Here is a 72,089-nt window from a genome sequence, read left to right as displayed (position 1 = left end):
CACCAAAGGTGACTGGTCGCCATATCCAAAATGTGTCAGTAAGTAATTTTTATGATACTGTGCATATTTTTTTAAATTCAATGCCAAATTGAATGATAATACAGTGTTTCCTCAATTTTCGCGGGGGATGCATTCCGAGACCGCCCGCAAAAGCCGAATTTCCGCGAAGTAGAGATGTGGAAGTAAATACACCATTTTTGGCTATGGACAGTATCACAAGCCTTCCCTTAACACTTTAAACCCCTAAATTACCATTTCCCATTCTCTTAACAACCATTTACTCACCATTATTACTGGTACTCACCATTGAATAAGACACTTAGTGATCCTGATATTTATAAACATAATTATTTATTAACAATAATTATTTTTTTGTTATTTATTTGCAAAAATTATTAGTTTGGCGATGATGTATGATGTCATCGTGCGTGAAAAACCGTGGTATAGAAAAAAACCCTCAAAGTATTTTTTAATTAATATTTTTGAAAAACCGTGGTATAGGCTATTCGTGAAGTTCAAACCCACGAAAATCGAGGGAGCACTGTATATTCAACTGATAATATATTCAGTTGTTTACACCATATTTCTGCAGTACTCAAGGTTGATCTTTTCCTGTTACTTTCACTTAATCATGGATAAAATATAAATGGCATCTTTTTCATATGGCAGTGTTTCTCAACCATGGCAGCTTTAAGGCATGTGGACTTCAACTCCCAGAATTCATCAGCCTGCATATGGCAATCAGTGGCAAGTCTAGTCTGACTTCATATTCCCTCCTGTTTTTCAGATTTATATTTTCTCTCCTATGCTCTGTAGCATATGAGTGAAAAGTGCTCAGTTTGAGCAAGGTTGAGTTAAGTTTAAAAGTCAACCCTTCCGGGGCAGCGGGGAGAAGATGGAGGATTCGCTGCTCCTCTGAGACAACGGCAAAATTCATCAAAAAATGAGTCAATCCAGATCAGATGCTGTCTGATTCCTTCTGGTTTGTCAGCCTTTCGTGCTGGGAACCCAAAAACCGAATGCCGCTGTGTGCGCTGGGGACAAAATAGCCTTGAGAAACTGCTGGGGGTGATCAGCTGGGGAGCGGAAGATGGCGTCTGCTCCTACCCGATGCCTGATGCCGAGACGGAGAGGAAAGAAACGCGAGGCACCAGGAAGTGAGAGTGACTGTGGCCGTAGCGATGGAATGACAGAAGAGATGGAGGAGTCGAGTGGATGGAGCGGAGACCACCGTCGAAGCTGGGACGTGCCTGCCTGTGCCTGCCTGTTTTGTGAGACCGAGGACGCCGAGGGTGCGGTTGGTTGCCGGCGCCGGAGGTCGTTTGGGAAGAGTGGAGGAGTTGGGAATGTCATCTGGTGGACAAGGAGCGGCAGCTTAATCCCCTGTATGGCACCAGTGAGTGAGAGTCGCTGGTGCCGAGGGGGGATGAAGGGAGCGGCGTTGGAGTTCAAGGGAAGGAGACAGAGGCGAGTTGGGGGCTGTCGTGTGGAGCTGAGGCCATTGGCTGAGATTGGACTAAAAAGAACAGAGTGGATACAGCTGGGGGAGAGTGAACAGTGGAAACTGAATTGTCAAACTTTGAGGGTGTTGGTAGATGTTAAGATCGTCGCTTTGTCGTCTCCCCCCCTCTTCCTCCCCCTGCTCCCATTTCTCATTTCCTGTATTCCCTATTGCATTACATTGAAGAACTGCGCCCCTGGTGGATGGCTCTATAATTACAACAGACTTAATGAAGGATTTTACTAAAGACATTTTATCATCCTGTTCTGGATTGGCTGATTGACTGATGAATTTTAATTTACCTATTTATTCAAGAACTAGTTTTATATTAATTGATTCTATCTATATAATTGTCTCAGATTAATTTTATAACTGACTGGTTAACCTTTTTAATTAATTAACTATTTTTTAATTTTTATACATTTTTTAACTAATTTATTGGGGGGTAATTTTAGTGATGGATATTTGGGATCAGATGGAAGGTATATATGAAATGAATCGAATGAATGGTGGGACTAACTTGCAGGATGGGTGGGGTATGGATGAGGTAAATGGTAATTGCAATTTTTATAATATGAACGGGTGGGGTGAGTGGGATGGTATGTATGGGAACAATAGGGTCAGTATGAATGAAGAATTTAGCCTACCTGGCGGTAGAGAGACAGGAGGGATGGGGGTATCTTTCTCTGGGGTGACAGATGGCCAGAATATTCCGGTCCTGCTGGGGAGAGGTAGATATGGCGGGAGTCACGGGGCTAGCCGTTCTGGAGGAAAAAGAGATCGCTGCTTAATAGCGATCCCTTGTTCCGGTCCCGTGAGCTCAAACCAGAGCCCTGGTGACGAGTGTAATCCGGGCCCTGGGTTCAAGCTGCTGCTACTCAATGCCAGATCGGTCGTGAATAAAGCTCTCCTCATCCGGGATCTGATCCTGGATGAGGAGGCCGATCTGGCATGTGTTACTGAAACCTGGCTGGGCCCAGAGGGAGGGGTGGCTCTCTCAGAAATATGTCCAGCCGGGTTTCAGATATGGCACCAGCCTCGACCCCAGGGAAGGGGGGGAGGAGTGGCTATTGTAGCCAGGGAGAGCCTCCATCTGCGTAGACTCGTTGCTCCTGAGATCGCGGGTTGTGAGTCACTCCTTGTGAAGTTGGACTTAGGGGTTCAGGTGGGCTTGTTACTCACGTACCTGCCTCCCAGCTGCGTGTCAACAGCCCTGCCTGTGCTGCTCGAAGAGGTGGCCGGGCTGGCGGTGGAGTTCCCCGGACTCATTGTCCTGGGGGACTTCAATCTGCCGTCGCTCGGCGGTTCCTCAGGATTAGCACAGGAGTTCATGGCCACCATGACAGCCATGGACCTGACTCAAGTAGTTCAGGGTCCGACTCACGAGGGTGGACACACACCCGATATGGTATTCCTCTCGGAGCAATTGAATAGTGGTCTGAGACTAAGGGGCTTAGAAGCATTGCCTTTGTCATGGTCAGACCATTTTCTACTGTGGCTTAACTCCCTGGCTCCAATCCTCCCCCGCAGGGAGGCGGAACTGATTAGGAGGTTCCGCCCCAGACGCCTGATGGACCCTGAGGGCTTTCAGAAGGCGATTGGGGTTTTACCAGACTCGCTCGTCCACAGCTCGGCAGAGTCTCTTGCTGAGGCCTGGAACAAGGCTGCAGCGGAGGCTCTTGACCGAATTGCGCCACTGCGACCTCTCTGTGGCACTAGACCCCGTAGAGCTCCATGGTTCAACGAGGAGCTCCGGGAGTTGAAACGCCAGAAGAGATGTCTAGAGAAGCGATGGAGGAAGAGTAAGTCCGAATCCGACTGAACACTTGTAAGAGCTTTTATTAAGACTTACAAAGTGGCGCTCAAGGCGGCAAGATGCGCGTACCATGCCGCCTTGATTGCATCAGCGGAATCCCGCCCGGCTGCCCTGTTTAGGGTGACGCGCTCCCTTCTAAATCAGGGGGGAGTTGGGGAACCCTTGCAGGGCAGTGCTGAGGAATTTAACTCGTTTTTCGCTGATAAAGTCGCTCGGATCCGAGCGGAACTCGACTCCAATTGCATAGCAGTATCGGCTGACAATGAGTCAGTTGAGGTGACTGGGGCTAAACGTCTTTGTCCATCTGTCTGAGAGGAGTTTGACTTGGTGACACCTGATGAAGTGGAGAAGGCCATTGGAGCTGTGAGTTCTGCCACCTGCTTACTGGATCTGTGTCCCTCTTGGTTGGTTTCGGCCAGTCGAGAGGTAACACGGAGCTGGGTCCAGGACATTGTCACCACCTCCTTGGGGAGGGGGTCCTTCCCGGCTCCTTATAAGGAGGCACTTGTGCGCCCCCTCCTCAAGAAGCCCTCCCTGGACCCAGCCGTGCTTAATAACTACCGTCCAGTCTCCAACCTTCCCTTTATGGGGAAGGTTGTTGAGAAGGTGGTGGCGCTCCAACTCCAGCGGTCCTTGGAAGAAGCCGATTATCTAGGGCCTCAACAGTCGGGTTTCAGGCCCGGTTACAGCACGGAAACTGCTTTGGTCGCGTTGATGGATGATCTCTGGCGGGCCCGGGACAGGGGCTTGTCCTCTGTCCTGGTGCTTCTTGACCTCTCAGCGGCTTTCGATACCATCGACCATGGTATCCTTCTGCACTGACTGGAGGGGTTGGGGGTGGGAGGCACTGTTTTTCAGTGGTTCTCCTCCTACCTCTCTGGCCGATCGCAGTCGGTGTTAGTGAGGGGTCAGAGGTCGACTCCGAGGTCTCTCCCTTGTGGGGTGCCTCAGGGGTCGGTCCTCTCCCCCCTGCTATTTAATATCTACATGAAACCGCTGGGTGAGATCATCCAAGGGCATGGGGTGAGGTATCATCAATATGCGGATGATACCCAGTTGTACATCTCCACCCCATGTCCAGTCAGCGAAGCAGTGGAAGTGATGTGCCGGTGCCTGGAGGCTGTTGGGGACTGGATGGGTGTCAACAAACTCAAACTCAATCCAGACCAGACGGAGTGGCTGTGGGTGTTGCCTCCCAAGGACAATTCCATCTGTCCATCCATTACCCTGGGGGGGGGAACTACTGACCCCCTCAGAGAGGGTGCGCAACTTGGGCGTCCTACTCGACCCACAGCTGACATTGGAACATCATCTTTCGGCTGTGGCGAGGAGGGCGTTTGCCCAGGTTCGCCTGGTGCAACAGTTGCGGCCCTATTTGGACAGGGAGTCATTATTCACAGTCACTCATGCCCTTATCACCTCGAGGTTCGATTACTGCAACGCTCTCTACATGGGGCTACCTTTGAAAAGTGTTCAGAAACTTCAGATCGTGCAGAACGCAGCCGCGAGAGCCATCGTGGGGCTTCCCAGATTCGCCCACGTTTCTACAACACTCCGTGGCCTGCATTGGCTGCCGATCAGTTTCCGGTCACAATTCAAAGTGTTGGTCATGACCTTTAAAGCCCTACATGGCATTGGACCAGAATACCTCCAGAACCGCCTACTACCACACGAATCCAAGCGGCCAATAAGGTCCCACAGAGTCGACCTTCTCCGGGTCCCTTCGACTAAACAATGTCGTCTGGCAGGCCCCAGGGGAAGAGTCTTCTCTGTGGCGGCCCCGGCCCTCTGGAATCAACTCCCCCCGGAGATTAGAACTGCTCCCACCCTCCTTGTCTTCCGTAAACTACTTAAGACCCATCTATACCGCCAGGCATGGGGGATTTGAGACACCTTTCCCCCAGGCTTATTATAATTTATGTTTGGTATGTATGTGTTGTTTGGTTTTTTTTTTTTTTAAATTGATAGGGTTTTTAGTTTTTCTTAATATTATATTTGTGCCTGTACAATATTGTTTTATCGCTTGTTGTGAGCCGCCCCGAGTCTTCGGAGAGGGGCGGCATACAAATCTAATAAATTATTATTATTATTATTATTATTATTATTATTATTATTATTATTATTATTATTATAGAGGAATCACGTAGACTTCAAAAATAAAAAAGGTAGTGTTGAAAAAAGCTACCAAAAAAACACTTAATGTAGGATGCTCTGTAGTAAGATAAAGACATTCTAATTACAGGATTAAAAAGAGGACTATAAAACCGTAAAACAACTGTAATATCATTCCCATTTCCTAAGTGTTGCAAAGTTCCGGAAATAAAATACTTATTCAAGTTTGGCTTTTGTCAGAATAAAGAAATTGGGCATTTTCTGGCATTTTAAAATATTTGTGATTAAATTTCTTTATAAATTTAGATAGTTCTTGAGTAACAACCGCTTGTTCAGTGACTATTCAATATTAAAACCTCACTGAACAAGGGGATTTATGATCCGTGAAGTTACAGTTATTATGGTATCCATTGCAGTCATTCAAATCAGCTTTTTATTTTTGTAAGAAATTTCCTGAAGTTTGGAAATTACTTTGCATGTTGTTGAATTTGATAAAATATCTTAGAATTCAAATGTTTAAATAAAAAAATATTGTGTTGAAATAGTAAGAATATTTTTAAAATACGATGGCTGTCATAGATAGACTGCCATTAATCAAATTTTACAGCTTGCCTCCAGAAGTTGCGAACGCCCCAACACTGGAAGTTTTTAAACAGATGTTGGATAACCATCTGTTTGAAGTAATGTAGGGTTTCTTGCCTAAGCAGGGGGTTGGACTAGAAGACCTCCAAGGTCCGTTCCAACTCTGTTGTTGTTGTTGTTGTTGTTGTTGTTGTTGTTATTATTATTATTATTATTATTATTATTATTATTATTATTGAAACAGATAAATACTACTTGTCTGTAGTATTCCTGGAGTAGAATTTCCCTTGCAGAATGCTTCCATTTGTGAAAACAAAGACTGATTCAAACCCATAATGGTTTCAGCTTTAAATGTATTTCCACTTATTCTACTGAAATCAGTAGAATAAGTTTTCATTAAGGAATATAAAGTTGGGTAATCCATTTTGATGATGAGTATATTAACCTAATATTTTGAAATGACACACAAGATAACTTTCTAACAACTATGAAAATGAGTGGAATAGGTTGATGTTTTGGAACTGATTAATTGTTTGTCTTCCTTCAAAGGAAGACAGTGTGGCTTTCCTCATATAGAGAATGGAGCACTATCCTGGTCCAACATATATTATAGTGATGTTTCTTTTCCCAAAAGAGTGGGACAAACAATTGGTTTCAAATGTAATCATGGTTTTCTGCCAAGAAATAAAAAACATTGGGATAGAATCAAATGCACTGATTTTGGCTGGGATCCAGAACCTCAATGTTACAGTAAGTGCATCATTGTTTAAATTTCACTTTTATGAGTTTGGAAAGCCCCAATGATATTTCATTTTTTTAAAAAATTCATAATTAGCATTAATCTATTTAAAAAACTTCTATTGGTAGCATTCTATATTATATGTAGGATTGAAGAGATTCAAAGGCAATATTTTTTCGCAACTTCTTAAAACAAACTGAGAAGGTCTTCAAACATCTTTGCTTTGTTAACTTATAAACCAGTTTTCCACACTTTTAAATACAATTTTGCAAAGAATTACATATTATAGTTTTCTTATATATTTCTTATATATTTTTATTATCTGAAATCTAACAAGAAAAAGAAAAAATAATAATTGAATTTATTTTATGAATTTTTAGAAATTGGAGTAGTCAAAAAAACCTACAGTTGGTTAATTACCAGAAAATCCGAGAACCCTGAGCATGTTTTCAATTTCAACAAAAAATTCAATCAAATTATTTTTATTGTATCTTTTTTCTTTCTTTTCTATTTTTCTTGGGGGGGTGTTGTTGCAATTTTTGCTTTTTCTTTTATTTTCTTCTTCCTTATTTTATATTAGTTTATGTTAGTTTCTTTTTCATGTTTAAACATTTTAATAAAAATTGTATTATATAAATATGTATCTATTTTTTCTATTTAGAACAGTGCATTTCCCCTAAACACTTGCCACATGGTCATGTGACTTATAACTATGGGAGTACTTTCATAGACGGTGATGAGATTTCATATAATTGTGATGTGGGGTATTATCCTGAACACCATTTACCAATAGCTACATGCAGAAATAATGATTGGTTTCCCACATTGAACTGTGTATCTGCAGGTAAACATCACTTAGATCTCTTCTATGTATTTCTCACTATTGGAGAACAGTATACATTCCATCTAATTCATCTTCCATTCCTTAATCTGGCCTACTCCACTCCAGTTGCACAACCAGTTGCACAAAATAAATGTAAAAGAAGTTATGTTGCTAACAAATTAAAAAGTCCGTGTCATGTGTTCCCTCGGTATAGCTTAATATAGAAGAATAATAATACAGATACAGAAATGATTCCAAAAGTGTTAATTATTTTCATTTTCATTCAGCAATATCTGCCTTTTCAGCATGCTTGTTCCTTATTTTGCTATTTCTGTTTTCAAAAGAAAGGAAAGTTTAACCATGATGTTATTTTTTTTCTTTTCCAGTTCAATGTTATAAAGGGCAATAAAATAGCTAGAACCATTGTTACTGAATCTAAATTCTAAAGTGTCTGTTCCTAAATAATTGTGTATGCATTGTTTATTTTACAGATATTCATCCATCAACTGGGTGAAAGACAATTCATCCATTCTCTTTTTTCTTCTAAAAACACTCTAGAAGAATGAGAGGTAGCAGTCTGCTCTTATTAATTCTATAAGCACGATTTTGGTAGTTTTATACACATGCCATAGGTAGAATCTTATTGGAGAAAGGTTCAGCTTTAAAAGCTTAGTCACTCCTGTATAATAAACTCAAGGCAGTCAATGGTTTATAAAGCTGAGATATACCGCACAGAAATCACAACTTAGAACAAATATATCCAAAATGCATTTGTACCCTCAATTTGTATCTTTACTGCTTTCTCTTTGTTTTAATAACTGAATTCACTGAACTGCTTTCAACTGCATTAAATCATCTTTACCTTTAAAAAAAATAATCAGCTTTAGATTTTAGATTTTTTTTATTAATGAACCAACATATTTATAATGACTTTTTCTAGTTAATGAATCCCCTGGAACTTTTATTAAATGTTCTATATCAATATATGAATTTTTCTCTTATAATTATAGATAATATAGTCTAGATATAAGATTCTTGCTGTTATTCCTATTAAGCATGTGTGAGCACTCTATCAAATATTCAGGCATATATCACTTGAAATAATGCTGAGCTCCAAGCATAATTTTATTTGCAAATTAAAACTCTGTAGCACCCGTGTAATGAACATTTTTATTCCATTCTCATCAGAAAGATGACTTTACAAAATCTGAATTACAGAATAGTATAAACCTATGATGGTGAACCTATGGGATGCATGCCATAGATGGCACACGGAGCCATATCGGAGGGCACATGAGGTGTTGTTCTACGTCAGCTCCAGCATACATGCGTGTGTGGGCCAGCTGATTTTCAGCTCTTGGGAAAAGCCGTTTCTCCCTCCGGACGCTTCAGGGAAGCTTCCCTGAAGCCCCAGAGGCAAAACAATCTTTGGCTCTTGTCTTCTTTGCTTGGCCCTCTCTCTCCTTCGCTTTAAAACATGTTCCTGCCCACCCAGTAGCAGGGAGCCGCTTTTTCTGCACCTTCCTGGCTCAGCTCTGGGACCTTTGTGGGCTGGGAAGCGTCAGGGCAAGAACCCATGGAGCTGCATCGGCCTCCAGGATGGTGGGGGTTGGGGGGGGGGAGGGAGAGAAATAGAAAAAGAAAGAAGATTGGAAAGAAGCAAAGCGGCTGGCTGCTTAGAAATGGTCCTTGATCCTCTTTTTAAGAATTGTCAATTCTGAGTCCCTGAGAAGAACTGGGGAACTTGAGGAACTGGAACTGCTGTGGAGGGCTGATAGCACTGGCTGCACTTCAAGAACTCACCTGCAAGGCCATGTTTGTACCTGTGGCTGTGGTCGGTAGCCAAGCCTGTGGTCCCTTCACATGATGACTGGGCTGCTCAAAGCTGCTCTAGGTGAAAGGCAAGCACCATGCAGGTGCAGAAAAGTGCTGGCCAAAATGAATAGATATCCTGGTGCTGATTGGGTGCAATGGTTTCATCATGGCTTATGCATACAAAGCCCCTTCAGAAATATAACACTTATTCATAAAGAGTATGTGTATATGTATGTGTGGGTGCATATGTATATACCTACCTACCTACCCACCCACCTACATACATACACACTATATGTATGCATGTGTCTCTGTGTTTGCATGTACCTTGTATGTATATATATATATATATATATATATATATATATATATATATATATATATATATATATATGTATGTAGATTGTTCTGAGTTCGGGTTTTGCCCTGTGTAATGTTTTGCATGTCTATGCGACGTTTCGGCGAAATCAATATTCATTTGCAAAAACACAAAGATTGGAACTCCAGCCTGATGATGGTGAATGTGATTTCGCCGAAACGTCGCATAGACATGCAAAACATTACACAGGGCAAAACCCGAACTCAGAACAATCTACATACATATACCCGTGAAAATTTACGAAAACAAATATATATGTATGTATGTACATATGTATGTACTGTATGTATGAGAGGTGGGTTCCTCCCAGTCTGGTAGCAAGCTGCTGGTGACATCACAAAGATGCCATTGAACCAGTTCTGTGGGTGACGATCTGTGGATACCGCCATCTTTTGGGGGGGATTTTTTTGAGGGGGGATTTTGGTGAGTAATTTTTTCTGGGTTTTTTTCCTTCTGTGCATGTGCAGAAGACAGGTTTCTGGCACTACACATGTGTTGCAATCATGTTTTTGGCTTTTTTTGGGGGGTTAATTTCTCAGCACTACACATGTGTGTGTGCATGAACCACATGCATGCCCATAAGGCGCAGCCAGGCAGAGCAGGAGGAAGCGAACTGGCAGTGATGTAAGTTAGAACCCACCCCTGGTATGTATGTATGTATGTATGTATGTATGTATGTATGTATATATGTTTTCGGAGATTTTCACGGGTACAGGTATGACGGTTTTGGTATATTCTTGAGATAGAAAAACATCCCCAAAATATGAACAAGCGGGATGATACCTCCTGCCTACCAGACATCTGGAAACCAGCCCTCAAACGTATCCCAGCCACAGAAACTGAAACCAGACGCAGAACACACATTGCAAAACAATCAAGTAGCCTGCAAGCTCCAACTACTCAGAATATCACGCCTAATCCACAACCATTAACTAATCAGCATACCTCAGCTACATCAACGACCCCAGGTGTTACCCCACTGACTCACCAGGAAGTTTCTACACAGCAGGCAATTGCTGAGCCATCAAAGCACACCCAGCCACCAGTATTTATAGAAGGAAGGCAGCTCAGGTCTCGCTGTGTTCGCCCTAGAACAAGGACAGAAACACCAGCCTGAAGATGACGAGTGGGACCTCGTCGAAACATCGCCAGAAATTTCCAAATCCTACATGGGAAGAAACCCGAATATACCAAAACCGTCATATGTATGTATGTATGTATGTATGTATGTATGTATGTATGTATGTATGTATGTTTTAAACAGCCTTTGTCACTAGCTCGTGGCAATAAATTTTGCAATGTTTACCAAAACTCTGACACAAAGTCCTCCTCACACTGAATACTGGAAGTCCTACTGCTTACTTTGTCCACCCTGCAATAAATCATCCTGCCTTTCACTTTTCTAAATGACACTTGTCTAATATTCAGACATTATATTAGAGTTCTGACATAGACAAAAAAAACCTTCATGCATTCTTCTGCCATCCATTCTTCCTATTATCAAAACTGTAATGAAGATATATTGTAGGGTAGCCAGAAAGCATTAAAGAAAAGAGCTGATGAAAAAAAAAAATATTAAAGGCCTTCCTTCTCCTGATGCTTCTTAAGCATGTCTTTTGTTGTTCTTTTAACCATTTGGTTGTTCTTTTAACCAACTCTTGGCAACTTTAGAGGCAAGTGCTCTCCTCATTCCCATTTCAGTATTTTCACATGATACAAAAATGGATTCCAGCTGAGGCTCTGAGTGGATTTTGTGAAAAAAGAGAGTAAGAAGTTACCGGAAGAGAATTTCCAACTGTGATCATGAATGAATAAGTAGAAGGGTTTCAGCAGAAAGGACATCAAGTGTACATCATTATGAAAACATGTATTCAAACAATTTCATCTGCACAATATTCTCCTGACATATGTAACATAAAGGTGGTTTATGCCAGATATCCTTTGGTATTGTATTAGTCAAGGACTTGAAGATTTATGGAGGCGCTGGAGGAAATAGAAGGCCCAAAAGTTGATTTTAAGGGGGATGCTAGCTCTATAAAATAAACCAAATCAATGCCATGTTGGTCAGTACTACATTTATTGTAGAGTAATAGAAGCTTGTAAGACCACACATGGTTTTCTCCCTCCCTTTATCTTCATGTGAATTAGGAAGGGGATTGTCTGAGACATTCAAGTTACTTTCTAGCCTTGTCTCAGGCTCAGCTTTTCTGATTGCTGCCAAAGCCATTAACTCTGCCCTCTATACCCTGTTTTCCCCAAAATAAGACAGTGTCTTATATTGATTTTTTCTCCCAAAGATGAGCTACGTCTTATTTTCAGGGGATGTCTCATTTTTTTTCAATGAAGAAAAATTCACATTTATTGCTGAACAAGAAAAAAGAACATTTATTATATTCTGTACAGTAGTTGTCATCACAAACCAGCATAACCAGACAAACTGTGAATCCTATCAAGAATTTCTTACTACTACCGTACCATTATTTCCTTGTACAACAATTATATTTCTTTCAAATATATGTTATATATGTTCTGTTCAGGAATGCTGCAAAATGAAACGTCTCCTGCGTTTTATTTTTGGGGGATGCCTTATATTAGGCAATTCTATGAAACCTCTCCTATGTCTTACTCTCAGGGGTGACTTATTCTTGGGGAAACAGGGTATATCTTGAGTGAGATAAACACTGTTTACACTAAGGAGACAAGATATAACAGGCAGACATAATTGGCAGCAAATAATACTTCTCATACGTATGTGTAAAAAATGAGATTTTAAATTTAGGAAAAATATAAAATGGTGACACCATATTTACTCTAAAAGACTAAAAAAGGAGAAAGGAATATAAACTGTAAAATCACATTTTCTGCTGGGAGCTGATACTATTTTGACCTTCGGAGTATTTGTATCAGTGGAACCTATTCCTAGATCTATAAAATCTGAGGGCAAAAGAACAAGCCCTAAACTGTACAAACAGTCTCCCTGATATAATTGACTAAAGGTTAACTTCATTTGGCTGAAGACTGTAAAGATGCAATTATTTATTGATTTAGTTCTATTTGCATGCTGCCCAACTTCCTAAGGACTCTAGAGGAATGTAAGTATTGGATATTTGAAATTTCCTGTACTGTAATTATTCCTATAACTATTGAGATAATAAATGCAAAATAGAATATGGCTGACATCAAATGAGGTGTTGTTCTATGTCAGCTCCAGCATGTATGCGTGTGCTGGCCAGCTGATTTTCAGCTCTTGGGAAAAGCCATTTCTCCCTCCGGACGCTTCAGGGAAGCTTCCCTGAAGCCCCAGAGGCAAAACAATCTTTGGCTCTTGTCTTCTTTGCTTGGCCCTCTCTCCTTCGCTTTAAAACATGTTCCTGCCCACCCAGTAGCAGGGAGACGCTTTTTCTGCACCTTCCTGGCTCAGCTCTGGGACCTTTGTGGGCTGGGAAGCGTCAGGGCAAGAACCCATGGAGCTGCATCGGCCTCCAGGATGGTGGGGGTTGGGGGGGGAGGGAGAGAAATAGAAAAAGAAAGAAGATTGGAAAGAAGCAAAGCGGCTGGCTGCTTAGAAATGGTCCTTGATCCTCTTTTTAAGAATTGACAATTCTGAGTCCCTGAGAAGAACTGGGGAACTTGAGGAACTGGAACTGCTGTGGAGGGCTGATAGCACTGGCTGTACTTCAAAACTCACCTGCAAGGCCATGTTTGTACCTGTGGCTGTGGTCGGTGGCCAAGCCTGTGGTCCCTTCACATGATGACTGGGCTGCTCAGAGCTGCTCTAGGTGAAAGGCAAGCACCATGCAGGTGCAGAAAAGTGCTGGCCAAGATGAATAGATATCCTGGTGCTGATTGGGTTCAATGGTTTCATCATGGCTTATGCATACAAAGCCCCTTCAGAAATATAACACTTATTCATAAAGAGTATATGTATATGTATGTGTGGGTGCATATGTATATACCTACCTACCTACCCACCTACATACATACACGCTATATGTATGCATGTGTCTCTGTGTTTGCATGTACCTTGTGTATATATATATATGTATGTATGTATACATATGTATGTATTGTATGTATGAGAGGTGGGTTCCTCCCAGTCTGCTAGCAAGCTGCTGGTGACATCACAAAGATGCCATGGAACCAGTTCTGTCGGTGACGATTTGTGGACGCCACCATCTTTTGGTGAGTAATTTTTTCTGGGTTTTTTTTTCTTCTGTGCATGGGCGGAAGTCAGGTTTCTGGCACTATACATGTGTTGCAATCATGTTTTTGGCTTTTGGGTTTTTTTTAAAAAAAATTCAGCACTACACATGTGTGTGTGCATGAACCACATGTATGCCCACAAGGCGCAGCCAGGCAGAGCAGGAGGAAGTGAACTGGCAGTGATGTATGTTAGAACCCACCCCTGGTATGTATGTATGTATGTATGTATGTATGTATGTATGTATGTATGTATGTATGTATAATTTAAACAGCCTTTGTCACTAGGTCATGGCAATAAATTCTGCAATGTTTACCAAAACTCTGACACAAAGTCCTCCTCACACTGAATACTGGAAGTCCTACTGCTTACTTTGTCCACCCTGCAATAAATCATCCTGCCTTTCACTTTTCTAAATGACACTTGTCTAATATTCAGATATTATATTGGGCTTAAAAGTCATGTGACTGGCTTAAAGGTGGCCAACTTGATGTCGCTCATGTTATGGTTAGGGTGACTGGCTTCTCCTTGCCTCTCCTTGCCTCAAAGAGATACAATTTCCCTATCTAGTTACTATTACTGAACATCCAAAATATATTATTTAATTCTATGTATATATGCCATATGTGTACGTACATATTATACACAGGCACACAAAAATATACATTATCTACTATATAAAGTGTATGTACACACAAACACGCATGCACAGCTCCTCTAAAATTATACACATTCAACCTCATTTACTGCAAAAGGAAAAACATACCCACAGCCCAGAAGTGGGGGAAAAATTCAAAAGTTTTCTACCTGACATTTTCTGCTGGGAGCTGAAACTATTTTGACCTTCTGAGTATTTGTATCAGTGGAACCTATTCCTACATCTATAAAATCTGAGGGCAAAAAAACAAGCCCTAAACTGTACAAACAGTCTCCCTGATATAATTGACTAAAGGTTAACTTCATTTGGCTGAAGACTGTAAAGATGCAATTATTTATTGATTTAATTCTATTTGCATGCTGCCCAACTTCCTAAGGACTCTAGAGGAATTTAAGTATTGGATATTTGAAATTTCCTGTAATTATTCCTATAACTATTGAGATAATAAATGCAAAATAGAATATGGCAGACATCAAATGTAATTTACTTAGTTATTAAATTTTTATACTGCCCACTTCACCTGAGTCACGCTGGGTGATTTACAATAAAAGGCAATGTTAAGCCTTGAAAAAATAAGAAAAGAGTTTGCAGTGAGAATTTTTTTTCATAAAACTCATGTCTAATAATTTGCAAGTGAAGACCTTTTAAATTTATCAACCCTAGAACATAAGTGATTTTTTTTTTCTTTTGAAGATTTGGAGTCACTGCCGGAAAAGCTGAAGTATTGCTTGATTTGTTTGTATAACACTGCAACACAAAGTTCCCAAAATTCTTCTGGAGTCCTCTCTTAATTGCCAAGACAATATTCTTATTTAGATAATATTTCCTCTTCATCAACAAAAAGGAAACCAATAAACAAAAATGAGGAAATGACGGTAGTAGCTGGGAAAAATCAGCTGAAATAGTGAAACTGCTGAGCAGTGTTTCAGACATTGCCTGAAGAACTATGAAGAACTGGCTGCTCCTAGTTGCTGCTTTTCTTCTCTTGCCAGGCTACTCTTCTCAAAATGGTAAGTTAAGAAGAGAAATCAAGGGTTGCTAAAGGAAACAGTTTCTGCTGCAGTCATTAAAGGAACTTTTATCAAAAGCAAAGAGTTCTATTTGCCGAAGAGACGGAGTAACGACACGGACACAAGAGCTGGATTTAAACGGGTCATTTTTATTAATTAATAATTTGCATAATTTATTTAATTAAATTAGCATAAATTAGCATAAATTAGCATAAATCAACATGCTTAACTATGACCCAAACAGTGGACCTGCAGGGTCAAACAAATACTTCCGGGGCGGAAATGACGTAGCAAATCAACATTCCTGGGCAACTATGGGCGTAGCTCGATGCTAGTCCAGGTGAGGGACCTCTCCCTCACCTGAGACCCTGCCATGCTCTCGCATGAGGGGAGTCCCGCCGGCGCACCCCTACCCGGGGACTTCAATGTGCGGGACCCAAAGACAGGTTCCCCCCAACTGCTCAGGTAGCACCCCACCATGAGCTTGGAGAGAACCTGTCAATCATCCCCAAAGATGCCCAAGGGAGAACGCACAGTTGCTAACCACCACCCAGATTTCCGCCCCTAACCTGCCTACCCAAATGACCAAAGGTAAGCCAATCAACCTATTAAATGCAAGCACCCCCTAACCACACATCCATCTCCCCAGTGTGGAATGGGCGAAAAAACGGCCATGCCTAATGGGCAAAGCCGCAAAAAATTCCCATTCGGCCCCCCTAGGGGCGACCCAATAGTAGCACACTGCAAAATAGTGGAGGGTGGGTGGGTGTCTGCTCCAGCTGCCGGTCCCAGTGAAAAGGCTTGGCCCAGGGCCTGCAGGCCCTTAAATAGGGCCTACCAAGCCCCGCCCCTGACCGGCAGCAACGTCAGGCCTCGTGGGCCTGATTTTCGGCTGAAATCTCATCTCGCGAGATTTCGGCCGAAAACAAGATGGCGGCCGCCATGAGGGAGTCCGGTGTCTGCCCGGTCCCTCCGGCAAAGGCTGCCAGCCGGTAAGTCGACCGACGCTATTTTCATGTAAAGCTTTTTTGAAATTTGCAATGCTAGATTCTTTTAACAATGTCATAATTAAAATCCCCTTATCATAGGCAAAAGTTTTCAGCAACTGATTAGTAAAAAGCAAAAATACGTTGCATCAATATTGAAAATTTATATCTGTTTGGGGAGATAACTTTTTTAAATAATGTTTTTTCTCATAAGAAAATTTTTATTTTATAATACAAAAATTCCATTTTCAATTTAAACAATGTGTTGTGAGAATGCTTATACATACATACATCTAATATTATACTTTCAAAATTTAATTATATTCATTTAAATATTTTAACCTTTTTAATACCTTCCATTTTAATATTAATCATACAGCCATCAAATCAACCAAAAAAGGATTATTTTTCTGTTTACTTTCTCATATTTATCATATTTTCCGAGGTTTTACACTCAAAACCATCTGTCCTTTCTCTTTCCCTTCCTCCTCTCCATTTCTACTTCCCTCTTCCTCTCCTCTCCTCTCCTCCTTTCTCTCCTTCACCATTTAAATATCTTCCTTTTCTTTCCCTCTCTTCTTTTCCTCTCTACCTCCTTCTTCCTTCACCCTCTCTTATTTTTTCGGCCTTTCTCCTCCTCAAGTAGATTTAATAATATAACTTACATTAATGATATTAATCATCCTCATTTCTTTCAGTTTTATTTAATTTTATAATACTTTTTTTCAATGTTCATCTTTCTCCTTTTCTTCATAACTTTATTGTGAACAAGATGTCCCATCTCTTCTTTTAATTTCAAGCATAATTTTTCTTTCCCTTATTTTTTATCTTTACTCATTTTATTTTTATACAAACAGTATCACTACAAGCCCTTAAATTCTAATCAAAGCTTTATTTATCTAAAATCAAAGCTTTATTATCTTTCACTAATGTGGAACTTGACTTGACTTTAGACAAGACAAAATTCTATAGTTCAAAGCAATCGCTCCTTGAAGATTTTCAGTTTCCAAAATATTTTTTCTGTAAGCAAGGTCAATCCACAGCTGCATATCATTTTTCTCCTTTGTCTTCCACTAAATTATTATAATGTTTTCTTTCCACCAGCAGATGGCATCCTCCAATTCCCCATATACATAGATCAGCTTTCTGTTAAAACTTCTCAAAATACTTTAAATCAAAATATAAAATGTTTTCTTCTTACTCTTTATTCTTTTTAAAATTATTTTCTTTATTTTCACCAAATCCAATTGTAACAATCACAATTCTTTTGGGCTTTAAATATTATAATCTCCAGTCCCCCCCCCCCACTCCTTTGTAGTACTCCCAGTTGCCACTTAGCTGTTAATTTCCACTCCAGGCTCTCTTACAGTCTCATTTTAAAGTTTCCTTTTATCTATAAATTGGTCAATCACCCGTGTCATCCCCTTGTTTACTCGCCATTCCTGCACAGTACTTGGATCAAAGCAATCTTCACACCCTGACAATCCACATTTTCTTCTTCCTGCTTCTTTCAGTGTGGCCACCCTGGCTTTGTAGCAGCCCACAATGGCTGCTTTCCTCAGCTGTTAGTTTCTGAGTCTTCAGTCAACTCTCCAAGGAAATTGCCTTTTCCCTGTTCACGTTGGCTCGTGTCTCTTTATCCACTGTTCCTCCAGCACAGTTTAGGACAGTGATTTGACGTTTCTTCAGGAGCCCCCCAAAATCCATCATGTTGCTATGACATTAGCCATGCCCCCTTTCCCTCAGTTAATAAATAACTTGACACCATAATAACGAAGTGACTATCACGTCTAATAATGCTACTTTAAAACAGATATAAAAGTTTACTATTTTATTTCATTGAAGTATTTTGTTTAATGGCTTATTATTATAAGCAAAAACAATCCTTAAATGTTGAAATGGACAAGCGTAAAAATGGAATACAGTGATACCTTGTCTTACAAACTTAATTGGTTCCAGAACAAGGTTCTTAAGGTGAAAAGTTTGTAAGACGAAACAATGTTTCCCATAGGAATCAATGGAAAAGAGATTAATGCGTGCAAGCCCAAAATTCACCCCTTTTGCCAGCCAAAGCGCCCGTTTTCGCACTGGTTGAATTCCCCTGAGGCTCCCCTTCATGGGAAACCCCACCTCCAGAGTTCTGTGTTTTTGCGATGCTGCATGGAAATCCTAGCAGGGGAATCCCAGCAATGCAAAAATGAGCGCTTTGCTGGCAATGGAAGTCTGGAGGTGGGGTTTCCCAGCGAAGGGAGCATCAGTGAAATCGCAGCATTGCAAAAACACAGAATTCCTTGAAACCCCACCTCTAGACCTCTGTGTTTTTGCGATGCTGCGATTTCACTGAGGCTCCCCTCGCTGGGAAACCCCACTTCCGGACTTCCTTTGCCAGTGAAGTGCCCATTTTTGTGCTGCTGGGTTCCCCTGCTGGGATTACCCAGCAGCATCGCAAAAACACGGAAGTTCGGAGGTGGTGTTTCCCATGGAGGGGAGCCTCAAGGGAATCCCAGCAGTGCAAAAACTGGTGCTTTGCTGGCAGCAGAAGTCCGGAGGCGGGGCATCCCAGCGGTAGTGGTGGGTTTGTAAGGTGAAAATAGTTTGTAAGAAGAGGCAAACAAAATCTTAAACCCCGGGTTTGTATCTCGAAAAGTTTGTATGATGAGGCATTTGTAAGACAAGGTATCACCGTATATTTATTGAATATATTTCCACATCATTCAACCATTCAGATGCTAATGTACTAAAATTAGAGATTACAGAAATATACTTTTCCTAGTAATAAACCCTGCTGAAGCTTTCTGTTAGATATTAGGACTGAAGCACATAAGCTTCAGTCAGGTTCTCCATTCTAGCAGGAAAAATCCTGAGTGCTGATTGGCTGAATTGTCTGACAGCTCCCTATTAAAGGGCTAGCTGTCAGACAGATCCTTTGCTGGATTGTACATAGTTGCTGAATAAAGAGCTGTCTGCTGTCACTACCTGCAATGTATGCCTCCTCCGTTCACCCTTTCTAACAATTTTTTTCTATGTATATGTAGAATAACATGTGCACATGTTGTCAGTACTGCAGCTATCTATACTTTGCCCCAAGTCCACAAGAAGTTGTTAAATAGACTAGATTATTTTTTTTCTCTAGATTTCCCTATAGGTGGGGTGATTGTTTTTATGATGACGTCTATTAACCCCCACTACAGCACATAGTAATTCCATCAGATCATGCAGGGATCCTCTCTGCAGCTTCTGTAACATTTTTGAAGTAGACCCAGAGACAGGGTTTTGAGCAATCGGTACTTTTATTCAGCTCAGAGAACAAGTGACAGCTCAGCAAGGTAAAGTGACAATTCAGCGAGTACCGACTGACTCTGCCTGGAGAAACCGCTCCTTTTATATATTTGCGGTTCCCGCCAAAGCTAGAGCCGGCCGCGTCTGAGCCAATCAGGAGCGACTTCCTGCTTGGGCTCAGACAGCGCTGAAAGAGGAACAAACTATTTACAGAGTTACAAGGTAGCCATTACAGGATACAACACCCCTCCCCTCATAGTTGGACACATCCATCAAGAAAGCCATGTGACAAAGTCGTCCAATCGGTGGGGCCTCTGAGGAGCTCGCGCTGACCTGCGCAGTTCAATTTCTCCTTCGCCACCGACTGTGGAGGATGGCTCGCCGCTGTTCTCCCGGTGTGGCGGACTTGGCCTGGCGGGCCCAACGAAGGCTTCGGAGGACGAGGATGGTTCGGCGTCGCTGGATGGTTCCCCCTGGCCCGATAAGTCTCTTTGCGTGTCTCTTATTTCGGGCAATGTACTAAAGTCTGTTGAAGGGGGAGAGTCCATGTCAGCGGTTTGTGGCAATTGATTTTCTGTTCGCTTCCGAATGTGGTCTATGTGTCGTTTCCACAAACGACCATCCTCTAGTTTAACAACATAGGTCTTAGGTGCATTTTGCTTAACAATAATTCCCTTCATCCAGTTTACATTTCCATCAAAACTTTTTACATATACATTTTGTCCCAAATACATTTCTCTTTCAGGTTTTGTACACATTTGGTTATTATTAACACAGAATCTTGGGTTTAACCTGTCTAGTGGTGACCTCAACTTCCTTCCCATCAATAACTCTGCAGGGCTTACATGTGTGTGCGAGTTAGGGGTAATGTGTTGGGTGAGTAAGAATTGGTCCAAGTTCTGTTGCACATCCCCAGGGCCTGACCTGCGCAATGCCTCCTTTGCCACCCGTACGTAACGTTCTGCCAATCCGTTAGCCCAGGGCGAATAAGGCGAGATGAGGGCATGCCTGACCCCTAGGCCATCTAGGAACAATTCGAATTGCCTGGCTGTTAGCTGTGGCCCATTGTCAGACACTACGAGATCTGGGCAACCATGGGATGCAAACAGTCTGCTCAATACCTTGATAGTGGCACTTGTGGTTATGTTGTTCATTGCTATTATTTCCAACCATTTGGAGAAGGCATCAACCACTATTAAAAAATACTGAGACCCCACTGGGCCAGCAAAATCAATGTGGATTCTAGACCAAGGACCAGCAGGCTGTTCCCACTCAGCCGGAGTTGTTTTGGGGGGACTGGGCCGTGACTCTTGGCACGGATCACACTTTGAAACCCAACTTTCAATATCAGCATCCAGCCCTGGCCACCATAAATGCCCCCTTGCCAGGCTCTTCATCCTGACAATCCCAGGATGGCCCACATGTAACATTTTGAGTACCTTTCCCCTTAGGCTTTTGGGGATGATCACTCTATCCCCCCACAGCAAACAACCTTTTACATACGATAACTCAAGTCTTTTGTTTTTAAAATCACACAATTCAGGTTTCACAACATCATTTTGCCATCCCTTTAGAACACAGTTCACCACTTGTTTAAGGATTTGATCTTGCTGCGTGTGTGCAGCTACCTCTTTTGCTGTGGTTAGTGGGTTTTCCTCGAGTTCTATCATTAACACATCTGTGGAAGGAACAGGGTCTTCCACTAAGTCTGTTATGGGGCATCTGCTGAGACCGTCTGCATGATTGATTTCCTTCCCCACCTTGTGGGTGAGCTCATACTGATACCCTGAGAGGAAAAGAGCCCATCTGATTAGTCTTGGAGACATAAAGGGTGGAGTGGGCTTGTTGGGGGCTAGCAGGCCTAGTAGGGGTTTGTGGTCAGTGACTAGCTCAAAGCTTCTTCCAAAAATGTAATTGTGAAACTTCTTTACCCCTGCCACTAATGCTAGAGCCTCCTTGTCTAACTGGCTATAATTCCTTTCTGTGCTGGTCATGGTTCTTGAAAAAAATGCTATTGGGGCCTCTGTCTTATTAGGTAGAACGTGAGCTAGGACTCCTCCTATGCCGTACGGCGAAGCGTCGCACGTGAGCCTAATGGGTAGTGAAGCACTATATTGGACTACTACACTTTTAGAAGTTAATAAATTTTTTATTTGAGAAAAAGCTTCACGTTCAGTTTTCCCCCATGTCCAGCGGGCTTCCTTCTGGAGTAAACGATGGAGAGGCTCTGCTACTGTTGCCTTCTGCTTTAAAAAAACGGAATAAAAATTAAGGAGGCCCAAAAATGCCTGTAACTCATTCTTATCTCGTGGCTCTGGGGCTTCTCTAATTGCTCCCAGCTTCTCTGTTGTGGGGTGGATACCTTCCTTATCTATTTTATATCCTAGGAATTCTATACTGTTGGTTCCCCAGACACATTTATCAGGCTTGATTCTTAAACCTTTGTCCTGTAACCTCTTAAGTACTTCCCTTATTCTTTTGTTTACTTGTTCCTGGTTTTCCCCTGCAATTAAGATGTCATCAAAGTATGGGATGGCCCCATTTACCCCTGACAATAGGCGTTCCATAATGCTCTGGAATATTCCTGGGGCTATGCTTACCCCAAACTGTAACCTCGTGCATTTGAAAGCCCCCCTGTGCGTTACAATTGTTTGAGCGTTTGCTGTTTGTTCATCGACCGGAAGTTGCTGGTAAGCTTGCGCCAGGTCGATCTTTGCGAACCTTTTTCCCTCCCCCAGGGAGTGTAGCAGTTGTTGCACAACCGGGATGGGGTAGGGGTGGTGTTGGAGTGCCTTGTTTAGGGTCGATTTGTAATCAGCGCAAACTCTTAAAGAGCCATCTGGCTTCAGAGGGGTAACTATGGGAGTTTCCCATGGCCCCTGCTCCACAGGGACCAAAATACCTTGGCTAATGAGTTTGTCCAGCTGTATGTCTAGTTTGGGGAGGAGCGGCAGGGGGACCCTGCGAGGTTTTAGTCTGATCGGTGGGACCTTGGGGTCAATAGAGAAAGATATAGGGGGCCCCTTATACAATCCCAGTGTGGGGCTGAACACTTCAGGGAACTCTTTCACAAAGTTAGGCATATCATAACAGTTTACATTACACACACCCGAAATCTCGATCCCCAGTGGTTCCATCCATGCTAAACCCAGAAGAGAGTGCTTGGCCCCTGTTACAATAAGCATGGGAAGGGTACATTTAACATTCTTGAATGCGATAGGTACATTTGCTGTTCCCAAGACCGAGATTACCCCCCCCTGAAAGTCTCTAATCACCAAAGAGGTTTGATTTAGGTCAGCCTTAGATACATTAGGCATATACAGTTTAAATTTTTCCCAGGGCATGATGGTATATCTAGAGCCCGTATCCAGCTCCATTGAGCAAGGTTGGTTATTGAGTAACAGTGATATAACAATTTTAGCCCCTTTTTTGGTTGCCGTGTTATTCACGGAAAATTGAGAGTTACCTCTATAGTAGTCGCGGTTAGCGGTTGAGTAGTTCCTTTGACCCGCGTTGCGGAATGGTCTCCTTTCTCGCGCTTGGGGGGTCTGGTTTTGAGGTCGCTGGTATTGCGGTGTGGCAAATGTTTCCTCTGGCGCTGTTGCTCTGCATGCGATGGCGATGTGGCCTCTCCGGTTGCAACGGCGGCATGTAGCGTCTCGGAAGGGGCATCGATGGCGCTGGTGATTTCCCCGGCAGCCCGCGCAGGGGGCTGGGTGAGTAGCTCTCAGGTGTCTCGGCTGGTCTTGCACCAGGAGGCAGTTGTCTCCGCTGGGAATTTGTTGGCTGTTGTCTGTTTCCCCGGCGCTGGGAGACGCGGAGTCGATTTTTGCAATGAGTTCTCGCCTTCCGTGCTCTTTCAATTCTCTCGCCGCTGCGTCGGCTGCTTCTGCGGTTTGCGCCAGTTTAATCACGGTTTGTAGGCTCGGCTCTTCTTCGATGAGGAGTTTATTTCTCACCGTGCTGCTTTTCATGCCGAAAACCAAGGCGTCGGTGAGGCGAGCTTCCGGGTCTTTAAACTTGCATTGAGCAAGTACCGTTCGAAGCCGCGTTGTAAACTGGCTGATCGACTCGGTTTCCCTCTGAGCCATCATGTGGAATTGATGCCGAAAAACCATGGCTGGTTTGGTCGGCTTGAAATGGCTCGCCAGTTTTTGTTGTAGGACGTCCCACGCTGTGGCTCTTGCTTGTTCCGGTTCGGTGAGAGTTTGGGCAAGTCTACGGATTTCTGCGCCGCAGTAGTTAAGGAAAATAGCCCGTCTGCGATCGGCTTCGGCGTCCTGCATTCCCGCCGCTTCGAGGAAGATCTCGAAGGTGGCCATGTACTCGTCCCATGTCGATTTCTCGGGATCGAAGAGTTCCGGAGCCTGGCCGATCTGGATTTTGTCCATGTTGCACGCGAAGTTTCTTCCGTCCGTTCGTCGCCAGTGAAGTAGACCCAGAGACAGGGTTTTGAGCAATCGGTACTTTTATTCAGCTCAGAGAACAAGTGACAGCTCAGCAAGGTAAAGTGACAATTCAGCGAGTACCGACTGACTCTGCCTGGAGAAACCGCTCCTTTTATATATTTGCGGTTCCCGCCAAAGCTAGAGCCGGCCGCGTCTGAGCCAATCAGGAGCGACTTCCTGCTTGGGCTCAGACAGCGCTGAAAGAGGAACAAACTATTTACAGAGTTACAAGGTAGCCATTACAGGATACAACAATTTTATGTAAAAGAGATGAGTCTCTAATATTTGAAACCAGAAGTTTCAAATATTAGAGATGCGTCTCAATTAGGTTTACATTAGGATAAAAATAAAATCAATTAATAAATATTTATTAATTGAACCGGGGTGGTGCAATGGTTAGAGTGCAACACTGCAGGCTACTTCAGCTAACTGCTAGCTGTAGTTCAGCAGTTCAAATCTTACTACCAGCTCAAGGTTGACTCAGCCTTCCATCCTTCTGAGGTGGGTAAAATGAGGACCCAGATTGTTGGGAACAATATGCCGATTCTATAAACTGGTTAGAGAGGGCTCTAAAAGTACAATGAAGTGGTATATGCTAAATGCGAAAATAACTGAATTCATGGTAAGAATAATCTTTAGGAGAAGACAGGGAAGATAATATTCACTTTACAACACACAGTAGCTATGACTGCCTTTGCTTTTATTCATACCAATCAAAACTTTGAGCCAGTCATTTATTTATTACTGTTTTGGATGGTTGCCAGCAAGTTGCTAGTGCTGAGCTTTCTTGTTTCTTCTTTTTAATCAATTGGTTAATAAACTACATTGTTTCCCATACCCAGCATTGCTCAGGTTAGACATCCGAAAGGGAAGGTTACATATTATATGTAGTCCTTGAGTTATGAGCCATTTGGATTCTGTTCATCATGGTTACAACGTGTTAGAGTGTTGTGGCCATGAATGAATTTCCATGGATGTTAAACAAATCCATGGATTTATTGAGTTGTTAAGTGATCCAATGGTTCACAATTAATGCAGTTTTGCTAGGAACTGGAAGTAAATGCTGGTTTGGGGCAGAAGTGAAATTCAAAAATTTTCCCTAGCGGTTCTGTGGGCATGGTTTGGTGGGCAGGGCAGGGGAAGGATACTACAAAAACTCAATTCCCACCCCACTCTGGGACAAGCCAGAGGTGGTATTTGCTGGTTCTCTGAACTACTCAAAGTTTCTGCTACCAGTTCTCCAGAACCTTTCAGAACCTGACAAATTTCACCCCTAGTTTGGGGGAAAAATTGTTGGAAAACAAAGTTGTGTAACCAGGAATGCTGTAAATGATCACAAATGTAGCCCAGTTGTCCAGCACTAAGGTATATTCAGGGCCGCCGATAGACCGGTACTATTGGGAATCACGTCACGGGCCCGGGGAAATTGAATAATGGGGGGGGCGGCGCTTCTCCTGCTGAGCCCAGTCCTCTCCCGGTGGCTTTCGGCTCCTCCCGCCAAGGAGCTGCAAGGGTGGCCTCGGAGCCCCGCGCGGCCAGCATTCCCTCGTGCCCGGCGGGCTCCCCTTTCCTAAACCCCCGCCAGCCCCCTCCTTCCCTTCCCGCCCTGCCCTCCTTCCCCGAGGCGTCCCTTGCCCATCATCCCCTGCTGGGCAATGGGGCAGCGGGACTGCTAGATGGGCAGCTCTTCCGGCGAGGGTGGGCAAGGCGCGCCCTTCTCAGCTCTCGGCCTCCGCCCGCGCAGAAAGCAGCCTTTCTCGCACCCAGTGCTGGCCATGGGGGCTTCCGCCGCCGCCTTCCGCAAGGCCCCCCGAGGAGCCGCGTGGGTCTCCAGCCTTCTCCTGGTGAGTCACCGCGGCAAGGATGCGGGCGAGGGAGAAAGGGGAACCCGGTGCTCAGGCGCTTCCCTCTTGCGGTAGAGGGGTAGGTGGTTTTTGGGGAGCAGGGGAGGGAATTGTAAAAATCACAATTTCTTTCGTTGCTTTTTCTTTCTTTCTCTATTTCTCGCTTGCTCTTTCATTCTTTTTTCTTTATCTTGCTTTCTTTCTTTCTCTTGCTTTCTCTCCTTCCTTCCCTCTTTCCATTTCTTTCATTACCCCTCTCTTTTTATTTCTCTTTCATTCTCTTTCTTTCCTCTTTCTTTCTTTTCTTTCTTTCTTTTTCTTTCTTTCTCTCTTTCTCTCTTGCTCTTTCATTCTTTTTTCTTTCTCCTGCTTTCTTTCTCCCTCTTTCTTTCTTTCCTTCCTTCCTTCCCTCCTTCCATTTCTTTCATTCCCCCTCTCTCTTTTTATTTCTCTTTCATTCTCTTTCTTTTTCTTTCTTTCTCTTTCTTTCTCTTTTTCTTTCTCTCTTTTACCTTCCCCTCCTCTATTTCTTCTTTTCTTTCTCCTTCCTACCTTCTTCCCTCCCTCCCTTCCTTCAGTCCTTCCTCTCTTACTCTCCCCTTTCATAAGTTTCCTTCCTTCCTTCCTCTGTTCCTGTCCCTTCCCCCTTTCTTTCTTTCTTTCTTTCTTTCTTTCTTTCTTTCCTTCCCTCCATTTCTTGCTTTCCTTCTCCTTCCTCCCTTCTTTCCTCCATCACTCCCTTCTTTCACTCCTTCCTCTCTTACTCTCCCCTTTCACACCTTTCCTTGCTTTCTTTGCACCCTTCCTCTGTTCCTGTCCCTTCCCTCTTTCCTTCCTTCCTTCCCACCCTCCATCCATTCATTCACCCATTCGTCTCTTCATTGCCCCTTTTACCATTCCTTCCTTCCTTCCTTCCTTCCTTCCTTCCTTCCTTCCTTCATAGCTCGCCCTCACCTTTCTTCCCTTCCTTCCAGATGGGAGTGCCCCCTCAAGACACCCGCCTGACTGCTGGTACCCTGCTTTTTCTCTCCCCTCGTCCTTTCCAGCTCCTCTCCGGTGGCTGCCAGGTGTGGGATCCCCCTCCCCTCTCCCCTCGCTAGAAAGCACATGGTTTTGTCAACAAAAAGGGAGAAGTGCCAAGGAGCCGTAAATAAGCCTCGCTCCGCCTGACCGATGCCAGGATCTTTCTTTCCCTTGTCACTCCCGCTTCTTTCTTTCTCCTGGACGAGTCCACACAATCGGCTTAACCCAGTTCCTGAAATAGCCTATGGCAGTGCTTCCCAATCTTGACAACTTGAAGATATCTGGACTTCAACTCCCAGAATTCCCCAGCCAGCATTCGCTGGCTGGGGAATTCTGGGAGTTAAAGTCCAAATGTCTTCAAGTTGCCAAGGTTGGGAAACACTGGCCTATGGGACCGCCTCGCTTGGCATGAAGCGGGAAATGATCCCCGGGGGATGGAGTGGCTTGGCAACTTAAAATAGTTTTAAAATGGCAGGGGGGGGGGCAGACACTTAGGCTGTATGGGCCCCCAAAATTCCTGATGGTGGCCCTGGGTATATTCATGTGACCATGGTGAAAGATGATTGTTGAAACTTCAAATCTAGGTCATAACCACCTCCTTAGGTAAATTCCTAGAAACCTCAAACAATCACTAAATCAAGGACTATCTGTAGTGAGGATTAAGTGCACAGCAGGTATTACTTTCCAATTAAGACAAAACTGGGACATGATTATCTAACTTGGTTTAGAGCAGGAAGCTTGTTATCTCACAGTTCATGAGAAGTTCATGAGAGTTACTGTATTTCTCCATGATACTTTTTCTTTAAAATATTTATCTAAAAATGGAGGGGCATCTTATACATGGTGGGGCTGAGAGGAGAATTGTGGATGTGAAATTGCTGATAACTTATCTCTGCAAACTAGCCTCATGAGTGAAACTTCCAATTGCAGAGACAAGCTAACAGGTTTCCTCCAATCATGAGCCTTATGCAGTGAAGGGCTACCAAGATTTTTACTACCACACTGTGTACGTGGCTTATGCAGAGCGCCCTGCATTTTCTTTTAACATCTTTCAGTGCAAATTGGGTGCTCTGGGGTAGAGCTCTATTTTCGCTACCCCACTGTGTTCCACCCCCACCCACCCCGTCTGGGCAGTAGCGCCCCCTGGCCTTATGTAACTGACATCCCTGGTCCTGCAGAGAGCATGTAGCCAGCACCCAGATGCGACAGGGAGTGTTCCATCCCCCATCTGGGCAGTAGCCCCCCCTGGCCTTATGTAACTGACATCCCTGGTCCTGTAGAGAGCATGTAGCCAGCACCCAGATGCGACAGGGAGTGTTCCATCCCCCATCTGGGCAGTAGCCCCCCCTGGCCTTATGTAACTGACATCCCTGGTCCTGCAGAGAGCATGTAGCCAGCACCCAGATGCGACAGGGAGTGGCAATATTGGAGCATTCTGAGCCCTTAAAAAGTGTCAGAAAACAAAACAAAACAAAAATGCCAGTACCTGTAAGTGAATGACTTACTCTGCAAAATAAATGTCTTCTATTTAATATTTAAAATATTGAACTTTGAATTTTGGGCAGGAAAAATGGGGGGGGGGGTATACATGGTGGTGTCTTATAGATGGAAAAATATGATAATAGGAACAGTGAACTTGTCTAAGCAAGTAAGATAATTTTATGTACATATAATTTCAGTATGCGAAGAACCAGATGACATTGATTTTGGGGAAATTGTAACCACTGGAAAAGCCAAGTATCTGGAAAATGACCAAGTGCAATACAGTTGCTACCCTGGCTATGTCTTGGAAGGACCTGAATGGATTCAGTGTCGGGGACAAGAATGGACACCTCATCCACCAAAATGCTTGGGTGAGCCATTATGCTTTCTTTGACTAGTGTAGACCTGGGAGAAAATGTAAAAATCTTCCAATAGGAGAAAAATTGCAGCTGCCAAATTCTTTGAGAATTAGCTTGGATTTGGATCAAAATTTTCCCTCTATTCTGAAGCCACGCATTTTTCTGGTGTCAGATTTTATTAACTGAAAGCTGGAAAAAATAAATTGATCTAAATTGTTGAATAAGCAAGCAAATCAGTGAATATAATTACATGGCATGGGAAGCTTATGTTCATTTATGTGGAATACTGAATAACTGGGCTTAATTTTACATCTGGATAGAAATTCAATGGGATTTCTTCATTTCTCCACCCAGTTGAAAATTTAAGCCCTTGCCCCCAGATCCCCAAGTCCATTACGTTAACCAATCTTCAACTGCCAACTTGGCAGGAATACGCATCTCCTTCCATGCAGGTACAGAAGTGCAAAGACAAAGGATGACCTTGACTATCTAGAAATAATTTGTTATGGCTACATGCAGAGAGCCCTCATGGAATTCCCCCTCCTAAAATCCCACAGCAAATAAATACATTTTAAAATAGTGTGACAGGCAAAAGACCCCAACTAAAATGTCTTCGGCCTGACAAAGTGAGGAAGTGTTAAAAGAAAAACAAAGTAATTTTGAAAGGGAAAGAAATTAGGACAAATCACAGGTAGATGACCTTATAATAATACTAAAAGAGTAGATAGAGGGAAGTTCCCTTAAAAAGAATGAATCAAAAGAAATACAAGCACATGATTTTACTGGGCTTTACAGCAACACAAAAAGAGCAGATTGAAGGAAGCACCCTTCAAAACAGAAGCAAACAAAGGCCAAAAAGAGAAAGAATGAGAAGAGTTTAGAAATTGTTGGGAAATTATTCAAAAGCAAGTCTGACAGGAAGGGAAAATAATCAGAATAAAAGGTACAATTTACAAAAGTAAAAAAGTAAAAGAAGACAGTAAAAGAACAGAGGAAAAGGAGAAAATTAATTAAAGGTGGAATTTTTGAGAGAACAAAAGAAAATGGTCAAAGAGGGGAAGGTTAATGGAAAGGAGGAAGGAAAATATGACAAAATTTATACACTTAGAGGAATTGTATTTGTTGTACACACTCCTGGTCAGTTGGAGGATAATGAAGAACTTGAGGACTCTGATACAGATAGTGTTTATGAATTAGTGGCAGGCCCTGGGTTACAGGTATTAGAACAGGTGGGAGGCCAGCAACAGGATGTTGCTATGAGTCCAGAATCTAGTGAGGAAGAAACAGACATTCGCTGGGTTAATCCTCAATTCAGAAGGGTCCAAAAACGCAAGGGTTAAATACTGGAATGATGTATTAGTTACGTCAGGAGGCCAGTGGGGAAGAAGGGCAGAGTTTCAATGTTGTAGTTCTAAGATGAAATGTGTTTCCGTTTGGCTCTGGAGTGAGTAAGTTTATTCTGTGTTATATTGCAGTCATTCCTGCTGTTTTTGAATCATGCTGTAAATTCATGAATTTCAGGAGACAGGAGGAGGCATGAAGGAATGTACGTGGAATGTAATTAGGAGAGATAACGGGAGAAAATAATGTGCCAGTCTGTATTGCATTTTTGAATATGGAAGTGAAGAGAATAAAAATGGAGTTTCTTTGTTTATGAAATACTGCATTCAGTAAGCGTTATTTTCAATAACTAAAGTTCTAGCAGAAACCAGAACAGTATTAATATTAGTATATCATATGTAAGATTTGAAATATAAAATGTATGATATTGTATTTGTTGCGAGTGGTCCATGACCAGGTTAGTTAGTCACAGATTCTGAGGAGGATGAACCAGGTCACCTAGGCCAATGTTGGTACCCTAGGCCAGTGTTCGTGACAACTGAGTCAGAGTGAGAGTGAGGGAGAATTGGAACCTGAGAAACCTGACGAACCTCCAGAAACTATAGAAAACCCAATGATGGTAATGTCTGAGTCAGAAGAGGAGAGAGACATGGGAGATCAGGAGCCTCTATTAGATGCCCGGGTCAGAAGATCATGAAGCAGACAGGAATATCTTTATGGGAAAAGGTTCAGAAAGTTAGTCTATGAAAGAAAGTCTAGACAGTTGACCACACCCAGACAGTATATAAGTGAGGAATCATGGGTAAAAAAGGTGTGGAGTTCCAACATTTGTAAGGGTGGAAGTCCTGGATTCGGGGTTCCAGAAATGCTTTACTGGCAAACTGCTCTTATTCTTCTAAATTTATTGAGCCGAGCTGCAGCTGTTTGAGGAAAACATGGAGATCTGTGATTGTTCATGTGTGACTGAAGAAAACATTATTTCATTGAAGAATGTTAATTGGCTTTGATTCTCAGATGCAGCCCAATCCGTTACCTCTTAGCTAATTTAACTGGGAAAACTGCTAACATGGACTAAAATGCCTGAACTTGCTTGTATAAACTGTTTGATTTGAAATCTCAGTATGTGGATTTTCCCTTTGTTATGATACAAGTAGAACAGTTTTGTAAAATGATTATGTGTTTTGTATTGCATTGTAAAATGATGAAGTTTATTGTAAATCAGAACAGCAGATGGAATGAAAAAACAAATTGGTATAACTGAGAAATGTCTTAAAACAAAACCTAAAGTGGAAATGTTAAAAGTGGGTGGGGAATTTGGAAAATATATTCAGTAATAAAGGAAAAAAGAAAATAATTGACATTATTTTAAGAGTTTATAAATAAGGAGCAATTGATGATATTGTGCATGTATTAAGAGGAAAATAAGAGATAAATAAAATATGGTGTAAATTGGAAAACAGAAATATGATGTAAAATGAATTATGTATATAAAAAGATGTGACCCAAACAGCACACTGTTATCAAAATGTATTAGTAATTATAATCATTTTTTTAAAAAAATCTTTAAATAAAAAATAAAAAATTGTTTATTTGTTTATTTGTTTATTTGTTTATTTGTTTATTTGTTTATTTGTTTATTTGTTTATTTGTTTATTTGTTTATTTGTTTATTTGTTTATTTGTTTATTTGTTTATTTGTTTATTTGTTTATTTGTTTATTTGTTTATTTGTTTATTTGTTTATTTGTTTATTTGTTTATTTGTTTATTTGTTTATTTGTTTATTTGTTTATTTGTTTATTTGTTTATTTGTTTATTTGTTTATTTGTTTATTTGTTTATTTGTTTATTTGTTTATTTGTTTATTTGAGTATGTATTGGTAGTATACAAATATATAACCATGTTTATATACATGATACTAGTAAGAAAGAAACATTAGGACAGGGGACGGTAGGTGTAATGATTGTGTTGATTTGTGGTATATAAAAACTTTTGTAGACATTGTATGGGTAAAATACAATAACAGATCATTAATAGAACTTTGCTATTGCTTAATCTGTTAACCATTTTTTTCTTCAAAGAGATAGTATATGACAGGTAAAATTAGATTGCAAAAAGATGTAGAAGTTTATACATTTTGGATTTGTTTTGCAAGAGGGGGAGTTATTGCTGCAATATATTTGGCAATATTCAATGGGGGAGGGGATAATATGCCCTAATGTTGTTTTTATTAAAAGTTTTCCTTTGTATTTTTTATTTTAATATTTTGAATTAAAAAAAAAACCTATTTTACTTTCTTTTTTTAGCACCATGCCATATCACAAGACAACAACTAGCAACAAAAAATCTGTTTGTGTTTGGAGGCCAAAGAAGAAAAAAGATTATTCCAAGTAACCAAAATCTTCAATTTCAATGCAATGAAGGATATGTGCTTGTGGCTCCATCAGTCAGAAAATGTGCTGACGGTCACATGGAGTTGCCATTATGTATCTCTGGTAAGCATGTTGTAAATATGATGGATTCCTCTAGGATTGTAACTAATTAAAATAATTAACATATCATAATCATTGACGGGCAGCAGCTGGTACTTCCAGGTGTGCAGCTCCAGTAGGAAAATCCTGGATGCATGCACAGATGCGTACCCCCAACACACCCCTGTGTGAGATTTGGCTTCTGTGCATGCGCAACAAGCCTAATCTTGCACGAGAATGCACATAAGAGTGAGATTTTGGCTATTTTCACCAATTTTCTGCTTCTGTGCATGCATGGAAGCAAAAATATAGGTGAAAACAGCTGAAATCTCACTCTCACACACATCCTTGTGTGAGATTTGGCTTGCTGCACATGCAGAGAAGCCAAATCTTGCACTGACGAGTGTGCACATGCCTGTGATGGTCTCCAAGGGAGCTCTGGTAGCAGGTAAGAAGAGCAGCCCTTCACTGATAATTAATATATAACAAACTCCATCTAAAGCTGTTTGGAGAAGGATGTTCTGGCATTTCTCTAAATAATTGTATTGACCTTAAACTCAATCCAAAATCTAAGGCTCTAGGTAAGAACTTTTCATAATATATTGTTAAAGATATACATAAATATACTGTATGGTAGCCTCAGTGATATGGTATCCTAGTGGTGAAGGTGCTTGATTCCCACTCAGAAGGTTGAGAGTTCAATCCTAGGTAGAAGCATATGTTTCTCTTCTGGGTCGCAAAAAAATATAAACTGCAAACTCCATGTAGCATCAGGAATGGCATTTGACCAATAAACCCTCAGCTGCATCCAGTTGCTCTGAGTCTATCCAAGATTAAGGGATTAGTGGGCTGTAAAATGGGAGGATTTTTTAAAATTAAGATTGGTAGCTAGAAATTTGTTTGAAAAAGGATAAAGATTGTTTAAAGACATGTTGATATCACATCATTAGGGGAAAACCATATTTTACATGCAAAATGTTTTTTGTTTGATATTGGTTGGATAATATCTTATAATTATAGTAATATTAAGCTGGCTAGGAATATGACTGTATTTAATAATTCTGTAAGTATTGGTTCCAGTCTATTTGGGTCATGAAAGACACATTATTATTATTCTTTGCCTGAAGAGGTTTAATTTTCTGATTCCTGTGGTAATTTTGTAGCCAACAAAAAAAATAGTTCGTAAGAATTAAATAAATATTTTTCAGAACTGTCATTGTCTCTTGATTTGTTGGTGGAACCCTAAAACTTTTTCAGATTTTCAGTTACATTATTAGTTCTATTTCAGTTCAGATATAAATATTTCAAAACAACATCACATATTAATAATAAAAATTATATAATGATTCAATTTTTTGTAATTATAGCCTGTTCTTTCAGGCTCTCTGGTACACTCCTCCCAAAAATTCACAGGTACAAATTTCAGACACACACACATTTGAAAATTCAAAACAATGTTCTTTATAATGAAAATTCATTTAAACTAAGCCCTCTTTTGGTATAGCAAAGAGCACTGGTCTCCAAACAAACTGGTAATTTGTACAAGTCCCTTATCAGTTCTGTGATACTTAGCTTGCAGCTGTGAGGCAATTCACAGTCCTTCTTCTTTCACACAGTACTTCTTCTTTCACACTTTGCTTTGGTTTAGTTTCCAAGGGGGAAAAAATCAGCACACAAAAGGTCAAAGTCAGTAAAACAGTCATGAAACACAACGATCAGATAATCCTCCACAATGGCCAAACCCACAGGCTGCTATTTATAGCAGCCTCACTAATTACCACAGCCCCACCCAACCACAGGTGGCCTCATTTTCTTTGATAATAATCTCTCAGTTGTTGTTGCCTATGCATCGCTCTCCTCATGCGTGGCTGTATCATTAACTCTTGTTCTGAATCCAAGGAGGAGCTAGATAATTGATCTCCTTCTGAGCTGTCTGCCACACTCTCCTCCTCCCTGTCACTCATGTCTTCTTGGTCAGAGGAGCCTTCATCAGCAGCTTCCACCAGGGGCAAAACAGGCCTGCAGCATGTGGATGTCTCCCCCACATCCACAGTCCTTGGGGCAGGAGCAGGGCCAGAGCTAACCACAACATAGCCCAAGAGTGAATTTTGTAAATTTTATAAATGTACTGCAAAGGAGCATATCTTTTTTCTCTTCTTTCTTTCTGCACTTTTGTTTTCCTTCCTTGCTTGCTTCCTTCATTCCTCCCTTCCTTCTTTCCTTCCTTCCTTCCTTTTAATGTGTTTTGCAAATTTTTAATTAAACATTATAAAAAGGGAAAATGATATACAGTAATTTAACATGGAGGGCATTTGATGTTTACATCAACCTACAAATAGAGAGTATACTTTACTATGCCCAGAATATGTTTTAGATTGGACTAGACAAGCCTACTAACCATTTTTGGGGAACTACATACAAATCTAATAAATTATTATTATTATTATTATTGTTGTTGTTGTTGGTATGTCAATACAACATAGCAAACGAGATCACTATGCTGGATTTTGTATTTCATCACCAGTCAGGCCCTTCCCAAGCACCTAGGACTGCGTGATGTAACAGGGAATGATGTTTGCCGATCCCATTAAAGCGGCCTTTTGCAATTGACAGATGGAGATTTTGTCAATTCCGATGGTTTTCAAATGTCCGCTGAGATCCTTTGGCACTGCGCCTAGTGTGCCAAGTACCACTGGGACCACTTTCACTGACTTATGCCAGAGTCGTTGCAGCTCGATTTTTATTTCTTCGTATTTCACTAATTTCTCTAGCTGCTTCTCCTCAATTCTGCTGCCCCCTGGAATTGCGATGTCGATGATCCATACTTTCCTTTTCTCCACAATAAGGATGTCTGGTGTGTTATGCTTCAGCATTCAGTCAGTCTGAAGTCGGAAGTCCCACAGTAGTTTTGCTTGTTCATTTTTGACCACTTTTTTTGGCTTATAATTCTAACAGTTCTTTGCCACTGGTAAATGGTAGTTCCAGCACAAGTTCCAGTGGATCATCTGTGCCACAACATCATGTCTATGCTTGTAGTCAGTCTGTGCGATCTTTTTGCAGCAGTTGAGTATGTGATCAATTGTTTCATCTGTTTCTTTAGGGAGTCTGCACTTTGGATCGTCTGTTGATTTTTCAATTCTGGCTTTGACAGCATGTGTTCTAATGGCCTGTTCTTGTGCCACCAGTATTAGTCCTTCTGTCTCCTTTTTGAGTGTTCCACTTGTAAGCCATGACCAGGTCTTTTCTTTATCCACTTTGCCTTCAATCTTCTCCAAGAATTGGCCATGCAATGCTTTGTTCCGCCAACTGTCCATACGACATTGAGTTACAGTTTTTCTATACTGGTCCTTGGTTTACTTCACCTTGAGAAGCTCCTATTGTTGACCTCCATCAACGCTGACTCTTTGCTCTCCTTCACATAGTCAGCTAATGCATGCTTCTCTTCTTCCACTGTCTGCTTCACTTGCAAAGGTCCTCTGCCACCTATTTTCCTTGGTAAATACAGCCTGTCAACGTCACTGCAAGGGTGTAGTGCATGATGGATCATCATTAATTTTCGGGTTTATCTGTCCAAGTTGCCCAGCTCTGCTTGAGTCCAGTTCACTATGCCAGCTGTGTATCTAATGACACGTATGGCCCAAGTATTTATAGCCTTGATAGTGTTGCCACCATTCAGTTTGCTCTTCAAAATTTTTCTGGTCCTCTAGATGTACTCTTTGCTGATCACAGTTTTCACATGACCATGCTTGATATTATCCAGTTGCAAGATGCCCAAGTATCTGTAGGTTTCTGGCTGGTGGCACTTGATGGTTTGACCATTTGGCATTTCAATGCCCTCACTTTCCGTGATTTTCCCCTTTTTCAGTGCCACTGTGGCACATTTATCCAGGCCAAACTCCATGCTGATGTCATTGCTAAAGATTCGCACAGTGTTAGTTAGTGACTGTATCTCAGTTTCTGATTTTCTGTACAACTTCAGGTTATCCATATACAGCAGGTGTGAAATTTTTGGTGAATTCCTAGCAGTTTGGTAGCCTAGGTTTGTTTTTTGTAGGATAAGTGACAGCAGGATTATAGCGATGATGAATAGCAATGGGGACAAAGAGTCCCCCTGGAAGATGCCCTTTCTGATGTTGATCAGTCCATAGCTTTCATTCCCAACAAAAAGCTCAGTCTTCCAATATTTCATCGCATTTTCTATGAATTTCCTGATGTTTTCATTGACTCCAATGACTTTCTGGCATTTTATGATCCAGCTGTGTGGCAATGAGTCAAAGGCTTTCTTGTAGTCAGTCCAGGTCATGTATAGGTTTGTTTTCCTGTTCTTACAGTTCTCCATAATCATTTTATCAATTAGGAGCTGGTCTTTCATACCTCTGCTTCGTTTTTATTGCCCTTTTGCTCCACTGGCATGATGTCATGTTCTTCTAGGTAGTCCTGAATTCTGTCAGCTATGATACCTGTCAGAAGTTTGAACATGGTCGGCAAACATGTTATTGGCCTGTAGTTTCCTGGTATGGCTACTTTCGCTGCATCTTTCTGTATTAAATCTGTTCTGCCAGTTGTAAGCCATTCACTGATATTTCCTGTCTGCAGCATTTTGTTGAACAATTCGGCCATTTTTGCATGCAGGCAGGTCAGGTATTTCAGCCAAAAACCATGCACCTGATCACTCTTTTTGCAATCATTTTAGGTGTTATTTCCAGCTGCTGCATATTGCACTTTGAGAATTTTTTCTCAAACTCCTTTATCCACCCAGCAGTTTTGTTATAACCCTTTTCGACCTCCCAGAGATCTTTCCAGAAATTTGTTGTTATTTTCACCTCTGGCTTTTCAATTTTCTTATCTGTTTGCTGATGCAGGTTCTGGTAGAACTGCCTCTGGTTGGATTGAAATGTTCGATTCTGCCTGTACTGGGTGATCCTAGCTTCATATCAATTTTTCTGGCTGTCGCTGTTATCTGCTGCTTTACAATTTCCAGAGCTTTCTCGATCTTTCTTGTACTAAGCCAGTACTTTTTTGTCAAATAGTCTTTGATCTTCTGATTGCTTAGTTTCTGCTCCTTATTGTTCTTCAAGTTACTTGCATCTGATCTCAAGCTTTTGATTTTCAGTTCTAGTTGGATTTTCCATTTTGGTTTTCCAGTTGGTTTTCCAATTGGTTTCTGCTGCAGTAACCCTAGTTCTTCAGTTATTATCACAGCTGTACTGTAGGCAAGCTGATTCAAGTGTTCAATTGAAGTTACATTGACAGTTGCAAGTCGTTTCTTGCTTATGTTTTTTAAGGCTGGCAGTCTCTTTCGCTCTGCCTTGGACCCTGCATGAGCAAGTATTTGGTCCTTCAGTTCTTGCTGCCTTGGAGTTACAGTGCCAAGTGTCTCATCTGCAGCTTCTTGCTGTCTTTCCAAGTTTTCATCAGGTTCCAGTTGTGCAGTGACTCCAGCTCTTATTGGAGATTCTATTGGTGCCAGGTCAGATTTTGGTGTTTCTATTTTACAAATTTTCTGTATTTCTTCTAATTCGACTTCACTGAACATTTGGTTCCTGATTATGAGTCGTCGCTGATCGGCCAGTCGAAGTTCCGTCATTTTTGAGTCTGCATGTTCTTGTTTCCATAATTGGTACATCCGTCTTTGATATCCACGTTTTTCAGGCTCCAAGTTGTAATAACACTTCATGATTGTGCGATTCTCTGACATTGAGAATTTCTGCCACTTTTTGATTTGTAAGCTTTGTTTGTTTTGTTCCTTTAGCTCATTTGTCAATGGCTGCCCAGCATAGCTCTCAGCTTCATTGAAGCACACAAGCCCCACTACCACGACAAGGTGTACCCATCAGTGGGGATGATGATGATGATGATTGTTATTGTTATTGTTATTGTTACTACTGTATCATATATGTGGAATATCCAAAAGAATTTGGAAAACTACTACTATTTAAATATCAAGTATTGAATTAAAGAAAAGATAATTATCAATTTTGGAAAAGGCTATTTGTTAAGAAAGTAAATAATGCCCTATATTTTTGTCATAGATTTATATTTAAGAACCAGATTATGTTTGTGTGTAATCGTCATACATATATAATTTGCAGTATATTTAGCTGGTTTATATCAGTTTAATGTGTTAATTCTTAGAGGAAGAATTGCTAATTTGTTTACTTTTTCAGCTGCTTGTGTAGGCCATTACTTCAGTTGTTCAATACATGTATATTGTCTCTTTTTTCTGTATCTATTTTAAAAATACTATAAACACATAAAATGTTAATGGATGCTTATTAAAATAGTTTTATTGATGTATTTTGTAATCCATCAGGAAATACTGATAGGTAATCTCAAAGCTTTAGTTTGGAGTATGACCAAAGTTTTACAATTTATGTTTTCATATTTAATAGAACAAGGGGAAAAGTGCAACAGTCCACCGAGGATTGAGAATGGCGACATTATTACTTTATCTGAAAAGCAATACAGATCTGGCTCTTCAGTAGAATTCAGATGCCAAAACTATTATGCCATGGAAGGCCAGAACATATCTTTTTGTGACAATGGGAACTGGACAAAGGTGCCCATTTGTCTTGGTAAGCAGAAAAGAAAGTCTTCATCTAATTTTTATGAGCATTTCTAATCATTAGTATCTATTCCCTGCTTTCTTTCTCTCTTGCATAAAGATGATTTATATGATTTTAGTTATATATCTGATGTGAACTGGCTAGTAGATGAAAGCTAAATTTTACCGGTATTATTAGACCTTTGCAACAGAATAATATGATGCATTTGGACGCTGACTACCCTCTCTTAACAATTTACTTTCTTTTTCATTTTAGAGCCTTGTATGATTCCAAGGGCTGAACTGGAAAGCCGGAAGATAGAAGTTAAGGATGGAATGAATACATCTGACAATGCATTTGTACAACGTGGTTATTCTATTGAATTGACCTGTAGAACAGGATATGTGCTTGAAGCAGATACTTCCCAATCAATTTCCAAAATCCATTGTGATGGGACGCCACCAGTGATTCCTAAATGCAAAGGTGACTCAAAGAATTTAATTTTATAAACCATGGCTAAGTTAGTGTAAAAACAGCAAACTGCATCCTTGAGAGTTTTTCCAAAAAAGACAGTGCTGGATAATAAGTATGTATGGCAATACCATTTATATCATTGAATGGTACAGTATTTGTTTTTTCTGGCAACAAACTCCATAGCTGAGCTAAATATGTTTCTATTTTTAAAGAATTTATAAACTATTATCATACCAAAATCTAAATATTAGTACCAATAGAGATTCCAGCTCCAACATGAATATAATAATTTTTTTTTAGTTAGTGCAAGAGAATATTGCTTTACTTTTGATTTTGGGACTAACAGATTAGAAGATGTCTAACAAGGAACATTTTTCAAATCTAGCAATTTAACATCTCTCAGAACCAGTGATTTCACCATAGGCACCAGAAAAACATAATGGAGATACAGTATTTGTTTATGCATTCATGGCATTTCTCCATCAGGTTAATCCTTGTGGATTCTAGGCAACTCACAGATATAAAAATAGGAATCAAATAACAAAATATGCACACTTATATACACGTTTTTGTAGCTGTACAGTTACTTGCAGACAAGGAGAGATCGTCATCTTAGGATGGTTGTCCTAGAGGAGGGGAGCTACAAGCAGAAGACTTGATAATCATTCCTTGACCTAATTGATAGTTAGGGACTAGAGCAAAATGCATTTACCTTTACTACCAGCTTGGAGATGTGAGTGCGCATCCGTGCTCACTATGCTTCTGTGTGCCTCTTCTGGTCAGCGCATGAGATGTAATGACATCTGGGTGGAGAGCAATGTTCCCCCTAAGCTGCACGGTGTGCTATAGCACAGGAGGTTTTAAACCTCCGTGTAGCAGTTTCCAATTCCAGTGCAGAGGTCTCAATTTGAGACCTCTGCGCTGGAATTGGAAACCTCTTTCCCCCCGGCAGATTCTATCGCCGGTAGCCAGAAACACTTGGAAGCCATGAAGAAGGAAGCTCAGCTTCCAGTCTCACAACTTTTTGCTCTTCGTGCCCTTAGCCTCCGGCAACCATCGATTAACATAGTTGGCGCTCTTTCCGCCTTTCTCCCCCCTTTTTATTTTTCTTTCTTTATTTCTTTTTATTTGCTCACTTCCTCTTCCACTCTTGCTTGCCCCTCGCTCCCAGCTTGACACCTTCCCGTGGCTACCGCCATGAGGCTGAGCCACCAATGCAGGAGGGCTCGCTGGCTGCGATAGCAAAGGCGGGGGAAGGCAAGGGAAGCATGGCTGAGGCATTTTCCCCCATCCTCCTCCGAGCCCATCTGTTGTGCTTTGAGGCAGGTGGAGTGGTATTTGCGCTGGGCAGAAAAACCTATCCGCTCCTTCCCAGCAGCAGCTGGCCCAGTGCAGAGAGATGGCTCCATCCCGGCCTGGCATTCACCCCAGTGCCACCAATGGAGTGACTGAGCATGCTCTGCTTCTGCCTCTTGGTTGGCGCAGCCTTGGAAACAGGTGAGAAAGGCAGCGAAGGTGCCAGCCACTGACAGAGAGAGAGAGGGAAAGAGAGAAGAAAGGAAGAGAGAGAGAAAGAGAGACAGAGAGAAAGCAAGAGAGAGAGAGAGATATGATAGTGAGGGATGATAGATGATAGAGACAGAGATAGAGAGGATAGTGAGTGAGGAGGTGAGAGAGAGAGAGAGAGACGAAAATTGCAACCTTCACTTTGTCCTGGGGGCAAAGTCACCCAATGGACCAAGATCTGTGCATCCTGCAGTGCTGCAAGGAGAGAAAAGATGGCTTTCAGAATAGCCAATCGTGGTGGGGTATTGCCACCAATTGTCCATTGGGGGTGATTGAGTCGCTACTCCCTATTGAGCCAGCAGAGGCTGCAGCAGAGGAAAAGGCAAAATATGGGTCAGCCACTTTTTGAGCAACTGAGTGCGCTAACAGAAAGGAAGAGAAAGAGAGAGAAAGAAAGAGAGAGAGAGAGATTGAGGGATGATAGATTATAGAGGCAGAGATAGAGGGGATAGGGAAGGTGGGGATGAGAGAGAGAGAGAGAGCGCAACAGACAGAGAGCAAAAGAGAGAGAGAGAGAGCAACAGACAGAGAGTGAGAGAAAAAGAGATACCTGGAGGGAAAGAAAGAGAGAGAGAAAGAAAAGAGGGAAAAGAGAGAGGAGAGAAGTGGATAGAAAGAAAGAAAAAGGAAAAGAGGGAGGGAAAGAGACAAGTGGTGAGGAAGGAAGGAGAAATGGAGGGAACAAGGAAGGAAGGGAGGGAGGGAGGAAGGAAGGAAGAATGAAAATGAATGGAGGGACAGAGGAAGGAAATATTTATTGAGGGGGGGTGTAATTTTTTTTAATTTTTCTCTCAACATACATTCAAACAATACAGTGTACCATCTAATTTTCCATGAATAAAATGCAGTATTTTGTTAGTAACTAATATCAATCATTAAAAAAGTTGTAAAAGGTTTTTTTTCTAATTTTGTCATCCAGTTACATACATTTTCTTTTAATTTAATTTCCTCATTAATGTTCCTTCAAAAAGTACAACACCAATTATATTTCTAACTTATTAACCATTATGCCAAAGTGCTTCCTTCTTTCTTTATACATTTTTCTATAAACCAAGAAAACCTTGTATAGCCAATCAGATGTTAAGAAAAGAAAATTAAAAACAAAACATAAACATATACAAATTTCAGACTTCTTCACCCCCTCTAAATAGTACATTTATCTAATCCAAAATTTAAAAATTATTTCAGCCCATCTAACATTTAGCTAATTAATACTTATCTACATTTCTTACTTAATTATTAATCTTACATTTCAGTCAAATTGAGAAAAGAAAAAAGGGAAAACATTTCTAAATATTCTCTATTTTCAATCAATTAAAAATCATTAATATCATTAATCTCCCCAACAATTCTAAATTCAATTCATTTTATACATTAATCCAAATCAGTATCACCTACTACATATCTTATTATACTTCTAACTTTATTAAAACAGATCAGCAATTCATATATCCAAATATAAAAAATAATCAAAGCTAAAAAATAGCAAACAAAACAATACTCCAAGCTTAATCAACCCCTTTTAAACTCCAATTTCTTTAATCTGAGCAGAACTTTGAACCAAGCCCTTTTTAATTTTTTTGTATCCCCTTTTAATCCCCTTTTCCATTTTATTCTTTTTATTCTTCCTTCTAGGAAGGAAAGACTTTGTTAGAAAAATAAAAGGGTTATTGGATCAAACTTTGGACACTTGACAACATAGTTATGAAGGTGGCAATGTCCCAGGGTTATGTGAACATCTTTTGGAATCTTCTGGCAAGCAACTGCAAGGATTCACTTAACGACTCTGTCAAGAAAGGTGGTAAAGTGAGGCAGAACTCACTTAATAACCATCTTACTCAGGAGAAAGAAACTTTGGCCTCCATTAGGGTCAGAAAAGGAGTTGAGGATTATCTGTCTGACCAGTGCACCCTTTTAGAAGCAGATCAGCAGTCCATTTTGAAGCTCCACAGACAACATCTAGGGGGGAAGGCAGGTTGTCCTTGACTTACAATGGTTAATTTACTGAGTGTTCAAAGTTGCAACAGCCCTGAAAAAAGTGACTTATGCGCCCTTTCGCAGAAGCCCGATGATGGCAGGATCAAAACTTTGCTGCCATTTCATAATTATGACCATCAATGTACCCTCTAATTTTTTTCCGGTGTGGGCGGAAAAGTATAGTGCCCTTTGGGACTGGGCGGCATAGAATAATAAATAAATAAATAAATAAATAAATAAATAAATAAATAAATAAGAAAAAAATCCCTTTTATTAAAAGAAATTAATAATTTAAAAAAACCAAAATCCATTACTATTAAAACTAAATCAACCAGCAAAACCAAAAACATAACTATTAATAAAAACAGGTGAGGGCTGGGTTTTTTTCCTCTGTTATTATTTAAGTGCTTTTACCATATGCTTTAAATCAAGTCACTTCTCTCTCTGTTTCTCTCTCCTATCATTCTCTGCCTCAATCATTTTCTCATTTCTCTTTTCTCCCCTTTTTTCTATCATTTCTCTCTATCTCTTCCTTCCACTCTTCTCTCTCTCTCTTGCTTTCTCTGTCTCTCTCTCTCACTCTCTTCCTTCCTCTCTCATCTCTCTCTCTCTTTCTTTCTTTCTTTCTCTTTCTCTCTCTTTCCCCCTCTTGGTCTCTTTCTTTTTCTCACTTTCTCCCTCTCTTGCTTTCTCTCTCTCTCTCTCTCACTCTTTCTTGTTTTCTTTCTCACACTCTTTCTCTCTCTTGTTCTCTCTCTTGCTATCTCTTTCTCTCCCCCCTTTCTCTCTCTCTCTCTTTCTCACTTTCTCTCTATCTTGCTGTCTGTTGCTCTCACTCACTCTCGTTCTCTCTCCGTTCTTCTCAGCGGAGGCTGGTAATATTCAATGTAGGGGGCGGCGCGTGCCATTTCGCACGCTCCCTATCTCCATACCAGGCCACTCGGAACATTCAAAATAAGAAAAGCCTTCGCTGGCAGGCGTTCTCTCCGCAGAGGCCGGCGAAGGTGATATTCAATGTCGGGGGCGCGCGCGCAGTTGCGCACGCTCCGTATCTCCATATCAGGCAACTCGGAACATTCAAAATAAGAAAAGCCTTCGCTGGCGAAAGTTTTTCTTATTTTGAATGTTCTGAGTGGCCTGGTATGGAGATAGGGAGCGTGCGCAACCTGGCCCGCCTCTCCTACAACCCCCATGCTGAGAGCCCGGGATGAAAGTGCTCTCAGCAAAGGGACTGAGACGGGCAAAGCGTGCGTTCCGGGTGCGGAGGAGCCGCGCCCAAAGGTAGGAGGCGGCGGCGGAGCATAGGGGGCGGATTGGGCGGGGGGCAGTGACGAAAGGCCGAGGGGGCCGGAAGCAACATGGGGAGGCAGGGGCGACTGCGGCTCCCTTCCCTTCTGCTGCTGGCGCCTCCCCGCCCCCGCCCCGCGGGACTGCGCGCCCATGGAAAATGGGGACTGCGCGCCCATGGAAAATGGGGACTGCGCGCCCATGGAAAAGGGCGCGCAACCCGGTATTTTGGAGCGCGCACACACGCATGTGCGCAGCCTACAGGAAACGGTGATGACCATTGCTGTGTGTCCTGAGGTCACGTGACCCCCTTTTGTTTCTAACCGATCCACACCCTGGCATGAAAATGTGCCGCTCAGACATTATTCTTTTCCGCCCATACCGAAAAATAATTGGAGTGAACATTGGTGGAGAGCCGAATAGGATGGTAGCAGTGCCGGGGAAGCATTGGTGCAACCTCTTTTGTCAAGTGGGTCAACCCAAGTGGCCTTTGCTGTGGTACGGTTGTTCCAGCGGCTTTGGCTGTTTCTCTGATCATTGAGAGAGCAAGCACAGATGGTCACTTGCTCTGCTGCCAAAGCCCCTCAAGCCAACAAGCTGGTAAAACCCAGCCAGCAATGTGCGAAGGCTTATTTTACTGAAAGAGTAGTAGATGCTTGGAACAAACTTCCAGCAGACGTGGTTGCTAAATCCACAGTAACTGAATTTAAACATGCCTGGGATAAACATATATCCATCCTAAGATAAAATACAGGAAATAGTATAAGGGCAGACTAGATGGACCATGAGGTCTTTTTCTGCCATCAATCTTCTATGTCTCTATGTTTCTATGCAGCTTGCAGGAATAGAGATTTGAATCAGTTTGGTTTGGCAAACCAATTCAAATCATCCTTACCACTTTAGTGGAGGTGGGCCAAGATGATTGAATTTCACCCGTTAGGGATACTTAGTGAATATTGTCTTGCCATCCAAACTGGACAAACAGTGGCTATTTGAAAACTTCAATATCATAGACACCCCATTCTTGAACCATATCACCCTGAATCTCTGGAGTCTCCAGAGAAGGGCAGCCTAGAAATCGAAATAATAAAACAAATATCCAGCTTTAAAGTTAGTGAGCAGCTCCTTGGATTGCATTCAGAGGAACATTGGTAGCCAGTGCAACCTCTACAATTGTAATATGACAGAACAAGATTATACTGTGAACATGCAGTGTATTGAATTCTAGAACAGCTGGCATTTCCAGGGCAGTCCTAGGAAGAACAGATTGATTAATTACATATCATGAAATTGGTATCAAGTCTCATCAATTACATATATTTTTTCCTCCAGGACAATCTATCACCAATCTGGTCTTTTAGATTTACCAACAATGTCAATAGCAATAGCATAATAAGGGCACGAAACGTTCTGCCACATGTTGGGCAGACATGTGTGGTCACCATTGTCATAGAATTTGCATTTGCAGCCCTGGCTTTGCCGAGTGTTTACTTCTCTACTGCTCTGAATGTACTTCTGGCCTCAGATGTCTGACAGTCTTGGTGAATCAATGTTAAATCTTGTGAGCTCTCTGGAGACAGAAAACATGAGAGTATCAGATTGTAGCTTTATATTTCTATTCAACACTATAGTAAAGGGGCTGAATAATTATAGCAACGTGGTGAATTTATTAATGATCTTCCAAATAAATACAAGGAAACTGAATCTTTTGATCATGATGGCTAATTTTACAGTATATTTTAGATACTAACAGGAGGTTTGAAATTAATTAGTGCCCATGAATAGGTATGATTACTGATTAAAATAGTCTCATGGTGCTATGTAATATAATAGTGCTTGTTTTCTGTGCTATTATAAAGCAAGTCCCATAATCCAAAGATGCACAGATTTTTTAAATATAAATTATGATATATTTTCTCTAGAAATCACATGTAACCCTCCAAGAATATCGAATGGTTATTTCCAATCTCGAAGAACTATATACTATGATGGGGATCTAATTCGAATTCAGTGTGATAGTGGATTTATTCTTGAAAATGATAATGGGGAAAAGGTGATTGAATGCACAAAAAATGGATGGTCACCTTTATCAAAATGTATCCGTGAGTAGAACTTGCATTTATTATTATGATTATAGAAGGGCTGAGCTATTTATTAACTCTGAATAACTGCACTTTTAAACATTATTTTATGTATTTTTTCAATTATTTTTGCCAAGGGACATATCTCCCTGAGAACATTTTAGCAGATTCTTAGTTTTTATTTAGTTGCAACAGGATGAAGGACAGACATGAAAGGAGGATGTGCTATCAGACTAGAATGTACAATATGGTAGAATTGCATTTCCACCAATTCACTTTGAAAATATTCTGTCTTTCTAAATACATGTGGGATGTGCGCAGGAAATGAGTTGTGGAATAACAGCTTGACAAATAAAGAGGAATAACCAAAGTTACAGGCAAATTCACAGGCAGATAGATACACATAACCATAAAAAAGAAAAATAATATAGAAAGTGCTTTATCTTAGCAAATAAATAGGCTTATTGTAAACATAGATACAAATTATAGGTTGGTGAACCTAGTCTCTAAATTTTGAACTGAAGAAAGAGCAGATCTAAAAGCTGCTAAACAACTGAAAATGTTGAATGTTAAGTATGAAATGAATAGCTTTAGAGCAGGGGTATAACACTTGATTTCACTGAGGGCTGCATCAGGATTGTGTTTGACCTTGGGGGAGGTTGTGGCTGGAGTGGGTGTGGCTAGGGTGAGTGTGGCCAGGGTGGATGTCAGTGATGGGCTACCTAAATTTTTACTACCACACTGTGGGTGTGGCTTATGCATTTAGTTTCAACATCTTTCAGTGCAAATTGGGGTGGAGCTCCAAATTTTGCTACCGGAACTGCGTTCCTGACCATTTCCGTAGGAGCCCATCACTGGTGGATGTGGCTAGTTCAACATCATCCATGTTGGGGGCACATGTGGTGCACTGGTGGGTTCTGAATTCATTTGCCATCGGTTTGCATGTTCACTTGTGCATGCATGCGATGCTTCTGCATATGTACAGAAGCCCAGGTTCGCCTGGTGCACCAGTTGCGGCCCTATTTGGACAGGGAGTCATTGCTCACAGTCGCTCATGCCCTCATCACCTCGAGGTTCGACTACTGCAATGCTCTCTACATGGGGCTACCTTTGAAAAGTGTTCGAAAACTTCAGATCGTGCAGAATGTGGCCATGAGAGCTATTGTGGGGCTTCCCAGATTCGCCCACATTTCTACAACACTCCGTGGCCTGCACTGGCTGCCGATCAGTTTCTGGTCACAATTGGACCAGAATACCTTCGGAACTGCCTTCCACCGCACGAATCCCAGTGACCGGTTAGGTCCCACAGAGTTGGCCTTCTCCAGGTCCCGTCAACCAAACAATGTCATTTGGCGGGCCCCAGGGGAAGAGCCTTCTCTGTGGCGGCCCCGGCACCTCCACCCACTGTTCAAGACTTCCCCTTAAGCTAGTTCTCTTCTCCGTGGAGAACTGTCACTGTTTGAACAGTTAAAAGCGAAAGATCTCAAGTGCAGATCAGGAGCCCCTAATCAGCACATCGCACCGGCTTCGTGCTGCCCCGGAATGCCTAGATTATGGGAAAGGTACAGGTATCAACTTTGCTCTGCCAGATGTCCTCTAGGTTTGATACACCCCAACCCTTTTATATTGAGGCAATTGTTTGATGTAGCAATCATCAATTTGGTGATATTATTCTTGGGTGTTCTTCCATATACCTATGACGAAAATAAGAAAGATTCCCTTGACAAAGAGATATGCAAGAACTGTTGCCTAGGAAAAGGGGCTGAAGCATTTTTAAATCCAAAAAAGCAAGAAAACATTTGGAAGGCACTCAGGCCTTCTTTTTTTAGTGAATAAAGGAGGAGAAATATAGCTCAATCAGAGGGGTAAGATATTGTTATTATACATTTTGGTGAAGATAAACTTAAGCTTGCTGTGGAGTTGATTTTCTTAGCTCATACAACTGGTGTGACTGACAGGACTGAAACTCACAAGTCAGAGAAAAGTCCCAAAGCATGTGTTACTGGCAAATTGGAAAAAAAAATCTTAAAACAAAATAAATTCTCTAGATCCACTTCAAGATCTGTAGCATGGGGATCTCTCCTCATTTTTCAGTATGCTAGTTTCATAGGCATTAACTTCTTGACCATGTATCTCTATTCATATTCTTCTGTAGAAATTCAGTGTCCCACTCCAGAAGTGACAAATGGTGACATTGAACCTAGGCAAACTCAATATGTGTATAACAATGAAATTGAGATAACCTTTTATAAATGGATATTTTTTAAAGTAATCCAAAGAAAGTACACATCAAAATGTACTGCTAATGGTTGGGATCCCTCTCTTCCTCTCCAGTATCACGGTAAACAGTGCTTTTTAAAAGTTTCTTCGTCTTCAGTTTCTTTCTAAAGCAGAAATTGCTTTATTGTTTATGAATGAGATACCTACGTTATGGTGGATGAGATGAGATGACAGTGGCTATAGTAATGGTAACCTTTCTATAATTTCTCTTCTTAGAAATAGTCCCAAGATTTTTTATAACTGACATAAAATTGTTCCACAAAATGTAAGGAAAAAAATGTAGCTAAAGCAGATTAAATAAATGAATTCTTTCCATAGTTTGAAATTACATTATAGAAGTAATGCCATCGCTAACAATAATCTAGAGCACAGAAGAGTTTGTTGACTTTTTTGCATCTTCTGGCCACTGAGACTTACAAGTCAGCTGCAAGGACATTAAAGTTCTGCAGTCTCCTCACAAAGAACAACCTTCCAGAGAATAGTGGACAATTTTTCTTGTCCTTTCTTTATCCAAGGAGACTCTGCTGCTAAGGCTTGTCATCCAATCACCACAGTATCATCTCTACAATATAGCTCTTTCTCTCTCTTTCTTTCTCTCTCTTCTCTTCCTTTCTCTCTCCCCCTATCTCTCCCTCTTTCTCTCTCTCTTCTCTCTTTCTATTCCTCTTTGTATCTCTCCCTCTTTCTTTCTCTCTCTCCCTTTCTATCTCTCCTCTTCCTTTCTCTCTCCCTCTCTTTCTCCCCCCTTTCTCTCCCTTCCTTTCCCTCCCTCCTTCCTTCCTCTCCACTTCTCTTTCCCTCCCTCTCTTTCCATTTTTTTTCTTTCGGTCCACTTCTCTCTCTCTCCGCTTCTCCAGCTGGCACCGCTTCGGCATCCTCCCCTTGGCTCTGCCCCCACTGCAGCTGGCATTGGTGCAGCAACAGCGGCGGTTCATCTTGGACCAGGCCCCACCAGCTGGTGCCACTTTCCATGCAACTCCAGCCTTCTCCTGCCCTGCTGAGCGAGGAGGAGGTGGAGAGCCAAGGGGCAGGGAGGAAAGCAAGCCTGCAATTGGCCCCTTTATTTTTTGCCCTTAGGGAGAGGAACTGTTGCTGCTCTGCCAAAGGACAGAAACAGTTTCTCTCCCTAAAGGCGGAAAAGAAAGGAGCCAATTGCAGGTCTGCTTTCCTCCCTGCCCCTTGGCTCTCCACCTCCTCCTCGCTCAGCAGCCGACCTCCATGAGTGGAAAGGAGATTTGGGAACTTATTATATCGATCGGTAAAACTTCATGCATTGCCGCGGGCCGGATAAATGGCCTCAGCAGGCCGCATTTGTCCCGCAGGCCATAGTGTAAACAAATTCTACATTGCCATGGCTAAAAGTAAGATATAACCAGTCACAGATATAATATTTTCTGTTGTATTCATCACTTCACATCACATCAGTGTTTAAGAATTTAGGAGGCGAGATCAAGAATCTACTGTATTTTTTGGTGTATAAGATGCACCAGAATATAAGACGCACCTTAGTTTTTGGGGAGGAAAATAGGGGAAAGAATCTGCTTACCAGGTATTCATCTTGCTAGGGTCCTTAGTCTGATCAGCTTCAGCACATTATTTTATCCCCTGGTTAAGGGCTTAATTTTTTTTTATTCTGAGAGAGTAACAATGAAAGAGCTTGCAAGCCAGTAAGAGCTGGGAACATCATTAGTACCTGGAAAGAAACAGTCTGAGCAAGTACAGCAATGGAAAAAACCCTGCAAAGACTTAGGGCTTGGAAAACATTCTTCTTTGCAGAGAGTGACAATGAAAGAGCTTGCAGGCAGGTAAAAGCTGGTAACATTGTTAGCACCTGGTTAAGACTGGAAAGAAACATTCGGAGCAAGTTAGACCAATGGGGGAAAAAACCCTGCAAAGACTTAGGGCTTGGAAAACATTCTTCGTAGAGAGAAACAATGAAAGAGCCTGCAAGGTAAGAGCTGGGGAGATTGTTAGCAGCTAGTTAGGACTGGAAAAAAAGCTACATTCAGATTATAAGATGCACCCTAATTATCAGCCTCTTTTAGGGAGGAAAAAGGTGCGTCTTATACACTAAAATACAGTATTTATTCTGGCTATACCAAAATTGTTAATCTTGAATAGAAATCCTGTCTGTCAGCTCAGACTCTCCAGTGTCAAGGCTCCAGGTAGCATCCAAACTAAATCAGAGTCCAAGTCTAGTACTCCTCAAAGTTCCATTTATTGCCAGAGTCATCCTGGCACCTACACTGGGAAACCTCAATCTGAGTTTCCCACCCAATTGAAAGTTCACATCCCTTGTCCTCCACCCACAAATTTGTCACATTGCCCACACAGATTGTGCCAGCGTGGCAAGTTCTCCTTCTCCTTCTGCCCAGGTGGTTGGGCATGAGATGGCCTTGAACCACTTGAAAAAATGTTTTGTGGCTGCATCTGCTCCCTTATGAAAATCGTCCCTCCCAAGTTCCCATAAACATCAAGCCTTCTGGGAAGAGGGGCATGGTCAGCGCCATGGTGAGACAGTTTCTCCTTCACGCTCCCGGGGGGATGCTGAATCCCCACTGTTTGGAGGTGCTGATTCCTGTGAGAAAGGGGTCTTTGTTTCCTGTTGTTTTGGGGGCTGGCATGCTCCATGACAGGCAGAGCTGCAGTCTCGACTGGCAGTGAGTAAAATAACCTTGGTCGCCATAGCCACGGCAATTATGTGCTGGGAAGATAGGATTTGAAGCATCAGGAGTCATCTGGAAGGAGAAGAAACATAAGTTCTTGTGTTGGAGGATGAGAAAAATAAACCTGTTGGAAAGGGTGAACGATTTTGCCAGAGGGGATCTTGATTCGGACTTTTAAAAATCTCTTTGTTTCGGAAGTTGGGCGGAAGCGGAAATGGCTGCGGCTGTACTATTTTTTGACATATTATTCGGCATTTAAATGAACTTAAAAATTTATTTTAAAACCCAAGAACTTTACAAATTGTTTTTATATGTGGAAGTTGGGAACACAAGACTGGACATTCAGAATTACCATAATTTAAATTTCAAAGTGATTATAGAAGCCAGAATTGAAGAACTGGGAGTAACCATGATTGCATACTGATGACATCTGCTGATGAAGTTGAGGCAATATTTGGTTGGACTTGTTGTTCACTGAATTTGTCCTTGATGCAATGAGGCTGGGCAGATTGTTTTCATTTTATAAGTAATAAAGAGGAACTAAAAAATAGGTAGAAAGAGAACATCTTGGGCTTGAATTTTATTTGAACTTGGAAAGAGTGAGAAGGAAAGAAGAATATAATCTGATTTGGAAAAGTTTGGCTTCTGGATGTTATAAAGGTTAATTGTATATTTCGATAATTTTTTTTGATACCTTAACTTTGCAAAAAATGGAAGACATAAGAAATTTGTTCATTACTCCATATTAGAAATATGGAGTAATTTACAATTATCATTCGTAGGAAGAATCTCCACAGTTAAAATGAATATCCTTCCAAAAATATTATTCCTTTTTCAAGTGATTCCGATAAATCCAGGAGCGAAATTCTTTGCCGAATTGAATAAGATAATAAGAAAATTTATTTGGCAAGGTAAAAAATCAAGAATAAAACAAAATTCATTAGAAGACCGTAAGGAGAGAGGGGGCCTGGGGCTTCCAAATTGGAAACTATATTATCATGCCACGGCTCTGACATGGATAAAAGAATGGCTTACACTACAAAATCAAAGATTGCTTAACCTAGAAGGCCACGACTTGATGGTCGGGTGGCATGCATTTGTTTGGTATGATAAGTTAAGAACCCACTCATATTTTAAAAATAATGTTATTAGAAAGGCATTGATAGAAGTGTGGAATGAAATAAAGAAAAATCATTTTTTAGTAATGCCAGAATGGGTTTCACCCCTCGAAGCCATAGTACACCCAAATCTTAAAGGAAAAGGTAAGATTTGGAAATATAGTGATCTGTTAAATAATCAATTAAAATTAAGAACAAAACAAGAGTTATACGAGTTAGGTATAGATTTAGATTGGTGGCATTATATGCAGATTAGTTCCAGATATCAAATAGACGTAAAGACTTACATTTTTTAAAAAGAAAATAATGTACTGGGCAAATTATTATTCCAAAATCAAACAAAGACAATTGGAAATGTTTATAAATATTTACTAAATCATAGAACGATAGGTTGGATATTGAAAGATAATATGATCAGTTGGTGCAAAAATTTTGGCAAAGAGATTGATTTAGATACTTGGGAAAAGATATGGACCTATAATTGGAAAATAACAAAATCAATCTCTTTCAAAGAAAATCAAATTAAGATGTTTTATAGATGGCACCTTCCACCATATAGAATCTCTAAAATGTTTCCTTCGGTATCGCCCATTTGTTGGAAATGTAAAAAAGAAGTTGGTACATATTACCATACATGGTGGACCTGTCCGGAGACAAAAATATTCTGGAATAAAGTAGAGAATTGGATAAATGAAATAACAAAGGAGAAGATTAAAAAATCTCCTGAATTTTTTTTATTGGGTATTTCAAATATAAAGTATAAAAAAGATATTTACTATTTAATAATACATATATTGACCGCGGCACGAATAACATTCGCGCAGAAATGGAAAGAAAAGACGATACCGAAAGACTCTGAGGTGTTTAAAAAAATCATAGAGTGTGCAGAACTAGATATGATGACTAAAAGGTTGAACAATCAAACTGAAACAGAATTTTATAAAATTTGGGATAAAGTATATGATTGGTGGAATGTTAAAAATAGTATTAAAAATTAAACATATAAGAATAAATGATCACTTAAAAATTATAACATAGAATTATATAGTTTATATAGTTCATATTATAACTAACTCAGAAGTGTTTATATTATTATTTTTTTGTATTACTAATAATTTGTTTATTGTTTTTTTTGATATATATATATACATATAAGTATATTATTATTATTTTTTGTTCAAATATATATATATATATATAGAAACTCAATCAATGATCTTAATTTTAAAAATCTATAATTAAATTTAATGATAAAGTAATTTTCAAGTGTGGTTTTTTCTGCTTAGATCTTGTAACAGTTAGAGCTTTTTATATTTTGTATTAGTTAGACTTCTAAGATAAGCGGAGCAATAGTAGCTCCTTAAATGTTTAATGTTGTATGTCTTTGTTCGTTTTACTTTGAAAATAATAAAAAATATTTTTTTAAAAAAAGAAATTTGTTCAAAGATATACTTAAAGATATATACTGAAAGTTCACAGCAAAACTGTAGTGAAATTGAAGGAGAAGAAGAAAAGAGTCCTCAACAATGGGAATTGAATGAGCAACAGAGAAATGGAAATAGAAAAGTACAGTGGTACCTCGAGATACGAGTTTAATTCGTTCCGGACCTGGGCTCTTAAGTCGAGCAGCTCTTATCTCGAACGACTTTTCCCCATAGGAATTAATGTAAATAATTTTAATTGGTTCCAGCCCTCAAAAAACTCACAAAGTTAGTCTAAATTATGCAGAAAGACATGTTTTTAATGAAGAAATGTACATGTACATATAAATGAATAATGAAGTTTCTTTCACTTAACTTGTAAACTTTCTTAAACTTTTAAATTTACATATGTTCAACTTCTCTGCCACCCAATCCTGTAGGACAGAGGTCCCCAACCCTTTTTGCACCAGGGACCGGCTTTAAGCGATCAAGAGAGGAATGGGTGAATGAATGGACGGAGGGTGGGAAGGAAGGAAGGAAAGAGGGAAGGGACAGGAACAGAGGAAGGAAGCAAGGAAACTTATGAAAGGGGAGAGTAAGAGAGGAATGAGTGAAGGGAGGGAGGGAGGGAAGAAGGTGGGAAGGAGAAAGAAAAGAAGAAATAGAGGAAGGGAAGGTAAAAGAGAGAAAGAAAAAGAGCAAGAAAGAAAGAAAGAAAGCAAGAAAGAAAGGGGGAAGGGACAGGAACAGAGGAAGGAAGCAAGGAAACTTATGAAAGGGGAGAGTAAGAGAGGAATGAGTGAAGGGAGGGAGGGAAGAAGGTGGGAAGGAGAAAGAAAAGAAGAAATAGAGGAAGGGAAGGTAAAAGAGAGAAAGAAAAAGAGCAAGAAAGAAAGCAAGAAAGCAAGAAAGAAAGAAAGGGGGAAGGGACAGGAACAGAGGAAGGAAGCAAGGAAACTTATGAAAGGGGAGAGTAAGAGAGGAATGAGTGAAGGGAGGGAGGGAGGGAAGAAGGTGGGAAGGAGAAAGAAAAGAAGAAATAGAGGAAGGGAAGGTAAAAGAGAGAAAGAAAAAGAGCAAGAAAGAAAGCTGCAAGCACCCCCCCGAGCCCCCCAGGCCGGCTGCAACCTTTTAAAACACGTGCGCCGCTTCGCAGCTGTCTCCTGAAGCCGAACGCGGAAGTTAGCGTTTGGCTTCAGGAGACAGCTCCTTGGCGCTTGTATCTCGAATTTGGGCTTGTAAGTAGAACAAAAATATCTCTCCCCTCCCAGCTCTTATCTCGAGTTGCTCTTAAGTAGAGCAGCTCTTATGTCGGGGTTCCACTGTATCACCAGATGGGCATTCCCAAAAGGAACTGATTAATGGACACAACATTAATGAAATAGTGGTTTTTAGAAATGAATTGGAAAATGGTTTGATTGAAGGAGGGGTTGATGGTCATATTCTTGATGATTTAAGCATTACTTGCTATTCTGTACAGGTCGTATGTGACCCGAAACAAAGTTTGAAACCCTGTAAAACATTTTTCCTCCATATCTGAAACTTGAAACTTCATGACTTTGTGTCATTTTAGGGATTCTTTCTATGAGTATTTTTGGGCGGGGCGGGGCGGGGGGGAGCTTAGTTTTTGCTGGGCAAAAAAGTCATACTTGTACTGTTCTGGTCATATATAACCCGGACTAAAAAAGGTTTATTTTAGGTACTTAAATTTGGTCTTTTTTTTGCTGGGATACTAAGTTGAACTTTTCTGAACACAATGAAAGGAAAATTGAAATGAAAAAAATAATAATGCTTATTTGTTTATTTTGCTCATAAAAGCATGCCCCCAGCGTTTTTGTGCAATTTTGTTTATTTTTATTTAGATTAGGCTTCCAGTTAAAACTTTTTTTTAACCTTTTGCATAAAAGCTCCCCCCGACTATGTGCAATTGTTTCAATTTATATATATTTCAGGTTCCAAATTCAAAATATTATTAAAGATTTTGGCATTGGATTACTAGTTTGAACATTTCTGAACATAATGATATGAAAATTGAACTGATAAAATTGATGCTTATTTGTTTATTTTGCTCAGAAATAGTCCCCCCCCCAGCTGTGTGCAATCAGTTTCACTTTACATTTTTTTTAGGCTCCAAATCCGAAATATTTTTAATACCCTAGGCATTGATTTACTAAATTGAACATTCCTAATCATCAAAAAAATATTCCCTAAGCTGAAAAATTGATGCTTATATTTTTATTTTGCTTTTGGATGAGGGATGAAGGCTAGTGCCAAGCAGTCAGTGATGTGGTGGCCAGCCTGACCACATCGAGAGCACTTTATGCCCCTCACTGGCTCAAAGTGCGGGGTACTGAGGTCTTAGGTGGAACTCTATGTCCAACTGCTTTCTGGCTGGCTGGTCAATGGGTTTTCCTTTTGCTTTTTGATCACCAAGTCTAGAGTGATGGCAGTGAAATACCAATCTTGGACTCAGAATGGTACTCCCCTGCACACCTCTTTCAATTCTGGATCCAGCACATCTCAAAACGTGTGCATCAAGAGCAGTTTGGGCCAATCCCGCATCTTCCTGGCCATTCTTCTAAACTCCCATACCAGTTCCTTCACTAGGTACCAGCTTGCCTCAACTTTTGGATCTGTCCCTCAGTGTCTACCTGCTGGGCGTCATCACAGATTATGACCCTTATCAACTGGATGAAGCCAGCCATGTCATCTAGCTCGGGGGCCACTTTATCATGGAGTTCGACCACCTATTCTGCTGCATCTCCCTCATTTGTGACCTCAGTTATCTTGTTAATCAGCTGCATATATGTCTGGTAGCAGTCCCTGTATTTATCGATATAGGCCTACACTTGATGGAGGAAATAGTCCTATTTCTAGTTCTAGCTTTGGGTTGCCATTGAACATGATGTGGAACCAAGGTGCAGTCTCCTTGGCCTGAGGGGTGGTGGCTGGCCTGGGTGGGGCTGGTGGCATGACAGCCTGCTGGGGGGGGTCCTATGACTTGCCCCCTCCTGTTTCTGTTGTCTTAGGCCCCATCTGGCCCCATCTGCAAGGAGGGGCCAGGATGCTGGCAGAGGGATGGGCCTGCCCAGACCTGATATCATAGAGGTCTGCTATGCTGCCCACATCCATGGTGTGATGTTCAGTTGCAGGGGGTATCTCAGGGTAAATTGGCTCTGTACTGACCCCACTCCAGGGAAGAAAGCCCATCCTGGGCTAATGTTGGGGGCTCACTAGTCCGGGCGGATAAGCTGGCTTTGGAGAGGGGTATTGGGTTGTATAAGTAGGTTTCACCCCAGTGGAGAGGCCCTCTAGGATTCCACTTGCTGCTGTGTGGAAAGAACAGGTGTCCCTGATGTATAGAGGGTCCTGGTGCCTCTCTGGGAAGGAAAACTTTGGCTGTGATTTGGGGCTTGTCCAATTCTCGGTTAAGTGTTCAAACTGATCAGGGAGATCCATCAATTACTGACAGCATGACAGCAGCTGGAATCTTTCGCTTTCAGAGCGGTTTGTGAGCATAATTTTTTGCTGTCGCCATTCATAAACCAAGAGCAGTCTGGCGTCCAGAGGGCCTCCCTCCCTCTAGGGAGGAGGACTCAGATCCCCTTGGGAGGTCAGCTCTAGCTGAGAGAGGGGCAAGAAGCCTCCAATTGAATCTCACTCTTTTCAGCCTCTTTGGCAGGTTTGAATTCCTGGGGTGGATTTTAGGGGACCAGTAGCTTCCTCCTTCTATTCCACCCCCCCTTTTTTTCTTTTCCTCAGTTCTCACACTGCCTGGTGCTGGGTCAAATGCTGGGGCTCAGTTCCCCGATTAAACCTCCCATCCTTCCAAGATCAGTAAAATAAGGACCCAGATTGTTGGATGCAATACTCTGACTCTATAAACCTCTTAAAGAGGTCTATAACACTGCAAAGTGTTACATAAATATAAGTGCTATTGCTATTGCTATCTTGTGAAGCTGACAGAAGTGAAACACAATAGACAGTGACTTATTGACTTTTAATCCCTATTCATATTCCTCTGTAGAAATTGAGTGTTCACGTCCACACGTGAAGTTTGGCCGCATTCAATCTAGCCAACCTCTATACAGGAACAATGAGGAAATTGAGATAAACTGTGTTTGGCCTTTCTTCAGGAAAAAGGTTTCTAAATGTACTGCTAATGGTTGGGATCCCCCCGTTTCTTGTTAAGGTAAGCAGTGGTGGTGGTCAATGTTCCCGCTAATTTTTTTTTGGTGTGGGTGGAAAAGTATAGTGTCTGAGCGGCAGTCCCCTTGGGATTGGGAAGCATATAAATAAATAAATAAATAAATAAATAAATAAATAAATAAATGAATGAATGAATGAATGAATGAATGAATGAATGAATGAATGAATGAAAATCCATTACTATTAAAACTAAAACAACCAGCAAAACCCAAAACATAACTATTAATAAAAACAGGTGAGGGCTGGGTTTTTTTCTCTGTTATTATTTAAGTGCTTTTACCATATGCTTTGAATAAAGAGTCACTTCTCTCTCTGTTTCTCTCTTTCCTGTCATTCTCTGCCTCAATCATTTTCTCATTTCTCTTTTTTTCTCCCCTTTTTTCTATCATTTTTTCTCTCTCTCTTCCTTCCACTCTTCTCTCTCTCTCTTGCTTTCTCTCTCTCTCTCTCTCTCTTGCTTTCTTCCTCTCTCTCACTCTCTTCCTTCCTCTCATCTCTCTCTCTCTTTCTCTCTTTCTTTCTCTCTCCCCCTCTTTCTCTCTCTCTTTTTCTCACTTTCTCTCTCTTGTTTTCTTTCTCTCTCTCTCTCTTGCTTTTTCTCTCACACACACTTTCTTGTTTTCTTCTCTCACCCTTTCTCTCTCTTGTTCTCTCTCTCTTGCTATCTCTTTCTCTCCCCCCTCTTTCTATGTCTCTCTCTTTCTCACTTTCTCTCTATTTTGCTCTGTCGCTCTCACTCTCTCTCGTTCTCTCTCCGTTCTTCTCACAGCGGAGGCCAGCGAAGATGATTTTCAATGACAGGCGCGCTGGCAGGCGCGCGCTCCCCATCCCCTGGCCAGCCCGCCCGGAACATTCAAAGGAAGAAAAACCTTTGCCGGCAAAGGTTTTTCTTATTTTGAATGTTCCGAGCCGGCTAGCAGGGGGATGGGGAGCGCGCGCACCCGTGCACCCGACATTTAAAATAACCTTTGCCGGGCTCCGCTGTGAGAATGCCTGCCCCGCCTCTTCTGCAGCCCCCTCGCTGAGAGCCTGGGACAAAAGCGCTCTGGGCGAAGGGACTGCGAGAGCGGCGGGGTGGGCATTCCCACTGTGGGAGGAGCCGCGCCCCAAGGTGGGAAGTAGAGGAGAAAGAGAGGCAGATTGAGCGGGGTGGTGGGGGGCAGCGGCGAGAAGCCAGGGGCGCGAGGGGCCCGGAGATGCGGGGGGCGGGGGACGCCGTGGCTCTGTGTGCGCCCAAAGGGTACATGGGGGTGTTTTGGGGTGCACGCACGCAGGCAAGAGAATAATATTTTTAAAACTAACAGTATTAATGATAATATTTCTATACTTTTTCTTCTTAAAAATGTCCTGAAGCACTTTATAATAATCATAATATTGTTCCACAAAAACAGAGAAAAAAATGTATTAAAAGCACACTCAATAGTAATAACCTTATGATAATGATACTCGTTCTGTTACTAGTCAGAGAGTAAAGATTATAGGGATGATTTAATTAAAGTGATTCTTTAAAGAAGCTACATCCTATCACAGTCAGAGAAAGAGATTCAGTGCTTCAAAAGCAAGTTTCCAACTTTTATTGTTAATTTTCTGAACTAAAAGCTTAACATATAACACTTCATACAAGGACACATACTTTCCCAACTGAGGATTTGAACCTGACAATACAGGCAGAAGCATATAGATATGCTAGGAAAACAGTGGACTGTCCTTGCACCATGTACACAGGCTTCATGGATTTGCCCAAAATCCAACCTGTTCAGAGGCTGGTTTCTGCTGATTCGGACCGGTTCTATAGAACAGGTAGCAGGAATTTTGCCCCGTTTGCTGAACTGGCAGTGATGGCCGGCTAGAGATGCCCCAGAACTGGCTATCTCATTGGTTTTTTGTTTCTGCGCATGTACAGAAGGTGGGGTTTTGGTGCGTGTGTGCACCAATGTGCATGCATGCACCAATGCAGCACGGGAGGAAGTGAACCAGCAGTGAGGTAAATCAGAAGCCACCCCGATCCTGTTGTTTAGTTTCTAGTGATTGATCCTTCCTGTGAGAATGAACAAGAAATGACAAGCAGAGATGATTCTTGCAATTGGACAGTGACAAGTTGGAGACAATGCTGTGTATTCATACTCTAAACCAGGCCTATCAAACCGGCAGCCCAAGGGCTGGATGCATCATATGCAGGCCACAGAGAACTCAGCTCTGCAAAAAATATTGTAATACATCCCAATGTGTCACATGATATGATTAAGTTTGACGCCCATGCTCTAAATCAGAGTTCTTCGAACTTGGCAATTCTAAGACTTGTGGATGTCAACTCCCACAATTCTCCAACCAGCTGGCTGGTTGGTTGGAGGGCCTCTTCACTTCAAGAGAAACAGAAAATGTTGATGAGCTTATAGGAATACATGCCGTGTTATTTGCCAACACCTGTGCAGATCTACTTTTTAAAATGATCGCAACAATAGGAGTAGAAACATGTTGAATAACTTTGATTTGAGAAGTGAAAGGAATTTAATTGTAATGCAGGGCATAAGCCTAAACACTGAAAAAGGCTGAAGGCAAATGTCTTCAGAAATGAAATGAATTTAACTACTATTTAAATACTATTAAAATCTATTTTTCTCCAATGCACTGCTGCGGAGAGTCCAACATGGGTAATACTTCAGCCTTATTGGCAGGGACTGAGTTAAAATTAGCATAATAAATAGGTCCTGCCCAGTGCCTACCCCAGTAGGTCAGTCTTAAAAACTCAGTTGTAGCGAAGGGACTAGAGTTCTGCCTTTTCCTCACAGGAAAATAATAATAATAATAATAATAATAATAATAATAATAATAATAATAATAATGTTAATAATAAGAGTAGTAATGTATAACTCCTTTCTCCTTTCCTTGTTTTAGATGAAGAAATCTAAGGAGGGAGATTCGGGCCTCTGCCCTCCATGGGCAAGGCTTGCAACGTGGCTACCCATCAATGCTCTCTGAGAGCATTGCCCAGGGAATAGGGGATTCCTAGGCTAGGTCCCTGACCTCCAAGGTCATACCCCTCCCCACAGCCTAGAGACAAGAACACTTGGGGGCAATCTGGATTTACGCCCCCCCCCAGGCCTTCGTAACTGGCTTGCCTGCCTGTTTGCAACTGTCCGGAGGAGCAAATGAGGCCCAATTAGACAGGGTAGAGAGTGGGAAGGAGCGTCCCTGAGGCACGCCTGCTGATTCACAGCTGATGAGGGGAACCTCAGTTCATCTCAGCACCAATTGAAGAGACAGGTGCCATCTTGGAAGGGGTGGGGCTGTTGCTGAGGAGCGCGCTGCCTTTTTAGGCATGCCTGAGCCCGATCGAGCCACCTAACAGCTGACAGGCGTGGTGATAGCACCGTGCCTGTCATTAGGAACCCCAGAGCCTGGTGCATGCCATTTTGATGCGCAGGGGGGAGCAAGCTGGCAGTGACGCTGGCGGCACCATATGGACATCTCCCTGCCTCCCCTGTTGCAAAGAAGGGCATGGCAGAGGCAAACAGTGATAGCCAATGAACAGAGAGGATTAGTTGTTAGGGGTGTCCAGATCAAACATACACACCCATTTTATGGTACATTCCATTTACCTCAGAGTGGTATACAGATCTCCTGGCTATTCACTTGCACTGAACCTAGTGCATTGCTTTATTGTTGATTACATTTTTCTCTCATGAAGAGACAGAACTGTAAGTAAGAACATCTGAACATCCCCCAGAGACATCCTCTGGTGCTGGTCCAAATGCCCCTGGGGTTCCCAAATCTCAAGACAAGGGAAACTCTTCTAAAACAAAGAATAAGAGCTCTCAATCCTCTACTGCTCTAAAGGATGCAGAGCACCGCATTAAGGCCTTGGAGGCTCAATTGGAAGCTGCCAAGAAGCAGGCTTCAGTTCAATTACCTCAGCCTCAGGCCTCTATAACTTACCCAACTCTGGCTCCTCTTATACATCCCCAAGGGCAATTCCAGAGTTGGTACCCTCTGCAGAGATTTATCACTGGATCAAGCGGGTATTCCAACTGACACTATGGCCAGACCTGAAATACCCATGCCCATCATATAACCATGGTCACAGCTGGGCCAAGGGCTTCAAGGTTTTCAGTACCCCACAGCCACATTCACTCCATCTGCGGCTGGATTACGTGCGCCTCAAGACCCCTGGCAGTCAATGCCCCCAGCATTGCAGGACATGATGGCAAATGGTTATTCACAAGGGATGGCTGCAATGGCTCAGCAAACAGTGGGCCATGTCTCTGGCAGATTATCTCGAAGGGACCTTTGGGCCGCTTCAATGCCAACACCATCTGTACAGGATTCCTTTGATGAGGAAGGGGACCCTGACAGTGAAAAAGAGATAGAGCTGTCAGAGAATGAGGCTGTTCCATTGGAGCAACCAGCTTCCAGTGCGCTTTTTAAACTGGTCTTATTCGAGACAAGATAATAACTGACATTGGAAGGAGCAAGGCTTCACAGGTATAATCAATCAGCTGCAATCTGAGGCCTGGTTGTTTTCTGAACCACAAAAGGAGTCAAGCCACATCACTTCTTCGCAGCTTGTTATGGCCACTGTGAAACGTCAGTGGCAGCATCCAGCTGCCGCACAAGGTCCATCATCATTGGATCAAATATTTTACACGTTTGATCCAGAAATTGAGGACTTGCTGAACTTTCCATAGCAAGTTTGGGATCTAATGCCATTGTCCCATCAGACTTAGCTGATAGTTTAAAACCAGAGGACAAGAGGGCAGAAAACCTCATATGTAAAACACACCAAATAGCTTCTTGGGCCTTGAGGTCATTGTCTGCGGATTCCTTTTTTAACAGGGACTGTATACTGTGGTTACAAGACATGCAGGCCAAACTGGGCCCAGAAGAGGGGAGACTCAGGCAAGATATCAGTAAATTGATTGTGGCTTCTGAGTTCTCAGCAGATGCAACCCTCAATGCTGCAAAGTTTGCTTTCAGAGCCATGGCCACCACATTATCATCCCGTTGGCTTCTATGGCTGCGTATCTGGCAAGCTGACACGAAATCCAAGTGGCAATTGGCATCTGCCCCCTTTCAAGGCAGATGCCAATTGCATCTGCAAAACTATCCAGGGAATCTTTGGATTCGGTCCTCATTGAGGACAAGGACAAACGTAAGGTCCTGCCTAGGTCATCCAGATGTCCGGACAGATGCCAAGCTCCCTATTTTCGATGCCAGCCATTTTGCCATGATTCCTCCTTGGTGGCATCTCTGGCCTCTAGGGTATATATGCAGGGAGGATATGGTGGAGGAGCCTTCCGGTCTTACAGGGGTGGATACAACAATCGTTCCAGACAATTTAACCAGTCTAGGAAACCTTTCAGGAGGTCCAATCAAAAAGGATTCCGGAAGTCAAAGTGACTCACCGCCTCTTGGGAATGTACCTCATCAGACACCTGGACGTGCAACACAGTGTCTCAAGGATTTCACATAAACTTCCTAGGTACACCTCCACACCGTTTTCTCCAGTGTCCTTTGACCCCAAGGCTTCAGGAGGCAGATACTCAATCTGAAACAGCTGAACATCCATGTAAAGTATCAATGATTCAAAATGCACTCCTTGCAGACCATTTTGGCTTCGATCAGGCGCAGGGACTGGCTTATGTCTCTCGACCTCAAAGAGGCTTACCTCCATGTCCCGGTACATCCGTATCTCAGATTTTGCTTGGAAGAACAACATTTCCAATATTGTGCAATGTCATTCAGCCTGTCATCTGTGCCAAGAACCTTCACGAAGCTGCTGGATGTACTGACCGCCAATCTGAGAACTCGTTCAATACGCCTCATGGCGTATTTAGACGATGTACTTATTCTATCCCAATCCCCAGAGCAGGCCCAGAGAGATCTCTCCCTCATGATCCAGGTGTTACAGTCACGCAGGTTTATGGTGAATATTCCCAAGAGTCACCTGGTCCCAACGTCTGGGCACGGTGATAGATACCCAGGCAGGCAAGGTGTATCTATTTGAAGACTGCAGGGATAAGATCAGGAATATGGTGAGAAATCTTCAATGTAACCAGCAAGTGTCTCTAGCATTTCTTTCTCAATTGCTGGGGACATTCGTCTCTTGTATAAACATTGTGCCCTGGGCCCGTCTCCACACCAGACCACTGCAGTGGTTCCTTCTGCCGTTCCAGAAACAACTCTACTCAGCTCGTTACACCGACGGGGAAAGTCAGACACTCCCTCAAGTGGTGGAGTTCAGCAGTGGTACTTCAGGGCTCTCCCTTTTTGAGGCAACAGGTGATCGTCATCATCATGGATGTGAGCCTACGTGGTTGGGGTGCCCACTCAAACTCACAGGTAGCCCAAGGCCTGTGGACCCCCAAGAACCTCACAGGCATGAATATCAATTTCCTGGAGCTAAGAGCAGTGTTCCTGGCACTACAAACATTCCGGAACCAGGTGCAGGGAGAACACATACTTATCCTGACGGACAATGTGGCTACGCGATCTCACATAAACCATCAGGGTGGGATGAGGTCCAGCAGGTTGATGCAACAAGCAGAAGCCCTGATCACCTGGGCAGAAGCAAACCTTCTTTCTCTCCACGTCGAACGTATCTCTGGAGTTTCCAACGTCCAAGCAGATTGGTTGAGCATGTCAATGCCCCATCCATCAGAGTGGCATCTTGATACAGCGATATTCCAGGACATCACTCACAGGTTTGACACATTGTTGATAGACTTGTTCATGACACACCTGAACACGCAGCTCCCACTCTATTTCTCCCGTTTTCCATCACCAGGAGTGGAGGACACCAATGCTCTACGAGTTCGCTGGCTGGAAGGTCTCTTGTATGCCTTCCCTCCCATATGCCTGATTCCGAAGGTAATAAAATAATTGACCTCGGAAAGAGCGGAGGTCATCTTGGTGGCCCCCTATTGGCCTCGGTGCCCTTGGTTTGGGGACCTCATGGACTTGACGGTCTCCTCCCCGTGGCATATCCCGAGCCATCAGGTCTCCCTCAGCCAGGGGTCGGTGTTACACCCAGACCCCCAGTGGTTGAACCTAGCCATCTGACATTTGAGGGGGATCACATGAGGCAGGCTGCTATTCCAGACATGGTAATCTCCACAATTCAGGCTGCACGTCGTCCGGCCACCACCAGAATTTATCAGACCACTTGGATGGCCTATTGTAAATTCTGTAACACCATACAAGCAGATCCACGCTCTCCATCTATAGTGAATCTTCTGTCTTTCTTGCAAACCAGTCTTGACAAAGGACTTGCTCCCAACACGTTATGGATGCATGTAGCGGCTCTTTCCACCATACTCAAATGGGACCCGTGGAGGTCTATGTCACAACACCCGTGGGTCAGAGACTTCCTTAGAGGGGCATCCAACCTTTGCCCACCAGTGCAACAGAGGTATCCCACATGGGATCTTCCACTGGTGTACAGGCGCTAATGAGACCCCCATTTGAGCTGTTAAGACACATTCCTCTGAGACTCATTACATTTAAGACGGCCTTCTTGGTGGCCATTATGTCTGCCAGGAGGGTGTCCAAGCTGTCGGTGTTGTCTGTTCATCCGGATCTCTGTATCTTTCAACTAGACAGAGTAGTGTTACATCTGGATCTAGCCTTTCTGCCGAAGGTCAACTCTGTTTTCCATCGATTCCAAGATCTGATCCTTCCGGACTTTTGCGCGCATGGTTTCCATCTGCTGGAGCTACTCTGGCATAAACTCGATGTCAGACGAGCTCTAAAGATCTACATATGCAGGACTGCACATTTACGCAGAACTGAAGCCCTTTTCATTTCATTTCTATCATCATCCATGGGGGCTAAAGTATCACCTCAAACAATTAGTAGATGGGTGAGGTCCTGCATAACCATAGTGTATGAGACTCAATCCCTGCCTGTCCCATCTGGAATCACAGCTCACTCCAAGAGGAGTGCAGCGACATCTGCAGCATGGGTTACGCAGGCCTCTCTAGAGGACATTTGCCGGGCGGCTACCTGGGCCGTCTCATATACCTTCATCAAACATTAACGACTGGACTTGTTTAGGTCCGCAGAAGCTGCTTTTGGTCGAAGAGTGCTGCAACGGGTGTGCAAAACTCATGCACCCCTGGTCCAGCCTGTTCCCGCCCTATCTTCATAGCTTGGGTATATCCCATGTTGGACTCTCCACTGCAGTATATTGGAGAAGGACTGTTGAACTTACCTGAACAGTCTTCTCAATGCACTGCAAGGAGAGTCCAAACTCACCTGGCCATTTGGCCCAGGGGCACAGTTTCTTGGTTGTTAAGTTGTTTAATAAAGAGTTATATGTGTTTTCACTACTCCTTTGTTGTTTTTCTTTGACTGACCTACTGGGGTAGGCACTGGGCAGGATCTATTTATTATGCTAATTTTAACTCAGTCCCTGCCAATAAGGCTGAAGTATTACCCATGTTGGACTCTCCTTGCAGTACATCGAGAAGACCATTCAGGTAGGTTCAACGGTCCTTTCCCAGAAATTGTCAGTGGTGATAATTATTCTCAATCATCTTAAACCAAGAAGTCTTATTCAGGTAATGGAGAGACTAGATGAACTCACACAATTTTCATATTTTTATTGTTGTGAGCCGCCCCGAGTCTATGGATAGGGGCGGCATACAAATCTAAATAATAATAATAATAATAATAATAATAATAATAATAATAATAATAATAATAATTTATTTTAAGGGTATCTATGAGTTGTAAATATTTAACAAACCCAAAGAGATTTCTCTACATAAAATGAAATTCTAAACCAACCTTCTTTCTGCAATTGTTCTATACTTGGAAAATCCTTAGAGATCCCATGATTTAAATCAGTTTCCTTTCATTCAGAACAACAGAGGGAAAAGTAAATTTGGATTCAGTGAAATTTTCCTACTCATTTTAAATATTACGCTTCAGGTCTACTCTGCCTGCAAGAATTTAGATCCTAAAATATATTTTAAAAATTCATGATTAGTTATAATATTTCTAAAATGCTTAAACTTTTATTGTTAGTGATTTAGTTAGTGTTAGTAAAATAGTGATTTTTATAGAAGAAGAAAAGAATAATTGCTTAATGGCAATGTGCTGTACAATCTACTCTAGAACAAGTCTCCATTTTGGCCAATTGATTTAATGCACAGAGATAATCATGTCTGATATTTTATCCATATTGCCTATGGGTGAAATCAGTTTAACATTGTAAAATTATCTAGGATGCATTCTGCTGCAGAGGAAGAGAGGTGTAAGAAATAGTTCTTTAAAATATAACTTTTAAATTCACATTTTATTTTATAGGTCGCACACAATGAATGATTTTCTTTCATGACCCTACATGAAACTTCACTGTGTTTACTCTGGAAAATACACAAATTCTGGATTGTCTGTAACTATTCACAATGGATCTTGAAGATTAAAACCTATTTTCTAAAAGCTACATTTTAGTTCTTAGTATTATAGATAATTTTGATAAAATGATAATGCAGTTTTCAATAAATATATAGGCCATCTTTAAGTATTATAATATGTGATATACATTTTTCAAAATGTAGCAGAATACATTAATGTAACCTTAATGTATAAATTTTTAGCCTAAACATTTGATTAATGAGAATTACCAATCATCCCTTCTTTAAAAAGTGGCAATAGAACATTGAAAACAATGTTTTAGAATGAAGAAGTGTTGAGTTTATTAAATGAATAAAATTCAGCTATAAAAATGATTTTCATTTTTATTTTCTAAAAATATGTAAATTCTCACAGACGTCAGCTAAAATGAATAGATGTCCTGATGCTGATTGAGCTCAATGCGTTCATACTTGAAGACTTCCAAGGTCCCTTCCAACTCTGTTATTCTAAGGCTTATGCCTACAAAACACTTTTACAACAATTTTATTCACAAGGAGCATTCACTGTCATGTGTGTTGATTTAAATGTATATAAATATAAAGGTTTCTGTGTCAGTCATGTCTGACTCACGGACACAATGCTCATCTCTGTTTCTTGGCTGAGGGGGACAGCATTGTCCAAAGACAATTTCTGTGGTTGTGTGGCCAGCATGGGTACTATAGGCCAAAAGAAATACTATTACCTTCCCATCAAAGTAGTACCTATTAATCTACTAACATTTGCATGCTTTTGAACTTCAGCTTCAACCACAACAACACAAGAGCACACAACAGATTCAAACTTAATATTAACCACTCCAAACGTGACTGTAAAACATATGACTTTAGCAATTGAGCTGTTGAAGTGTAAAACTCATTACCTGACTCCATAGTGTCAACCCCTAACCCCCAAAACTTTACCCTTAGACTATCCACGATCGACCTCTCCAGGTACCTAAGAGGCCAGTAAGGGGCATGCATCAGTGCACTTGTGTGCCTTTCGTCCCCTGTCCAATTGTCTCTCCTTATCTCATTTATCTTTTCTTCCATTCCTATATCTTTCCCTCTATTCTTCATTGACATATTTTATTCTTATATTTTTTTTCTATTCTTTCTTTTATATATTTTACTATGTATATATTTTCTATAACCTACATTGTGTATTGGACAAAATAAATTAAAATAAATAAATAAATAAAATAAATAAGTGGGCAGCAGCGGGGACAAGTACCAATAGCTCACCCCATTGCACAAAGCTTGGATTTTGAACCCAGACTCTTTATCTATCTATCTATCTATCTATCTATCTATCTATCTATCTATCTATCTATCTATCTACCTACCTACCTACCTACCTACCTACCGATCTATCGATCTATCGATTTATCGATTTATCTATCATCTATTTGTGTAGATACATGTAGATACATATATATAGATACACATACACACATAATCCTCAATTTACAACAGTTTATTTTGTGATCGTTCAAAGTTACAATGGCACTAAAAGAAATGACTTATGATGGGTTTTTCACATTTATGTCTTTTGCAGGATCCTTTTGGTGATCAAAATTCAAATGCTTAGAAACTGACTCATAGCCAAGTCAATGGGGAAGCCAGAATCATTTAACAACCATGTTTCTAATGTAATAATTGCACCAAGAAAGGATAAAATGGACAACTATTAAACCCAACAAAAGTTTTGGACTCAATTGTGATCATAAGTATATGTACACACACACACAGAGAGACAAATGTATATATATGTATGCACACACACACATATATAAAAGCACATACCGTATTTTTCGCTCCATAAGACGCAGTTTTTTTCCTCCCAAAGTAGGATGAAAAATCAGCCGCGTCTTATGGAGCGAAGATGCAGGCGGGGGGGGGGGCGGCGCAAGCCCAAAAAGCAGTCGCAGCGGAGGCCAAGTCTCGCTCCGGGCTGTGCCCCCTCCGAGCGCTCGCCACCTGTCCCTGTCAGCGGTCCAGCCACCTTCACCCGTCTTCGCGTCACTTCGGAAGCCGCTCTGCATCAGCGGGAAGGAAGGCGGAAGGCAAGCAGCAAAGCGGCACTTGGCAAGCAGAGAGGCGCTTCGCTGGCTGCGGGCATTTCGGAAGAGAAAAGAGCCCGCAACACCGGGGGAGGCAGGGGGTCCCACGCCGCAAAGCAGCCAGAGAGGATTTCGCGGGGGAAGAAGAGACTAGGGGCCTCCCCTCGGAGGTGGGCGGGGGAGGGGCAGGTAACGCGCACCGCTGCAGGAGGGATGAGGAGCTGAAGCAGTCCCCCGTCCGCCCAGCTGCCCGTCTGGGGATTTGGCAGCGCAGGCCGCTGGGCCCTCCCGCCTGCAGGATCAGCCTCGACAGCCCCCCCCACTCGCCTAAAGGCCTGGCCGGGAGCCCGCGGGCTCGCCCCAAAAGCGCCTTCGCCCCGGAGAGCAGCCGCCGCCGACCTCTTCCTCGCCCACGGAGTGGCAGGAGCAGGCCGAGCAGAAGCACCCCCGCCCTGCGCCGGAGAAGTCGCCCCTCCGAGCCCGACGTTCCGGGCAGATGCGGCAGGAGCGAAGCTCGCCCACCCACAGCCCGTTGTGGCTCGGGCGGAGCGGCTAGCCTGGGATGATGCTCTGCCCCGGGAGCATCTCTGGGACTGGAGGACAACCCCCCCGCCCCCCGCCCGCTTGCTCGCTCGCTCGCTCCCGGTGCGTGGGCCCGCGCTGCGTCCGACCGGGCGCCCTCATGTCGAGGTTCTACTGTACTGCCTATTTTGTCTTGAAATATCTAAACTTTATAAATATATCATGGCAAGATTCTTCTTTATGTTGTCTAACAAGTTATTCTGTGAAATTTCCTAAATTTCAGAGTTTTATCCATATCCAGGTTGTGAACTACTATTGCAGTTTTCAAGATCTCTCTCTCTGTGTACTATAGTTTTTTCAGACGTGTCAGATTGATTAGTTTGCAAATCCCCAGATATTTGACTTCCTCCACTTCTCAAAAATTTGTTGAAAGGAAGAAAAAACCCCAAAGTTTTAGCGAGACTATTATTAAGTTTCTACTGTATTACAAAGTGTAGTTAATCTAGCCCAGGAGATTGAAACTCATTAAATTCTCTTTTAAAAGTGATAGCTGCTAGCTACTTTATGTAAGATGCTGCCTGGCATTGTCATACAAGTTATTATTTACCCTTGTATCTGAGCTTTAGTAGAAAGTCAATTATATTTAACATCAAAATGATCCAAGTGAGATGTTGCTTGTTTGTATATTTTCCCAATTCCCCTAGGGCAGTGTTATTGTAATAAATATTTTAGCCTACTTTTTGGCTCAAAATATTTTTTTTCTATTTTCCTCCTCTAAAATCTAGGTGCGTCTTATCAGCAGGTGCGTCTTATAGAGCGAAAAATACGGTATATGTACATATCTACACAATGTATTTTTCAGACTATAAGACACACCGGTGTATAAGATGATTTCAAAGAGGTAAGTAAAAAAAGATTTTTGTCCTCCCCAGCCCCCAGGAGGACTCTGCAGGCTTCCCAAGCTCTCTGCATTCCGTGTTTTCTGCAAAAACAGGCCCGTTTTCCACCTGTTTTTTCAAACAAAAATGGGCACACAGAGCATTTGGGAATCCTGCAGTGTTTCTGGGGGCAGGGGGAAGGCAAAAATGGCCCCATTTTTGTGAAAAAATTATTTTTGTTTTGCCCATTTTTCACAAAATTGTGTTTTTGCCTTTCCCAGGGCCCCAGGAGCACTTTGTAGTCTTCCAAACCCTCTGCGTACCCAATTTTTGTGAAAAAATGGACCCATTTTTCACAAAAATGGGGCATGGGGATGGGCCTTCTGGAGTCCAAAAATGGCTGTGTTCAGTACATAAGACACACTGACATTTCTACCGTCTTTTGGGTGGGGGAAGAGGTGTGCCTTATACTCTGAAAAATATTTTACAAATTCCGCTATCTCTAATGGGTAAAATTGCCACAATCAAAGGGAACACCCTTCCTAAACTATTATTCCTGTTTCAAGTCGCCCCAATAAAACTTCCAAAAACCTTCTTCACCAATTTGAACAAAAAAATTAGTAAATTAATTTGGTCAAAAAAGAATGCAAGGATCAAATTAAAGTTATTACAAGACCATAGAAGCAGAGGGGGTTTTGGTCTATCAAACTTCAAACTGTATTACCAAGCCACGATTCTTAA

General features: G+C 41.8%; 1 protein-coding gene across 3 annotated transcripts; it reads left to right on the top strand.

Annotated features, from left to right (window-relative positions):
- The first annotated feature begins 12,829 nt into the window (after positions 1-12,829).
- LOC139155880 (complement factor H-related protein 4-like) lies at positions 12,830-70,703 on the top strand. 3 transcript variants are annotated; one of them, XM_070731224.1, is made up of 9 exons: positions 12,830-12,859; positions 15,320-15,636; positions 28,896-29,069; positions 32,702-32,890; positions 39,259-39,441; positions 39,688-39,894; positions 46,638-46,817; positions 58,309-58,473; positions 69,444-70,703. In XM_070731224.1, exons 2-8 carry the CDS (start codon positions 15,573-15,575, stop codon positions 58,470-58,472), a joined length of 1,161 nt encoding a protein of 386 aa, XP_070587325.1. In that variant the 5' UTR covers positions 12,830-12,859; positions 15,320-15,572; the 3' UTR covers position 58,473; positions 69,444-70,703. The 3 variants fall into 3 exon arrangements, with proteins under 3 accessions (XP_070587325.1, XP_070587324.1, XP_070587327.1); XM_070731223.1 differs by lacking the exon at positions 69,444-70,703 and adding an exon at positions 67,800-68,221; XM_070731226.1 differs by lacking the exons at positions 39,688-39,894; positions 69,444-70,703 and adding an exon at positions 67,800-68,221.
- Positions 70,704-72,089: the final 1,386 nt, after the last annotated feature.

Source organism: Erythrolamprus reginae, unplaced genomic scaffold (assembly GCF_031021105.1).
Source record: "Erythrolamprus reginae isolate rEryReg1 unplaced genomic scaffold, rEryReg1.hap1 H_8, whole genome shotgun sequence".
Classification (NCBI taxonomy): Eukaryota; Metazoa; Chordata; class Lepidosauria; order Squamata; family Dipsadidae; genus Erythrolamprus; species Erythrolamprus reginae.
The sequence above is the reverse complement of the archived record's forward strand: the minus strand, read 5'-3'. Positions and strand labels throughout refer to the sequence as shown.

Bases quoted from the DNA above. Each gene is read 5' to 3' on its own strand.
- LOC139155880 (XM_070731224.1), top strand. From the start codon at position 15,573: ATGAAGAACTGGCTGCTCCTAGTTGCTGCTTTTCTTCTCTTGCCAGGC. The intron at 29,070-32,701 runs GTGAGCCATTAT...TTCTTTTTTTAG, and splicing joins TCATCCACCAAAATGCTTGG to CACCATGCCATATCACAAGA. The intron at 32,891-39,258 runs GTAAGCATGTTG...CATATTTAATAG, and splicing joins GTTGCCATTATGTATCTCTG to AACAAGGGGAAAAGTGCAAC.